This window comes from Trifolium pratense, linkage group LG7, assembly GCF_020283565.1.
Source record: "Trifolium pratense cultivar HEN17-A07 linkage group LG7, ARS_RC_1.1, whole genome shotgun sequence".
NCBI lineage: Eukaryota > Viridiplantae > Streptophyta > Magnoliopsida > Fabales > Fabaceae > Trifolium > Trifolium pratense.
In genome coordinates, this window is record NC_060065.1 from 23,885,064 (window position 1) to 23,957,152 (window position 72,089).

The 72,089-nt window shown below is 34.1% G+C and overlaps 6 protein-coding genes across 6 annotated transcripts; 4 read left to right on the top strand and 2 right to left on the bottom strand.

Annotated features, from left to right (window-relative positions):
- The first annotated feature begins 6,394 nt into the window (after nucleotides 1-6,394).
- LOC123896092 lies at nucleotides 6,395-8,131 on the top strand. Its single transcript, XM_045946532.1, has 3 exons — nucleotides 6,395-7,028; nucleotides 7,134-7,745; nucleotides 7,863-8,131. Exons 1-3 carry the CDS (start codon nucleotides 6,395-6,397, stop codon nucleotides 8,129-8,131), a joined length of 1,515 nt encoding a protein of 504 aa, XP_045802488.1.
- A 120-nt stretch (nucleotides 8,132-8,251) lies between these two features.
- Nucleotides 8,252-11,186, top strand: LOC123896093. The gene is made up of 5 exons (XM_045946533.1): nucleotides 8,252-8,715; nucleotides 8,973-9,251; nucleotides 9,382-9,514; nucleotides 9,611-10,015; nucleotides 10,133-11,186. Exons 1-5 carry the CDS (start codon nucleotides 8,252-8,254, stop codon nucleotides 10,973-10,975), a joined length of 2,124 nt encoding a protein of 707 aa, XP_045802489.1. The 3' UTR covers nucleotides 10,976-11,186.
- Nucleotides 11,187-12,625: 1,439 nt separating this feature from the next.
- Nucleotides 12,626-18,122, top strand: LOC123895439 (gamma-soluble NSF attachment protein-like). The gene is made up of 9 exons (XM_045945798.1): nucleotides 12,626-12,779; nucleotides 13,268-13,335; nucleotides 13,661-13,745; nucleotides 13,854-14,012; nucleotides 14,758-14,895; nucleotides 16,360-16,438; nucleotides 16,881-16,960; nucleotides 17,379-17,508; nucleotides 17,848-18,122. The coding sequence occupies exons 1-9, from the start codon at nucleotides 12,676-12,678 to the stop codon at nucleotides 17,950-17,952; spliced, it is 948 nt and encodes a 315-aa protein (XP_045801754.1). The 5' UTR covers nucleotides 12,626-12,675; the 3' UTR covers nucleotides 17,953-18,122.
- Nucleotides 18,123-29,827: 11,705 nt separating this feature from the next.
- LOC123896094 (FAS1 domain-containing protein SELMODRAFT_448915-like) lies at nucleotides 29,828-30,379 on the top strand. The gene has a single exon (XM_045946534.1). It carries the CDS (start codon nucleotides 29,828-29,830, stop codon nucleotides 30,377-30,379), a length of 552 nt encoding a protein of 183 aa, XP_045802490.1.
- Nucleotides 30,380-32,540: 2,161 nt separating this feature from the next.
- Nucleotides 32,541-38,791, bottom strand: LOC123895438 (probable lysine-specific demethylase JMJ14). Its single transcript, XM_045945797.1, has 12 exons — nucleotides 38,547-38,791; nucleotides 38,264-38,330; nucleotides 37,694-37,765; nucleotides 37,197-37,274; nucleotides 36,574-37,092; nucleotides 36,253-36,477; nucleotides 35,976-36,137; nucleotides 35,396-35,764; nucleotides 34,157-35,174; nucleotides 33,958-34,061; nucleotides 33,535-33,735; nucleotides 32,541-33,266 (listed from the first exon to the last, which is right to left on the bottom strand). Exons 2-12 carry the CDS (start codon nucleotides 38,291-38,293, stop codon nucleotides 32,928-32,930), a joined length of 3,117 nt encoding a protein of 1,038 aa, XP_045801753.1. The 5' UTR covers nucleotides 38,294-38,330; nucleotides 38,547-38,791; the 3' UTR covers nucleotides 32,541-32,927.
- Nucleotides 38,792-60,394: 21,603 nt separating this feature from the next.
- Nucleotides 60,395-61,387, bottom strand: LOC123896095 (zinc finger CCHC domain-containing protein 9-like). Its single transcript, XM_045946535.1, has one exon. The coding sequence runs from the start codon at nucleotides 61,385-61,387 to the stop codon at nucleotides 60,395-60,397; it is 993 nt and encodes a 330-aa protein (XP_045802491.1).
- Between the last annotated feature and the right edge of the window lie 10,702 nt (nucleotides 61,388-72,089).

Here is a 72,089-nt window from a genome sequence, read left to right on the forward strand (position 1 = left end):
GCAGCTCCAGCTCTACCACCACCACCACTGGCATCACCAGAATTACTCGTTCTAGTACTTTCGTCTCCTCCAGACATAATGTTTTCACAAGATCTTTACTGTCTCACTGTTAAGTGAAAGTAACAGATCAGTGCTCTAGATACCAATTGAAGGTGTGAAAACACAAGAATGGGGGGTTTAATTGTGTTTTAGCGAAGTTAAAACATTTTTGAAGTTCTTAACTTAGCTACGTTAGCAGCGGATAAACAACACAAAAATAACGAGATCAGAGAGAGAGAAAGCACACAAGCAATTTATACTGGTTCCTCTCACAAAACGAGAGTAGTCCAGTCCCCTTGCACTTCCAAGGGATTTCACTATAATCACACAAGATTACAAATGCTCAAGCACACAAGCAAGAGACTTCACCACTATGCTTAAGCACACAAGCTTAAGACTTCTCACTTAAGCACACAAGCTTAAGACTTCTAAAACTAATAGAGATAATAAAGTTGTTGAATGAATACCACTGCTCTTAAGAGAATCTTAAGAAACAAATACAGTGAGTACAAAGTATTTGAACTAAGAGTTAAAAACACTAGTTCAGAGGTTCAAAGCTTGTATTCGCAAATATGAATTGTTCGAGCGCGTGTAATAATTGATCTCTTTGCAAGCTGATTCTTCTAGTATATATAGGACTAAGAAAGAGTCGTTGCAAAGATGACCGTTGATGAAGATAATCTTTTGTCTTCAAGCAACTTGTCTTTATGCAGTTTGGTCGTTTCCAAAACAGAGTAAGAGTTTCAGTAACTTTGACCATGTGCAGAGAAGACTTTCCTTATTCAGCTAAGAAGTCTGATAACCCACGTTCTCCATTGTGGACAGACAAAATTTAAGTAGTTGTTCTGATCAAGATTGAAAAGTCCTTTTCTTCATTGGTAGGAGAGTTGACCTTCAAAAGCGAATCTTCACACACTCCAAGATGTACTTCAGAGTTTGATGAATCTTAGACTTTTAGGAAGTGCTGATGTCTTCATCCTCTGATGCATGTAACTTCTGAAGATTCTTAACTTCTGAGATTTTGCGAAACTCTGAGGACTTGTCTTCTGAGCTTTCTTCAGAGCTTATCTGAGACTAAGTTCTGCACACTTAAATTAAATTTTTAGTCCTTCCAATTGTTTATTAATACTTTGTTATCATCAAAACCTTAATAGATTTAGGGGCAAACATTTTTAAATCAATTTTGTTCCAACACATTTATATATATTATATAGGCTCTAATTTGATCATTAAGATCTATATCAGATTCAAATAGACTGGAAAGAATGTCATAGATTTTATTATTATAACATAAAATTGAGCAAAAGGATCATGAATATCACGTGGAATTTGCTTAATATTGATAGATCTGGCTTCCACAAATTCAACCTTTTTGTTGCTTTTCACTGCGAATTTCCCATTCAAAAACTTGGTCCGATAGATTCTTCCAGCGATTTGTTCCATGGATCATGAATTAAAAAAGAAGAATTGACAAGTTTGGGAAGATAAATATCGATAATTTTTAAAGAAGTTTGGTATTTTCATTTAGATCTGAAGTTGAATTGATTTGTTCTTGTGGTAAACACTGTCGAGAAAATGATCTTTTGTTTTCTTTAGCAGACTATTATTGATATTTTTTTTTTTTGGTTAAAACTTATTCAACGTGGCATGGAATTATTGGTTGGGGGTGGTGGCATTAAGATTTTGTTTTTTACCGGTCCAGTGTATTTTTTTTATAAGAAATCAATTTAATAAGAATTAAATATATAATTCAAGCCCTATTATACCCTTGGGTTGATTATTTTAATTAACCCATCTCTAATATATTTTAAGCCTAGCCTATATGCGTTAATTAATGGATGATAATTAGTCATCTTTAAATATTTAGATATTTTGACATTGCATTAGATGATTTAATTCAATTCTATGCTATCTTCGGATATAAATATAATTAAAATTATACTTTAAAATTTTGTTATTATCATAAACATAATTTTACTTTTTTTAAACTAATTAAAACTTATATTTCTAATATTCTTATTTCATTTATATTTATTTTAAGATTTTATATTTATTTCGGTTTTGTACTTTTACATTTTTAAAATAGGTAATATAGTAAATTTAACTCATGCTTTTCGTTGAATCAATAGATTTAACTACATTTAGGTAAATCTGTTAAATACCGAAAAACAATTTTTTTCCCCTTATATTTATGTTCAGAATGGGTAATATACGTATATGTAATTGATTATTTATTACGATATCATTATCCGGTCTTCCTTAAAAAAAAAATCATTATCCGGTCTTAATTTTTATGTTTTTTGTGTGTCCGGTCATAATAAATATTTTTGGTTTGTTGCATTAATTTGACTATGCGTAGTTTTTTTTATGTTTTCAAAAATCCGTGCGACGCACGGGTACTGACTAGTTAGGATACAAGCGGTCTTTGTTTTCATTACAATTTATTCCATTTGGTTAAGCTTCACTTCGTAATCTAAACCGGTTGATTTTGGGTGTGTTTGGTAACACAAATAAGCTAGCTTATAGCTTATTATATGAGTTTATAAGCTTGTTTCAAAAAATTAGAGGTGTTTGGTAACAAGCTTTTTGTACTAGCTTATAGCTTTTTTTCAGATGCTATTTCAAGTAGCATTTGAGCTTATAGCTTATAGCTTTTTACACTTTATTTCATTTTTACCCTTTAATTTAATAACTACTCACTCTAAAAAATAAACTACCCACTATCAATTATGTAATTTTATATTTAATAACCACTTTAAAAGCTAATTTTACCAAACACTTTAATTTCAATAAGCTAGCTTTTCAGCTATCAGCTAGCTTATAGCTTATTTTTACCAAACAGACCCTTTATCACACATTTCTTTAATTTCTTCCCTCGATATATACTTAAAGCCTAACCTAATGAGATAGAACCGTCGACCTGTGCTAATCCAATGGACTTATTTCCAATCTATTAAGGAGATGTTTCCGTAAACATCTTAATTAATCATTTATCATGTGTTTATGGCAAGTAGAACACTTCAAATGGCAGCAAAATGATTAGCATACTTCTACATCTCTAGTCTACTATATAATAATGGAACAACTAATAGTTTTTCAATATATCCTACTATCACTGCATAATTGCAGTGCAAGAGAGAGCATAACAACACAAAAACACAGTCTTCCTAATATTCAAGTGTATCAAATCATCAGTTATACTAATGTTTATGAAATTATAACAAATATAAAATGAATGTCGCAATATAAGATAAGAGGAAACTTTTGAACAATTCAATTCTCCAAATAGTTAAAAGCGCAACATAGTAAGATGCAAGCCAAATGACATAACATTTATCCACATCTTTGACATTAAAAATACCTTGTCGCCAGAAGCAAGTATTACTAGTTGGCCATCTTCTACCGGCTTCTTGCTACCCGAAACAGGAGCTTCAAGGAAGTCACTGCCCTTTGCTTTGATTGCCTGTAGAAAGAAGGCCTTTGAGTTGCAATTTATAAAATGTAGGCATCCACAATCATCATCAAATTTTTGTAGTACTCCACTTTATACATAAGTTATGTACCTAATTCAGCTTTCTTTTCTTTTATAGTCATAACTCATATATAAGAACTTGCAACTTTGCAATACCTAATTCTTCATACTCAATCAAAACATACAACAAACCAATAAATAAATTTTGTAAACCTAGTTCTTCATACTCAATCAAAACATAATATAACAAAGGAATAGATAAATTTCATATACCTAATTACCAATTCATGAAACCAAATGATGAAAAAAATTAACAATAATGAAATGAGAAACTGAACTGTGGAGGGTGATTTTGAAGGTTGAATGAAGGTCAATTGAAGCTGAAGGAAGAGTCTGAGGAGAATTTGAAGCTTACGTTGAATCACTACAAGAAAACATGATATTATTTACCAAATTTATTGAGGGCTAAAAGCCCTCAGTAATGTATTTTTAAGTTACTGAAGGCTACAATCCGTCAGTAATGCATTATCCCTCCTTGAAAAACGAAAAACGTCAGATTGGGCATTAGTGACGGCTAGGGGCCGTCAGTAATGTAAGAAAAGGTCTTGGAAATTACGACGGCTACAGGCCGTCAGTAATTAAAGGAGACCGTTGAACATTAATGACGAGGGTGGGCCGCCAGTATTTAATGATGCGTATTGACGAGGGTGGGCCGTCAATAATGTACTTACCGTTGTGAATTACTGACGGCTTCAGGCCGCCAGTAATGCTTTTCGAAATTTAAATTCACCAACGGTCACTTCTCCTATATATTACTCTTCCACAAATTCATTTTACTTCCCTTCATTTTTACATTTTCATTCTCTCTCTAAATTTTCTCTAACTTCTCTCTTAAATTTCATACTTTTAACTCTCATATTTTCATCCAAAAAGTGGTAAGTGTTTGTGTTTTATTTTGACAAAGTTAAAATTTTTTCTTTGTTATTTAAATGTATACGTTCTAATATTTGTTGTTTACCATTTTTATTAGCAAGTCTTATTCTCGTGGTCGTGGGTTAGGAGCGGAGTTCGTGGGTTAGGAGCGCGCCAAGTAAGAATCTACTCGGCACCCAAGTAAGTAACGTAATTTTAATTTATAATACTTAGTGATAGTTTTTTTTTACCGTATACTTAGTAATAGTTATTAATTAATACTTTGTAATTTGTTACTAATATTTTCTTATCACTAAGTATAAAAATTATTGTTTTTGTAAAAAAAATTAAAAAAATATATTTAATTTTGTTTATTTCGAAAACAGTAATATTTTTTTTAAAATAAGTATTTTTTTTCTCAAAAAAACAGTATATTTATATTCTTATTTTTAAAAACGAAATATTTAAAAAATTATTTTTAATAAAGAAAAATTTTAACAGTTTGTGTATTTTTAAAAAAGTAATGTCATTTTCATATCTCCATCCAAAAAGTGGTAAGTGTTTTTAAAGTTAAAATTTTTGCTTTGTTATTTAAATGTATATGTTCTAATATTTGTTGTTTACCATTTTTATTAGCAAATTCTCGTGGTCATCGGAGGTCGTGAGTTAGGAGCGGAGTTCGTGGGTTAGGAGCGCGCCAAGTAAGAATCTACTCGGCACCCAAGTAAGTAACGTAATTTTAATTTATAATATTTAGTGATAGTTTTTTTTTACCGTATACTTAGTAATAGTTATTAATTAATACTTTGTTATTTGTTACTAATATTTTCTTATCACTATGTATAAAAATTATTGTTTTTGTAAAAAAAATTAAAAAAATATATTTAATTTTGTTTATTTCGAAAACAGTAATTTTTTTTTTAAATAAGTATTTTTTTTTTTCAAAAAAACAGTATATTTATATTCTTTTTTTAAAAAACGAAATTTTTAAAAAATTCTTTTTAAAAAAGAAAATTTTTAACAGTTTGTGTATTTTTAAAAAAGTAATGTAATTTTCATATCTCCATCCAAAAAGTGGTAAGTGTTTGTGTTTTACTTTTAAAGTTAAAATTTTTACTTTGTTATTTAAATGTATATGTTCTAATATTTTGTTGTTTACAATTTTTATTAGCAAATTCTCGTGGTCATCGGAGGTCGTGGGTTATGAGCGGAGTTTGTGGTTAGGAGCGCGCCAAGTAAGACTCTACCCGGCACCCAAGTAAGTAATATATGTAATTTTAATTTATAATATTTAGTGATAGCTTTTTTTTTACCGTACACTTAGAAATAGTTACTAGCATTTTATTATTACTATGTATTTAAAAAAAGAAAAAAATTATATTTTAAAAAATTATAATATATATGTTAAAAAGTCGGTAGTTTTGTCAACTAAAAAACTTAGTATTTTTTAGATTTAATAAACCATAAACTTTAAAAATAAAATGTTAAAAGTTTATATGTTATTGTTGACTAGACATATATATATGTCCAAAATACTTTTGAAAAATAAAGTAATAAATTTAATACATTGATCTAATTATATATTAATTAAACTACGCAGATATGGATTTTACCAATCGTAATTGGATGTACGATAGACATAATCCTGGAAAGAGGGGCCGGGTTAAAGAGGAATTTAAAATAGGGGTCGAAATGTTTATCAATACAGTAAAATATAATGACATTGTGATACGTGAAGGGGGAATTAGATGTCCGTGTGTACTTTGTCGATGTACAAGAATACGCAGCGAAGATGAAATTAGGTCTCATTTATATAAAAAGGGATTCCAACCTAATTATTGGGTTTGGTCAAGTCATGGCGAGGGATGTTCCACGATTGTTCCCGTGAATCAAAATCGTGCTTCAAACAGTGTTTTTCAGCCCGTTGTTGTTCCCGAATATTATCATCAGCATTATGATCCGTTTAATGAGATGGACAATATGATAAATAATGCCCTTGGGTTTAATACGCCGATTTATGTGCCAAATGATGTCGACGACCCTGCTGATGATGAATATGACGCTGATGTTAACGTCGAGCGACCAAATGAGGAAGCCCAGCGATTTTTTGATCTTTTGAAAGAGACAAATACACCGTTGTGTGAAGGCTCTCGAGACTCAAAGTTAACGGTGTGTATTAGACTTTTGGGTATCAAGTCTGAATGTCTTGTTTCAGAATACACCATGGACTTGATAACGAAACTGATGTTGGATATAACAATAGACCGTCCTCTTGATTTGCCAAAAAATTATTACGAAGCAAGACAATTGGTTGCAAAGTTAGGACTCGGAGCGAAGAGAATTGACTGTTGTGTTAACGGGTGTATGTTGTACTATAGCAACGAATTTGGTGTAGCTGACGGTGCATTACTTGAATGTAAATTTTGTCAAGAACCAAGATATCGTGTAACAAGAAATTCATGGTCAGTCAGAAGGAAGCCAATCCCAAGAAAGGCGATGTTCTATTTACCCATAATACCAAGGTTGCAAAGGTTGTATGCATCGATGCAAACTGCCAGTAAAATGACATGGCATCGTGAAAACTATGAAAGGAGAAAAATGTCAGGTGAGTTGCGACATCCTTCTGATGGAATGGCTTGGAAGCATTTTGATCAAGTTTATCCCGAATTTGCTTCGGAGCCACGGAATGTCCGACTTGGGTTATGCTCAGATGGATTTACACCATATACTCAAGTATCAGCCACTCCATATTCATGTTGGCCTGTTCTGGTTACCCCGTACAATCTTCCTCCTGATATGTGCATGTCAAAACCTTACATGTTTTTAGCCGCTGTAATACCAGGCCCATCTAGTCCAACTGTTGGTATTGATATCTATTTACAACCTTTGATTGATGATTTGAAGAGATTGTGGAACAGTGTTGCGACGTATGATATCAACCAAAAACGAAATTTCAATATGAGAGGAGCTTTGATGTGGACCATTAATGATTTTCCTGCATATAGGATGTTGTCTGGATGGGGGACACATGGTAAACTAGGATGTCCTATTTGCATGATGGACACCAAAGCGTTTTGGTTACACAACGGTGGGAAGGCTACTTGGTTTGACTGTCATCGTCGGTTCTTGCCTACTGATCATCCGTTTAGAAGAAATAAAAATGCTTTTGTTCATGGTGACACCGAGACTCGCGATCCACCAGATTATTTGACATCCCGACAAGTCTGGAACAAAGTGAAAGATATTCCAAAGGTTGAGGTTGTAGGTGGTGTTGCCTCTAAACCGCGTGGTTATGGACAAACGCACAACTGGACAAAAAGAAGTATCTTTTGGGATCTGCCGTATTGGAAAGACAACCTTTTACGTCACAACCTTGATGTTATGCATATTGAGAAAAATGTGTTTGAAAATATATTTAACACTGTCATGAATGTCAAAGGAAAAACGAAAGATAATGACAACGCGAGGAGAGACATAGGGTTGTATTGCAAACGTAACGAACTGTTGTTGGTGGAGACATCTAACGACAAACTTCTTAAACCTCGTGCAAACTATACTTTATCTCCTGACGAAGCAAAATCTGTTTGTCGATGGGTAAAAGAAGTGAAGATGCCAGACGGTTATTCGTCGAATTTGGCGAGATGCGCTGATGTTGACCACGGAAGGATGCGTGGGATGAAAAGTCATGATTGTCATGTTTTTTTCTAGACTTTACTTCCGATTGCATTTAGTTCTTTACCCCAACATGTATTGAATCCGCTTATTGAAATCAGTCAATTTTTCAAGAATTTGTGTTCGACAACGCTAAGAGAGGCTGATCTCATCAAGATGGAAAATGACATTCCACTGATCTTGTGTAAGTTGGAGAGAATATTTCCTCCTGCCTTGTTTGATTCTATGGAGCATGTTGTGGTGCATCTTGCATACGAGGCTAGACTTGGTGGGCCGGTTCAATATAGATGGATGTACCCGTTCGAAAGGTTCATGTGTTATGCAAAACGTGCCGTGAAAAACAAAGCTAGGGTCGAAGGCTCAATTTGTGCAACATACTTACACCGCGAAACAATTTACTTTTGTTCGCATTACTTCAAAGACACGTTGTCATCAAGCCATATTCGCAATGAAACTGAAACATCTCGGCCTGTGAGAATTCACCCATTAAACATGTCAATATTCAGCTTGCCTGGTCGTAATGGTGGTGGTGAGAAAGTGTTGTATCCTGGTGACAAAGTTCTCTATTCGGCGCATGTTCACTTGCTGATTAATTGCAATGAAGTCGAGCCCTATTTACAGTGAGTATTTTTAATTAATTATTAAATAATTATTTATTCCAATTAAGTTCGCTTATAACTAACGATATTTAATAACTTAGGATGTTTTTAACACAACATACTTCTGCTCAAATCAATTCGCAATTTCCAGCATGGTTCAAAGAATACAAGTACCAACAAACACCCGCAACTCGTATCATACAACACTTGAGAAACTTATCTGATGGCCCAAAGTCAATCGTTAAACAATGGCACACCTACTTTGTCAATGGTTACAGATTTGATGATATTCCACCACCACCGGGTGTCGGACGCGGAGGACGCGGACGCGGGGGACGTAGACGTGCTTTACCCCGCCGCGTTGTTCGGAATCGATGGTTGGAGGGTATGCCCAAGTCTAGAACTGTATATGGTGTGGAAGAGGAGTACGACTCCTACGATGACGATGATGACCACGAGGACGAGGAAATTGCCGATATTGCACTTCTAGCTCCTCAAAATGAATTGTTGGTTGACCGGTATGGTAGACCCATCATCATGCCATATACCGCCACAGAGTAAGTTAATTATTATTAAGAATTTGTGTTTAATAAATTAATTGGATATATATGATTATTATTCTTAACTAATATATATATATATATATATATATATATATATATATATATATATATATATATTGTGCAGTTTGCAACCCCAAAATGCGGCGACGAAGGCAATCAATTATGCATTGAAATCCAAATTCCAGGCTCCATATCTCAACTGGACGGAGGTCAGGGCAGATGAGCGTGGATATCAACAATTTTGGAATGGCTTCAGGGTACGTTTTTATTTATAATTACTTTTTTATCCAATCAATTTTGTTACTAAACATATATTTACTAATTTATTAACAATTTTTCTTTATTTTTCGTAGTCGCAAGTAACTTGGCTAAATCACCACACAGCGGCTATTGAGGCTATATTCAACAAAAAAGCCACCAAGCGTCTGTCGACCTTACTTTTTGAAGCACGGAAAAAGGTTAAAAAGGATCCTTCAAAACCACCACTTTGGCTCGCTGGTAATTCATACCCTATGTTGTGCCTCAGATGGGAAGAGGAAGAATATAAGGCAAAGTGTCAAAAGAACAAAGCCAACAGAAATACTGATGAAGCCAATCGTGCGTGCGTACACTCTGGAGGGTCGAAATCTGCCGGAACGCTTCGTCTTGAGTTCATTCAACAATTTGGTCGTCCACCCACCTTTATGGAAATGAATGACATGATGCACAAGTATGCAGATTCCGGTGAATGGACGGGGGCAAGGGCGCAAGAAGTTTCGGTAAGTATTTATATATATTATTTATTATTTATTTCTTATAACATTATTTTTTAAACATTATAATTATATTTAAACATTATAATTAATTAATTATAATTATTTTTTAATTTATTGTAGAGGTTGACGCAAATTTGGGCTGAAGAATATAATGCCAGCCAACTACGACTACCACCTCATAGGCGAGATAATGAGGAGGTTCGTCGAAACAAGATGTCGTTGGCTTTTGTTAAGAATGCTGGTGGTGCGAATCGAGGTCGCAAATTCGCTGCTGGGTGTACATCTTCTTTATATGAAAGTGACCCAACTGATTTGAGAGATGTCACTTACACATCTTCATCATCTAGATCTAGTATGAGTACAGGACGCTCTCGTCCAGCTCAAAGAGAGGAAACCGATGATGAGTATGAAGCGCGAATGAGGGCCACGTATCGAGAAGAATTCCACGAAGAGTACGAAGCAACATTTGATCAGCGGGTGGACCAACGGGTCCAACATGTATTGCAGGAATTCTTTGCGCAGCAGAGGGCGCCGGCGCCGGCGGGGGTTGGATCATCATCTCAGGGATCAGCACGACAAAATCAAAATGCCGGTGAACAAGAATATCGATCGGATTTGAATAGCATGGTCAATTTGAATCAGCTGCCGGAGTACCGAGAGGGTGATCCAGTACTGAGTATGAGCATAGAGGATATGAGTCAAATGCTTAATGAACCAATTCATTTACAATTTTTTGATCCTGTTGGGCAAACAAGTGGAAGCAGTAGTGGCGGAAGCGGTAGAAATAATCAACAAACTGCTTTCACCGAATACCATCGACAGAGATCATCAAATCCATATCAACAAAACTTCATAATCCCACATGACAACCCCAATCAACCCCAAGACAACTTCTTCCCGAATCAAGCCAGCTTTGATCCCAATCAAGCCCCAATTAACTTCGTTCATAGGCCTGTGGCATGACCTCCGCGAACGTCACTCCCCCCAGTCATAATAAATGAGGGAGGTAGAGGCCGAGGCCAAGGAAGGCCGCGTCAGCCAACATACAGTGGCAAGGGGAAGCGACCACTATATCAGCCGCCTGACCAACCTTGATGTGTAATTTTAATTATCTGTTGTTGATTTAATTATTTGTATAACATAACGACAATTTATATTATGTTTAATTGTTTTCTTTTTGTAATGACAATATTATTATTATGTTTAATTATGCTTATGTTAAGTATTTTTATTATGCTTTTAATTAAATTTTAATATTTTTTGTAAAAATAAAATTATATTTAATATTTTTTAATTATTTATTATGCAGTATATTTTTTTAAAAAAATTAAATTATTAAAACTAGAATTTTTAAAAAATAATTTAATTATTTAAAAATCAATATTATTAATATTGATTTTTAAATAATTAAATTATTAAAAATCAATAATATTAATTTAATTTAATTATTTTTTTAAAAAAATTAAATTATTAAAACTAGAATTTTTTAAAAATAATTTAATAATTTAATTATTTAAAAATCAATATTATTAATATTGATTTTAAATAATTAAATTATTAAATTATTTTTTTTTAAATTAATTAAGCGTTACTGACGGCTGCAGACCGCCAGGAATTCACCCTCGAATTCCGTTATTAGCGGCTGCAGGCCGTCACAAATGCATGTCCTTTTGAATTGACCGTTGTGCTTTATTGGTGGCTCCAGGCCGTCAGTAACGTTATTGACGGTCCTGGGCCGCCAGTAACCATTACCGGCGAGTATTTTGCTGAGGGTCCATGGCCGTCAGTAATGCATGTATTTTTGACGAAAATTGTGCATTACTGAGGGCTTTTGGCCGCCAGTAAATCATTGTTTTCTTGTAGTGAATAAACAACGAGTTTGAATCTGAAGCATAAGTTAAAGAAAGAAGAACGAACTTGAATATGAATCTTAGGGAGAAGACCAAGATTGAATAAGAAAGAAGGGCGACGACGGTAGTGTGGAAACCGCCACAAAACCATCTATCGCAAATCAAACTTTTTTTTTGGTGATTCATCCAATACCCATAGGGGGATCAAAACTTTAATTAAGCTTGTTAAAAACTAATTCAGTTTTTTTATTTTATTTTTTTATGGTAGATTGGGCCTAAGCCCTGAAAGGAAAGATTATACAGAAATAGTTCTCGGGGTTGTTAACCCTTGTGGTTAACCCTTATTCATCAACTAACAATAACTCCGTAATTGGAGTAGGACAAGAATCATAAAATATTATTTCGCGATCTAATTGACAATCAATACTTGCCAACGCGTCTGCACACTTGTTTGATCCTTTATAAGCATGCTCAATTTTGATCTCCCAATCTGAGTCTAACATTCACCGAATGTGTTTCACCGACGGTAACAACCCGACTGGGCTACTAACTCTGCCGGTCTTGACTGCCTCATCCATTACAATAGAATCAACATTAAGCTAGACAATTGTAAAACTCAAATTATTTATTTTAGGTAGATGGATGAAATGACAATAATTATTGGAAATTAATTTAATTTCTCAAAAAATATTACTAATTTAATTCATTTTGATAAACTTAAAAATAAATAAATAAATAAATGTGTGTGACGTGTTGAGTAATTACTGGACCTAGAAGAAAATGTTTGAAGCGTAAGTTGTGAGCAACAGTTGAATGAATCGGAAGGGAGTCCACAAGACAAGACGCCCCCGCAATCAGTACAACACAACCATGGCGTCCTCTGATCCCAACAAGTTATTATCCAAAGCTGATAAACTGTATGTCTATATCTTCTTCTTCTTCTTCTTCTTCTTCTTCTTCTTCTTCTTCTCTCATTCATTTCTTTATTCATTTTTTATAGTAATTCAAATCGTGTTTCAACCTCAGATTCCATCTACCAATTCTAGCATCCTACGCAAACAACAAAATATGATTTTGTTTATTTTTTCCTTATCATGTGATCCAATCCAACCCAAATGCTTGAGAACTATGTAATTTTGTATCATGTTTTTTATTTTTGTAATAAAAAAAAACTACTAGTAATTTTGTACATTTTATTCTCAATAGGATTACTTAACTGTAGTTAAGAAACCCTTGGTGAACACTCTGGTACCCAACTTACATTGTTGGCACTGGTATCTCATAGGCAACTTACATTGAAATCTTGCCTATGGGGTACTGGGACCAACAATGTAAATTGGATACCGAAAATTTTACCTTGATTGATTTAAGGTTTATTAATTGTGTTGTTTGTTTCTCTTTTCAGAACAAGACTCAGTCTCACTAGGTGGAGTGCCGATTGGAAGACTGCTACTGTTCTTTATGAACAGGCTGGTAAATAATATCATTCAACCAGTTCTATATATTTCATTTCATTCTTTGTGGCAATCAGTGTTGTCAATTGCAAATTGCGTGAAATAGCAGTTTGTTCAAATTTCGCTACATATAGTGCTATAACTTTAGTATAGACTCTATTTGACAACATATTTAACTAACTAGTGTATCACGGAACAATAGTGATTTGTTCATATTCTGTTATGCTCTAGCTGCTATTTGAGAACACCGGTGGGAAGCATGTCTAAATTAACTTCTTTTTTTTAAGAAAAAATGGAATGTTGGTAATAAATCTAATGAACACTTGTTATTCTGGTGTATGTAGCTAATGGGTTTAGAGTTTCCAAGAACATTGAGAAAGCTAAAACGGCGTATGAGAAAGCTTCGCAAGGACAACAAATGCTTTCTTCGTATCCTTATATTGTTTGATTTTCATTATGTTGTAGTTTTTTTTTCATCTTCTTCCGTTATCAGGGGTAAAAAAGTTGTTCTATGTTTGTCCTTGACAAGTTAACCAGACCTTGGGACGCTGCTAAGCACATGGAATCTGCCGCTGCTCTGGCTAAGGAACTAAGCAACTGGAGAGAAGTTGCGGACTTCTATCAAAAGGCATCTGAATTGTTCATGGAGTGTGGGAGACCACAACCTGCATCGGATGCTCTTGCAAAGGGAGCTCGGTAATTGGATTGTTTACCCTATCTTTTTGTAGCTGAGTTCTGTCTTATATTATTATTAATATTATTATCATAACAATAAGTTGAAGTAAAGAAATCAACTAAACCATATATTGAAATACATTAAGTGAATTCCCTGATACTCATAGGATAGCATATCTAACTGACTAACTCCATGATAATCAAGTTACATCTGTTATGTGTGAAAATCAAGCAGACTAGGATCGTTGTGTAGGAGTATGTAGTTTAGGGAGTCCTTTGGGGTATTTGGTTGGGGCAATGCCATTTGCTTTGGGATAATCTGTGTATATGTCCTTTTATCCGTGTGGTGCTCATGCCTGTTTCAAAAGGGTTTCCATTTCAGATATGGTTTATGGATTGAGTTGTGTTGTTACACTCTTGATATTTTCAAGTTCTCGAATCTGTCTCCTTCTCTTCTTTGGATGTTATCTTATCTTAATCATGGTCGTGTGTTTCCCCTCTTCTCTCTAATAAAATATCTTACTCTGAATTGAGTGTATATCATGATCACTATAAATTAAATAATATGTTAAATAATTATAATTTAGAAATTATTTGTATATGTCTCATTATAAATTTAATACATTGCGACGGCCCTTATATTTTACGTTGCAGATGCTGTATATATTGCATCTGGATGTAAAATTGTGTTTTACTGTCTACTAAGAATGTAACTCTATCTTTTATTATCAGTATATGTTTTTCACAGTACCTTTTCCCCATGTAGTGCTTTGGAAGATACTATGCCTGAAGAAGCTATTCAGTTATATACAGATGCTATTACAATTCTTGAAGACGACGAAAAGGAACAGATGTCCTTTGATCTATACCGCGCTGTAACTAGTGTTTATATAAAACTTGAGAAGTAAGTTTTATAGAAGATAATGTACATTTTATGGTATTTAGAGTATGTGCATAACCTATCCTTTTCACTATTTTACGATACATTGAATATAATTTTTTACTTGAGCCATAACAAATTCAAAATATATAATAGATTCTATATATATTCTATTGGATTGATTAATTTTTGTATGTTCACACATGTATGACACAAAATAAGTTAAATATTGTAGTTGAGTCTTGAAAACTTTAGTATAACATGGATATAGTTTAACATTTTCTTAAATGAATTGTTTCCTGGAATCTAATTTACAAGATTCATAATATTGAGTTATTATATAAAATTCATTTGTTTTGTTTCATTTTGTTAATTTCATTCCTACAGTAAGTGAAGGGTGCATGTGATGTAGTATAGAATGCTTAAGCTACGATAACCAACATGAAATAGAACGGAAAACTATTTAAACTATTCAATAATTCAATGCCATGAAGCCACAATAAGTACTTTGCTTGTAAGGATTCCATTGATTTTCAAGCAATGATGATAAAGGACCGTATTTGTGATTGTTTGATTGCTGCAAATAGCACTTCCAAATTTATAATTGGAGGCTTGATGAGTTTTATGGCAGATGCAGGAAACAACAACTTAAGTTTTAACTATGTTGATGTGATGTGATGGCCAATATCTAATCTAAAAAATTCACTAAATACCCATCTAGGAGAAAAACAGGACAACTAACAGGTTAGATCGGAAGAAACATGTGTTCTGTTCTACATTTGGTGTTATTTAAACATTCAATGGAATGGAACATACGGCTAAAGAAGTTGTTTATTGTTTTTACTGAAGAAGTTGTATATTTTAGTTCTAGTAAATGGGTGGAACCAAAGATAATTGAACAAAACAGTTTGTTCCATTCTGTTCTTTTCATATGCCTAATGCTACCTAAGAACATAATAATGGGACCTAGGATTAGTTTATCATTGTTACCATATGTCAAAACTTGACCACTGCGGCTTTATCTTCCTCCCCAAAGCTTATGTTTTTTATATCCTTATAAGTTAAAACACGAGTCCTGGGTTTGCTCTAGGTCCTTGAACCAGATTTTGTTGACTAGTATTACTGGTTCTGGTCACAGTAAAGAAGCAAAATGCAATATGAAATATATGCTACACAACGGCTGACCATAACTCATGCTCCTTTTAAGGAGATTTCTTCTCTTAACTAGTATAGTAGTGTCGCTAGAAAGGCATGGAATTTGGCTTTGATTTGTAAAACTTGTGGTTTAGAGGGGTTTCCCTTTAATTAAGATATGATGAGCAATACAAGATCTCTTTTCTTGTGATTATCGGTTTTTCTTTTAACTCGAGTAATGTTATTTGCATAATGTAAAAATCAAAATTACTTTCGTAAATGTAACTTGGTACGTAAACATTTCATTATTGTATGTTAACTTACATATTTTCTCGGGTATGGTTTGATACACAGATATACAGATGCTGCATCTTCGCTGTTGAGATTGGGCTTGGCAGCTGACAAGTGTAATGCTACCAATAGTCAGACCAAGGTTTGGAATATTATAATTCTGTATTTAACTTTTAAGTCAACTCTTTCGACTAAATACTCTGAAAGAGAAATAGACAGATAAACAAGGCTAGAATCGGACGCTAAATTTTGAAATTGGATTCTCTGTTGTCATGTGATCACGCATTCAGACATCAATGACAGTCCGATCTCGATCCAACGGTTCAAAGAAAAACAGAGTTTACCTTTTAATTTTAATTTAAAATACCGAGTTTGAATCTGATCTGTCTGATTTTGATGGATCGACTACCGATGACCTGAATGCGTGGTAGACCTGACTGCTGGGAACCCTGATCCCTAAATTTTGTAATACACAACTAAATTATTTTAGTGCCATTATTTTATCAGAATTTTGGTCATCTGCTGAAATGTATTATTATTATTTTTTGATAAATTTTCTGTCGCATACCTATTCATGAATGCAGGCTTATCTTGGTGCAATTATTGTCTACCTTTACGCTCACGACTTTAAGCAAGCAGAGCAATGCTATAATGACTGTACTCAGTAAGTTTCTACCTCCTCCTTGTTATGTTGTCCTGTACCGTAAACTCAACAAACATTAACATGAGATATATGGATCATTTTAACATGATAACTCTCTTGTGTGAACTAATATTATTTTCATCATTGTTACTGTTGCCGTTGACCATTTACATTGGCTTTGCTTCTTTGATTTCCCACTCCAGCTTTTTCTTTCCCCTAAAAAAATAACATTCATACATTAAATCCTGTGGGAAAATTTGTTTATGTTTGATTTGCACGATGAAAAATTCCAAACAGTAACCAAAATTTCTATGGAACACAGCATACATTTGGTTGCAATTGTAACTGTTAAGTTAACTCTATTATTTATCATATGCTCCATTGAGATTGGTAGTCAAGTTGATGAATAAATGGGTAAAAATGCATGTGGTGTCTGTAGGATTGATGCTTTTCTCAAAAGTGACCATAGCCGTTGCGCTGGCAAGTTCCTTTCTGCTTACACGGATGGAGACGTCGACGAAATTAAAAAAATTGCTCAGTCTAGCGCTGTTTCCCATCTTGACCATGCAGTAAGTGATCTAGCTTGTATGTAGTTTTTCATTTGGACTGGGAAAATATAGATAACGAATACAATCTAGCTATAGAAACTTCGGGTCTGCTTGTCACCGATATTATTAGGTCTTACTCTTTTTGAGTGCAAGAATCAAATAGATCCGTTATTTAACTGAATGTTTTTACCTTTCATTCCTTACTGTTTCAAGGGTAGGTTCTAAAATGATTTGTTTATCATGTTTCCTTATAATTCAGCAGCAAGCTTTAAAATCTCTTATATGCAATCTAAGTATTATTATTATTACCGAATAATGACTAGCAACTTTGGTTGACACTTTGGAGTAAATCATATGCAGATCATTAGGCTTGCGAGGAAACTTCCAACCGGCGATGTGAGTTCATTAAAGGCTGTCACTGCTGAAGATGATGAAGAGCCACTGGACGAAAATGACCTGACCTAAAATCTTAATAGTGTTTTATTTTTCTATTTATAGCCAGTGGCTTAGAACCTATTTCAAAGTTGACGAACGGATTGAATTGTTCAGTATATATTGGTTTTGGTTTTTGTATAAAAACTAGTTTAAAGACCCGTCGCACGGGTCATTGTTATTCGATATTAAGTTTGTCATTATATTATGGTAGAAAATAATTTACTTAGAATAAAATATTTAAAAAATTGTTGTATAATAATTTTTTTTGGTTTATAATGAACTGGGGATCGAACCCAGAACCTATAATATAATATCCAAACCCCTCACCACTAGACCAAACCTAGTGACTTATTTATTGTATAATATTGTTAAAATATAAGTGAAACTATTGTACTATTTTTGTAAAACTTATTAAATGAATATATTTAATTATAAGGGTCTTGCTAACATGTAGGGATGGCAACGGGCGCCCACGGGTGCGGGTTTGACACATACCAAACCCACACCCGAAATCATCACCCAAACCCAAAGACTATTCGGGTGGCAAAACAACACCCACGCCCACACCCATTGGGTTCGGGTTTTTTCCACCCAAACACAAACCCGCAACACATTTGAAAATAATTTGCAAATTTAAGAAATTAAATTCCAACATAGACTTTGAATTAAATTACAACTAAAATTAAGGTCTTCCAAGGAAATTCAAACATAGACTTTCAAGAAATTACAACATAGACTTTCAAGAAATTAAATTACAACTAAAATTTAAGGTCTTTCAAGGAAATTGAAGGAGACTATGGGGGTAATTAGGTAATTATAAAATATTTCGGATGGGTGTATGGGTTTCAGGTGTGGGTTTGACTGATACCAAACTCACACCCATATTTTCGGGTGTCACCCAAACCCAAACCCAGTCAAATCGGGTTTCGCCCGTTGACTTGGGTTTGGGTTCGGGTGGGTCTCTCGGGTTTGGGTTTTTTTGCCATCCCTACTAACATGTGCTCTAAGGGCACATGTTAAGAATTCAAAAGTAGAAACATTTTCTTAAATTTTGTGTAATTAATTTGTTATCAAGTTTAAAAAGTAAAGTAAATGCATTAATTATGATAAAATATTTCCTTTTTTGAATCACTAACATGTACCCTTAAATTATCCAATTTTTTATGTATCTGTCACAAATAACAGTTCCGTGTATATTTTTTAATAAAAAATTAAAAATTTGATTAGGAATATTAAAGATAATTTAGTAAATTTGTTATTAATTAACTTTATTGTATTATTATTATATTGTTATTATTAATAGTTTTTTTTTTTTTACGAAATTATTAATAGTTAATAGTTTTTTTTTTTATGAAAATATTGTTTTGTTTTGTTCTAATCTATAATTTGTTTTGTTTATATTTTTAAGCATATCATTTTTATTTTTATTTTGTATTTATCTTATATTCTCTCTATATATTTTTTAAATTTTTTTTAGTGAAATTAGAATGAAGATATAAAACTTGCAATGTGGTTAAAAGTAATAAGGATAAATTAGTAATTTTGGTGGTAATCAATTTTAATATATTAGTAATTTTTATATAACTATTTTATTCTCTTTTTCTTTTAGTAGATTATTGAGTTGTTGGTATTAATCATTTTGTTGCTATTTTTATGAGTATAGATTGTTTTGTTTTGTTCCAATCTATAATTTGTTTTGTTTATATTTTTAAGCATATCATTTTTATTTTGTATTTATCTTATATTCTCTCTATATATTTTTTAAATTTTTTTTAGTGAAATTACAATGAAGGATATAAAACTTGCAATGTGGTTAAAAATAATAAGGATAAATTACTGCTTATAAAAAAAAAAGGATAAATTACTAATTTTGGTTGTAATCAATTTTAATATATTAGTAATAGATATAATCTTCCTTTTGCTGGGTATACATGTGGAAATTGAAATGCAGATCATAAGAGGAACTTAGTTATTCATTTCATGCAAATGAGATAACACTTAGTTATTATTGGTCTGGAGATTTAAAAAAAATGATTTTTTTTTAAAAAAATCATTTTCAAGAAAATCATATTTTTTAGAGTTTTTGAAAAAAAATTTAAAACTATTTGCCGTTTGTTTACAATTATTAAAATCTATTTTTTTTAAGATGGTGAGGGATGATGAATGATAAAAAAATGGATTTTGATAAAAGCTATTGAAAATAGATTCTCATTTTGATGAAAAAAAAAAGATTTTTTTACTAAAATAATTTTTGAAAAAATCTGAAACAAACACAAGTAAGATAAAAAAATAGTTTTTTTTTTGAGAAAAATAAATTTTTTTGGTGAAAAATCTGAAACAAACTGGTCCTATGTCTGGTGATCACTTGTTTTTTTTGCCACCTAACCATTTTCTCGTGCGCCTTACAAAATTATCAAAATACCCCCGTCTGCTACTTAAGTAGCAGATTCAAACCATCTCCAATGGTGTAGTACTTATTGAAGTGGAAGAAAAAATCACAAGAAAGGGGGGTTGAATTGTGACCCTTTTAAAAAATAATCCTGCACTCTTTTAAAAACTAACTCAACAGAAAACGTTAGAATGATCTCAGAAGGATCTGGTTAGCAGTAAAACAAATTCAAAGTAAATTGTATGCTTAGTGTTTGCTCAAAATAAAAGATGAGGGAAGAGAGAATCAACACACAACAATTATATTGGTTCACCCCCTAATAGTATGGGTTACGTCCAGTCCCTCACGCTCCGTGAGTATCCACTATAATCTTGAGATACTAGTAATCTCAAATTACAAACCTCCTTGATCTAAACCAAGATCAATAACCTTAATCCCTACAAGCTTAATATCTACCTCAGTCCTACAAACTAAGGTGTCACTCAATCAATAGTTACGTATTGACTTGAGCCAATCTTTCTTTTACAATAAGTTGTTCGGATCACAAGCTTTCAAATGAAGAGAAAATCAAGTTGAGAAGCTAATAGAAGAATACACTCAGTTCACTCAATGATATACTGATCCAAGTATGTGATGTTAGAGAGCTGGAGTGAGAGTGGAAGAGTTTGATGACTTGGTCGAAAAAGACAAGTGTAGATCTTGAAATTTGTAGTTGAAACTCTTGAGATATTTGCTTGTTGAAAAACTCAAAGGTTAATTTGAGAAGCAAATCAAAACACTCAAAATACTCAGAAGTACTGATGAGAATGGAGAGCTTGAGTATGAGTGATGAAAGAAGAGCTTGGTACCTTGTACGAAAAAGACAAGTATAGAATGAATGTTGTAGTGTGAGCTCTCAAGTCTTCAAAGCACCCAAGTGTGCTATTTATAGATGTTGTTTGTCCTTTGTTTCGTGGTCTCCAAGTAAGTTTGAGTGGAGCACAAGACTAGCCGTTAGTCCTTTAAAAGCCACATCAAAATATTATTCAAATAATATTTGATGAGAGAGAAGATGCTTCATGAGAATGTTCTTAAAATGATGATGTCATGAGGAGCGTAAGTTTGAGCATCTTTGAGTTGTATAAACTTGTTCTCCACGAACAGCACTGTTGAAGCCTTGGGAGATCAATTATAACAGCTGGATACAACTGGAGAGAATCTTTCGATCAAGAGCAGGAAATCTGCTTGATTCTGGAACGTTCTTAGATCGTTCTCCAGAGTATTTTCTATTTCTTGGCCTAGATCAGATAGAGAGGAATGCTTTGCTTGTTTTGATTTCGTGGGCCTCAAGATATTCATGATGATCATATGATGATAGCTGGTCTTCTTATCCTTTTAATATTCATGTGTTCTTGTAAAAGTACAAGTAGCTTTCCATTGTAGATCAAGAGCATAGTGAAATATATTTTATGAAGTCCTTTGAGAAGTACCATTTCAAACTTGTTGTCTCCTTTTTATTGGTCCATAAATGTCTTCAAATAATCTCTGAATAGAGCATGTGAGCTTGAGAAATAAATTGTCAAAGACATGTTCATGTTTATTCCTTAAACATGACCAAATAGGAAGCTTTCTTTTGCTATCATTTAATCCTTGCTTTAAAGGACTTATATCCTGTAGAGATTCTCTTCAATGAAGTCCTTTGCAAAAGTGCTTATTTGTCTCTTGTTCATATGATATCAATTAAATGCTTATTGTTGATGTATAGCTTTGCACGTGAGAAAAAGTGCAGACTGGAGAATGTTCTCTGATCATTCTCATAAACTTGCAGTTTTCAACAATTTCAAGTAGAATGATATATAATGAATGAGCTTTAGTTCCTGTCTATATTAATCACTCAAGAGCACTTGTTAGATCACAATAAGTGCTTGTGTTGAAGTTCTAACCTGGAAGAGTTTATTCCTTGAACTGGAGAATGTTCTCGGATCATGCTTGAAACAATATTCAACACTTTTCTTAAGGAGTGGGACATATAATCTTGTTGCTGCAAAACTTCCCATAATTCCTTTTGATGTTTTCACACATTGTTGTATGTTCATTGAGTATCTTTGAGATTCTTCAGTAAAGGCGTGAGTGTACTCATAATGAGAATGATTAAAACTTTTATGCCTTGTGATAAGCTCCTTTGTAAAACTCATGGAAAATCATTCTCAAACATTGTCATCTTGAGAAGCTTTGGTAGGATGATACTTTGACGTTAATTGCAGTAGTAAATCCTCAAAGCATGTAGTACAAAACTCAATGTGAGTTTTGTCACACAACATCGATCCTTTTGTAGCTTGTAATCCTTTTGTAACATCTATTCATAGTATATTCTTTTGTAGCTTGTGATGCAGGTTTTTCCATTATGATTCTTCAACTACGATCATCATAATCTTCCTTGAATATTTAATTCCCATTGTAAACCTTGTGAAGAAGATGAAGACTATTAATCATGAAGTTTACTTTCTTTGCTTGAACCTTAAACCAATCCACGTAAACAACAGTCTTTAAAAAATCTTCTTGATGCTTGTGATACTACTGTTGTAATTATCAAATGATACTCCAAATCTTTCACTGTTTGAGTATATAAATGCACTTGTTGATGTGAGTGACTTCTAGCTCGTCCACTTTTGCTAATATCTATCTTTCAACAAAAACTCAAGTGCAAACATCAGTAGATCACCATTCATAAAACTTAACATTTATTCCATAAGGTTTGTTGTCATTAAAACACTAAAATGGATTTTGCCTCAACACTTACTCATGGTACTTATTAGGTACTACTATTGGAACAATATCCATTTGAGTACCTAATAGGTACTAGTTCTACAATAAGTATTAATACCTGTTTGGTTTTTGTGGGTCCCATTTATAATGATGTATAGTTATTGGGGAGATGTGTTATTGGTAGGGCCTATTTAGAACTTTTTAAGAGATATTGGGTTGGAGATATTGAGAAATTATTAGGTACTATTATTAAAAAATTATAAATGAGTGATGTGTACACGTGGGGTCCAATTAAGTACTCAAAAATGAGTATCTCCATTGTGGATGCTCTCACTGTTTAAGATCTTAATTTCATGGTAGGGTTTTTTTTCTTCTCAATAACTCGTTTTTATAACGCCCGCTACTTAAGTAGCGGATGTTATAAAAATGAGAAATTTTCATGTTAGGGAGGTGTTTTTTCCTTCAAATTTCCTATTTTTATAATGTCCACTATTTAAAGTACAGGTAAAAATCTTGAATTTCATGTAGGTGTTTTTTTCTCTAAATTTCTCACTTTTATAACGTTCGCTACTTAAGTAGCGGAAAGGTAAAAATGGAAACTCGTAGGGCGCGCAATAAACCGATAGGGTGGCAAAAGTAAATATCTTTTTAAGGAAAGCTCAAATTCAAGGCTCAATATTTGGGTTTAGCTTGTTCAAACATTGAAATTTGGAATTTTTTTTTCTACCCCTACATTTAACTCTTTACCCCTACAAAAAACCCAATATTCTCATTATACCCTTTGTATTATTTTAGTTCACCCCTACATTTGAGCAAAGTTACAAATTGGAAAAATCAAACAATGAGTTTCGAATTTTAGCCACGGTTAAACCGTGTCTAACTGGAAAATTTCACAATAGTTTAAACATGTGTTCCGGTAAGAAAATTGTAAACCGGAACGGTTGTTGAAAAGTGTTCCGGTATAGAATCTGGAAACCCCAAAACTAAAAACATCAATCTTAGTACTCAAATTATCAGGAGTTAAATTGTACTAAGCTGTAACACTCTCATTCGCAAAACATACATAACACAATTTCTACCCAAATCTGTGTTATTATGATTTTGTTCCATTCTCTCCACCTCTTCATCTTCAACAATTCCCTTTGATTCATTCATTCATCAACACAATCCAAAAACCCTTCAACTTTTTTACTTAATCATGGGCTACCTCAATTTTTCTTGCAAAGCTCAATCTTACATCTCAACCTCAAATTCTCTATCATCATCATCATCATCAAAACCAAACAAAGACAAAGAAAAAACCATCAAGATCCAACAATTTCAATACAGTGATCTTGAAGTTGCAACAAACAATTTCTCAAACAATAACCATCTAGACCTCACTCTCTTCTCAATCAACAGACCCATCTCATCATCTTCACCTGAAATCACCAATGAAGTTGATAACAAAATCGATATTTTGTAGAAAATTCAAAGTCCCAGGTTGGTTAATCTTGTTGGGTTTACAAATGATTCAAAAGATACACTAAGATTGATGTTTTCAGTTTTGAGAATTCCATATTTTATATTTAGCCACGGTTAAATCGTGGGTAACACTTTACCGGAAAACTTTTTTATAATTGTTCCGGTTTGCAATTTTCTTACCGGAACACATGTTTAAACTATTCCGAAATTTTCCAATAAACTTTGAGACTCATTGTTTGATTTGTCCAGTTTGTAACTTTGCTCAAATGTAGGGTGAACTAAAATAATACAAATGGTATAATGAGTTTTTTGTAGGGGTAGAGGGTTAAATGTTGGGGTAGGAAAAAAAAAAAATCTGAAATTTGTTTTCCCTACTCCAACATTTAACCCTTTGCCCCTACAAATAATTAAGTATTCCCATTTTACCCTTTTACATTTAATTAAAGTTACAAACACGAAATGTTTTAAAAAAAAGAGTTCCAAACAATTAGCCACGGTTAACTGTGGCTAACCTGAAAATTTTCGGAATACCTCAACTAAGTTTTCCGGTTAAACAATAGCAAACCGGAACACTTGTAAAATGATTTCTGGTAACACATTAGCCAACGATATGTTCAACCGTGGCAAAAAAACGTGAATCTGGAATTTTGGGATGTTATAGCTAATTGCAAAATTCCACAAGATATATTAACCCTTTGAATTTTGGGATGTTGCTTCCTGTAGTTCTCAAACATTATATAAGACTTTATGTTATGATAAATCTGACATTGAATATTGGAGCATCACCAATGATGCAACTATTCTTTGGATGATTAAGAATTAAGATACTTCATCTCTCCAATGATGCAACTATTCTTTGGATGCTTAAGATACCTCATCTCTCCATGGTTCTGCAAAACTCACTGTCAAATTTAAATATGTACTTAAGAACGCATATTGGAATTGGTCAAAGGTCTTTGAGGACAAGTTTATTAATTTGAGTTCATCTAGTTATAGTTTTAGTTATCTAATTTGTTTTTCTGACAAAAAATGTAAAAGTTTAAACTCAAACTTCCAATCCCATCATTATTATTATTATTAATTAATGTAGTAGTCATTTAGACCCTCAAGGTTTCTATATTGAGTCAAGATCCATTGACACAAAATCTCAACCATTTATTTGTTTTAATTTAATGGCAGTAATTGTTTGTTAACTTAAATCACGTGAGTGAGCTTTTCTCCCCCAAGTCCCAACTCTCCCAACAACAGACGCACTACCAACATATTTTGAAAGAGAACCAATTGAATCATGCCTCTCCTCACTGAACAGTACATCATGATTTACAAGCAATTGAACCAATTGAACCCTATACAATCACCTTCTTATTCATAACCAGCAATGATAGTAATTCATGATTCTTCTTCTGTGCATAACATCGAGATTGACTACCAATTCAATTTAATTTAAAGGATTGTTTTTTCCTTTCTATTTTACCAAAATCACAATATTGAATTTATTATATATGCAGGTATCTTGCGTTAATGATTTACAAGCTAGCTAACATGTCTGATTGTCCAATTGAAATTAATATTTGAATTATTTAATCATAGCCAAAATCTAAATCGACGGCATCTCTAAAACTAATTAATCAAGATTGGTGTTGAATTATTACTTTGGTTACTTCTATGCATTTCTATTTCCTGCAGTTGGGTTAAGCACATATTAAAACAACTATTAAAAAATTTAATATAACTAAAATTATCCCCTAAAAAAAAATAAAAATATATAGGCTTAAATGCAGTTTTACCCCCCCTGTTTTGATTAAATCGGAATTTTACCCCCCTGTTTTTAAACGCGGACTTTTACCCCCTGTTTTATAATTTGTTGGATTTTGCCCCCCCTAAAATTCTGCTTTCGAGTCACAACTTTAAACCTTCGCACACAACTCAATTTTGATCAATAATTTACCAAAAGGATACCGAAATGACCGTAATCGAGTTATCTTTCCACATAATCAAACCCCACTGAATTTGGAGTTACAAAGAGAGATTAATTACCGTTTTAGTGAAGGTATGTCCCCCAAAATTCTGCAAAAAATCTGCTTTCGAGTCACAACTTCAAAGCTTCGCATACAACTCAATTTGGATCCATAATTCACCAAACAGCTACCGAAATGACCGTAATCGAGTTATCTTTCCACATAATCAAACCCCACTGAATTTGGAGTTACAAAGAGAGATTAATTACCGTTTTAGTGAAGGTATGTCCCCAAAATTCTGCAAAAAATCTGCTTTCGAGTCACAAATTCAAAGCTTCGCATACAACTCAATTTGGATCCATAATTCACCAAATGGCTACCGAAATGACCGTAATCGAGTTAGATTTCCACATAATCAAACCCCACTAAATTTGGAGTTACCGAGAGAGATTAATTACCGTTTTAGTGAAGGTCTGTCCAATTACTAATTCTGCAGAAATCTACTTGTGATCTTCAAATTCAACATCGTCTACCGAACACATCGTAACTCCAAATTCTACGAAATTGAAATGCCAACAAGGGTAATTTCGTTAGATTTCCATACATGTAAATAGTATTAAAAAATGAGCTACAGGGTGAGAGGAATGACGAGAATACCAGTAGTAGTTTCATACGATAATTAATTTGAACAGACCTTCAATAAAACAGTAATTAATCTCTCTCTGTAACTCCAAATTTAGTGGAGTTTGATTCTGTGGAAAACTAACTCGATTGCGGTCGTTTCGGTACCAGTTTGGTGAATTGTTGATCCAAATTGAGTTATGTGCGTAGCTTTGAACTTGAGGCTCAGAAGCAGATTTTGTGCAAAATTTTGGTGGGGGGGCAAAATCCAACAAATTATAAAATAGGGGGGGTAAAACTGCATTTAAGCCAAATATATATATATATATATATATATATATATATATATAACTAAAATAATTTTTTTGTCTAGTTGATATAAAAAATGCAGAGTGAAGATAAAAAAGCCAAAAACATATAAAAGAAAAAGAAACTCTGTTCTTGTTCTGGTATCTGTCATTCAAATTCCGCATTTTTCAAAATAGGGGGGGTAAAACTGCATTTAAGCCATATATATATATATATATATATATATATATATATGGGGTTTTCTAACATAGACCCTAGTTAGGTCTAAGTTAGCAAGGTGCACCTTTTCAATTGGACCAAAATACCCATTCTTTTAATTTTTGAAAGAATAGAGCAACAGGGGCATTTCTGTAATTTTACACCAACAGTACACGCGCCCCACCTTCTGGAACCATTAATAGATGCGGATCCAGTGTCGCGCGCGTACCGAAGGACCATGGTTACAGGCCGTTGATTTTTATCAGACAGCCAAGATCTGATCTCATCAAGACTGTCTGATCAATCACACAGCCCAGATCATCCTGATCCATCAGATTCCATCGCCTGCGCCACACTGGATTACAACCTGGAGAGAGAAAAATTTGCTTTTAAAAAGTAGGACACGTGTCACACAATGGTTGGCTGAGCGTGATTTTTGTTCATTTAATACTTTGAACTCAATTATTTCGTTGTAAATTAATTTTTTATTTTTTTATTTTTATACCAAAATTCATAATTTTTTTTTGTCTACAATTAGAGACTTGGTTCGTTTGATTTGGACACCGAAAAAAAAACGCAATTTTTCACTACCTTAATCTCATTTTTTGTCTACTAAATACGTTACTTGTGTGTTGTAATTTAACACGCACCACTCAACCAACTCACTGAAACCATTATACCAGGAAAATAGTAGATAATATTCTGGAACTTTTGGTATATTTTATGAAATTTTTGGAGACCTTAAACTATTTTTAGTTAATTAAATGAGATAAAACGGTAATTAAAAACTAATGTTTGCTTCTGAAACCATTTTACTGGTAGAATGGTTGCACATAGTTGTATTATGAAACCATTTTACTGGTAGAATGGTTTCAATGAGTAATTTATTAATTGTGTTTGCTTATGAAACCATTTATCTGGTACAATGGTTTCAGAGAGTTGTAATCTGAAACCATTTTGCTGGTAGAATGGTTTCAGTAAGTTGATTATTAGTTATTTGCTTCTGAAACCATTTAGCTTGTAGAATGGTTGCACATAGTTGTATTCTGAAACCATTTTACTGATAGAATGGTTTCAGTGAGTAATTTATTAATTGTGTTTGCTTCTGAAACCATTTATCTGGTACAATGGTTTCAGAGAGTTGTAATCTGAAACCATTTTGCTGGTAGAATGGTTTCAGTAAGTTGATTATTAGTTATTTGCTTCTGAAACCATTTAGCTTGTAGAATGGTTTCAGAGATTTGTACTCTGAAACCATTTTCCTGGTAGAATGGTTTCAGTGAGTTGATGTAAGGTAGTGAAAAATGAGATTAAGGTAGTGAAAAATTGGGTTTTTTTTTCTGTGTCCAAATCAAACGAACCAAGTCTCTATTTGTAGAGAAAAAAAAATTATGAATTTTGGTATAAAAATAAAAAATAAAAAATTAATTTACGACGAAATAATCGAGTTTAAAGTATTAAATGAAAAAAAATAAACGCAGCCAACCATTGTGTGACACGTGGCCTTACCTTTTCAAAAAGTTTTCTCTCTCCGCCCATCCTTCCACCCACGCGCGCCTGTCGGCGCGTGTGATGCACGCGCGTGGATTTTATGCAATCAGGAGCTGCCACGTGTCCTGGGGGGTGGGAAAAGAAGGTGGGGGCGCGTGTACTGTTGGGTAAATTACAGAAATGCCCTTGTTGCTCTATTCTTTCAAAAATTAAAAAAATGGGTATTTTTGTCCAACTGAAAAGGTGCACCTTGCTAACTTAGACCCAACTGGGTCTAAGTTAGCAGCCCCCTATATATATATATATATATATATAACTAAAATAATTTTTTTGTCTAGTTGATATAAAAAAAGCCAAAAACATATAAAAGAAAAAGAAACTCTGTTCTTGTTCTGGTATCTGTCATTCAAATCCTAATCTCACAGTATCTCACAACACAACAAATCTACTAATCATTCTCTCTTTCTTCCAAACCAAGAAAAGAAACAAGAACACAAATCTCTTCAATTCTCTCCTTCACTCTCTCTCCCATTCTCTCCATGCCATGGAGAACATCAACCACTATCCTCATTTCTTCATCATCATCATCATCACACTCATCTTTTTCACTAACTTCACAAAATGCGGTAGCACAACAAACACTACAAACACCACAATCACCACCACCATCACCACCACCACCACCAACAACAACAACAACAACAACATCACAGCCACATCAATTCCACCAATGGCAAAGCAAGAAATAAACAACATTCTCGACGCTCTAATCGGAACAGGAGACACAAGCATAAACAAATGGGTAAGCATATTATCAATGTCAAATCCATTACTAAGTCTAACACTCTTCATCCCTCAACAAACACCATCACATTCATCTACATTAGATCCATTATCTTTCCCATATCATGTCATTCCACAGCGTCTCGTATTTGCAGACCTTCTCCTCCTCCCTCGTTACTCTCGTCTCCCTACTCTCCTCCCCGATAAAACCATCACTGTTACCGATAACTCCCGCAGTAATTTTACGCTCGACGATGTGTTACTCACTCATCCTGATCTTTATAACACCCCTTCTCTTGCTGTTCATGCTGTTAAGACACTTCTTGATTACTCTCTCTTTGGTAATGCCACCATGACGCCTACTTCGTCAAATTTTTTGCCTGTGGGAGAAACGTGGAAGTCTGCTCACTCTGCTGCCTCCTCGTCGTCTGCCGCCTTCATGCTGTTCTTGTTGGTTATCTGGACTTTTCTTGTTCAAGAATTAGTCTTCTTTGTGTAAGACACCAATGCAGATAACTGAATTTTCTTTTTGTGAAATTTTTTATTTGTTGTAATGTTTGTTTAGATTGGTTTGTTAATATGCATAGCATAATGCATGCATAGATTTTTAGAGTTTAGTACAAAGATTGAATAAAGAGGTCTTTCTTTTCTGTTAATTTTGTACTTTTCATGCAATTTTTTTGTTTTGTTTAACTCTTATCTGATTCAACAAATTACAAATGTGATATGTGTGGAATATTAGAGGATGTGATTGGAATGTGGTTTATGAAGGCAATGCTTTTAGTAATTTGATTTGGTTAATAAGATTCAAATTATTCTTTAAAGTAACTAATTACATGTGTTAATTTAGGTCATAGATCACCCAAAAGATTACATAAAATTGTGACTAATTCAAGTGGTAGACTTTTTTAAAGGGGTTAAATTATATTTTAATGATTTAGCCACTTAACCATCTCATCATAGTGCATGTGTTAATTTTGCATACTGTTAGGCATGAATGCATTCTTTAGGAAAAGTTTTCTTCACCCCCAAACATTAGTTTGAATGTGAGCATACAAAAAAAAAAAGAAAGTTAAAGTTATGTTTGGATTTACTTATTTTTGATATGTAAAACAATTATGTAAATAAATAAGCTTTTATGTATTATACATAAGTTTATCAAGATACAATTTATCCAAGTGAAAACTTATGAATTAACGTAAAAACTTATTTATTTGCATAAACTATTTTTCATAAGCTCAAAAATAAGTTAATCCAAACCCTAATTCTATGTCATTTAGAAGTGCACTTCAAAATCGCCCTAAAATACACTTTCAAAAAAATGTAAAGTATTTTAGAAGTGAGCGGTGAAAACTGAAAAGTTTAATATATTGATTTTGGTAGGACTGTTCATTAATAATTGTGAACCGAACTGAACCGAGCTGAAAATAACCAAATCATACTATAAGTTTACAAACCGAACCATTAATCTCAGTACAATTCTCTAACTGTGAACCGAATCATGGTTAACCGAACCTAACTGTGAATAACCGAACCATAAATTCAAAACTTAAAAACAAAAAAAATCTCAATTTTCAATTTTTCACGTGATCTCAAACTTAACCGAACCATTGTTGTTTGTTATTGTTTCCTTTCATATATCAGTGATATTCACGTGAGTATTCTTAGAGCACCAGTGATATTCTTCAACATGTTTTTAGAAATCGATATGGACGAAAGTGACTCAAGTCCAAGTAACTTTTCCAATTTGGAAATTTTACCAATTTCCTTAGGAATAGAAGCTGTTAAATTATTGGAATAAAGCTCCAAAACTGTGAGATTTGTAAGGTTAACAATTCCATCATCAATTGTTCCATTAATTCTATTAAGTGGCAATGATATTTCTGTAAGTGAAACAGCATCATAAATATCAACTGGTTTATTCTCTGCTCTAAATCTCTCAAGCTTAGAACATGCTCCTAAACCAGTATCAATAAAACCAGCAAAATCATTGGATGAATAATCCAAGAATCTTATTTAAGTTGAAGAGGAAAAATGTATTGCAAATGTAGCAGTTCTTCAACTTATTGTATGTGATGTGTAGCAAATTTGAATTTACAAGTCTATAAATCAATATTTCTAGTTTATTCATCTATAACTGTCAAAAAAAAAATTTATTCATCTATAAGCCATAAAAATTGATTATTATTGTATGTTTGAATTTTCTAAAAAATGGTAAAAAACCAAAAAAGATGTGTAACAGTTCAGTTAACCACAAAAACAGTTCAGTTCAATGTGGTTAATAGTTCGGTTCGGTTAAGAATTAAAAACCGGTTAACTGAACCATAATTACAGTTCGGTTCAGTTTGGCTATAAACCATAACGGTTTGGTTCGGTTATTTGACAAAACCGAACCATGAACAGTCCTAGATTTTGGTGTATAATCATACTTATGAGCACAAGTTAAGTTACTAATGAGTAAATAACATTCAGAGGCAAAGTAGGATATTCATTTCCCAAGCAAGTCTCTATCCTAGCAGAAATTCAATTCCATCCAATTCATCTAGAATCACTTCAAATTTATTCGTATTTAATTTAACTCGCACCAGGCGTGTTTGAATGGTACACACCATATTGTTTTGCAAGGGAGTCACATATTATGATATATCTAAGATCATACATGATCAAAATTCTGCGCAGGAGAGTGTGCATTCGCGGTGTATTATTTTCCTGACACTTTATCATTTATTGTAACAGCTGCATTTGTTTATCTGTTTATATACAGAATTTAGACAGAAAATAAATAAAATGTAAAACCTAAATCCAACAAAAGCTAAAGGCTTGACCTTAAAAGGCAAATCCAAAAGGAAAATTTAAAAGGGGCAATGGCAAAATGCATCTGTAATTAGGTCAATGATGATTGAGGGCAAGTACCAAAATTTTATCTAGGCTTCACCCAGAAACTTCTTCAGTTCAATTTATCGCTAAAAGAATGAACCTAACTTGTGACTAAATTGAAATATGACTATCCAAAGTCAGAAAGAATTGATATCTTATTCTTAGTATAGCTACAAAGCTTTCTGAATCTCATCCATCAGTGATGTCAATGCCATTCTCCACTCGGAGCATTGTGTGTCAGAATCGAGTAACTTGCGCAATGAACTTAACTCATCAGGACTTGCCTTTTGTAGTATTGATTTCATCTCTTCAAGAGAACGACAACTTCCGCCTATGTTGTCCTTTGCCTGATCAATCAAATGGATACCAAAAACTTTGGTATTGACATTATTATCTAAAGGGCTACTTGAACAATTGCAGTTATCGATGACACTGCCTGGAGATGTAGGGAAAGCTTTGTGATTCCAATATTCTGAACACTGATGACTTGGATCTTGAGCTTCGATGGCCTGAAAATGTTTGTCGGAACATGTGAGAACATATTCAAGAAGAGTTATTTAAGTTTTTATGAAATTATATCTGAATTAGTTCAACAGTACTACTTAACAAATTTGACTGTAATAAGCAATGTTAATACAGTTCAACGCAATATGGTGGAAATTTGAACAATGTGGTTAGGTGATGGTGATTCAATTCAACATCAGAAAAACTACAAACAATATTGGTGCTAGCTAAAGTTGCACAAAAACATAGATAAGATTCATATGTTTACATTACCTGAATAATGGACGGCAAAAGGAAGCCAAACATTCTAAATCCGTTAACGCTTTTCAGAAGCTCTAAGGATGGAAGAAGTTCAAGTTCACCTCGATTCCTTCGCTCCGTGATTTCATTATGTAGTCTCTTAAGAACTGATTCCCAACACTTATCAGCTGATGTGTCAGTGAATGCGTCACTTGGACATTCTTCCATTGTAACCTGAAACATTTTATGGAATGAGAGGGACATATACTTGAACTGTGAATCATTAATCGTATTGGATTCTAACATTCAAATAAAACTAACAAAAATTGTGGCCATGAACTGTAAATAACAGAGTTCAACAAATAGTAACTTTTCAACATGATTTCATTTTTAATTCAAACAGAAACAGATATAATTGATTGTCAATTCAAACAGAAACAGGGTCATGAATGATACCTTGAAAAGAGGTCCAAGAAGTCCAGCATCAATAACTTCAGAAACATAGCTACAGATTCTTGTTGGATTGAGGATACTAAAGAAATTAACTCGACTCTTGAATCCTTCAAAAGTTTACAAAAACAATTTAAAATTAAACTTCCAACGTATTTAATCAATGGTAAAATCTAAAATTGGAAAAGATCTGATTATAGCATACCTTTTGGATATATTGCATGCTTACTACACCATAGCTTTCCATGAACAACAGATCCCAAACTAATTGGCTTGACAGAAGTACTAAAAATTTGCATTAGAAAGCTTTCCTGTGTCGAAGATATACTCGCACTTGTGGTGTTTATGACTTCTTTTTCGAATACAATTTTGGGTTTCTTTCTTGAATCTGAATCCATTTGCAGATCCACCTCATATTTTCCACAGTCAGATATACTAGAATTGTTAACATCCCTGGAGCATGAAGAAACTTCCGTCTTCACAACAGATGAATGTAATAGGTCACCCACACCATCAAGTTCCATGTTGTCTTGTTCCTTTTTGTTCTCCGAACAACATACTTTCTCGTCCACTGAATCACCCTTGTTATGGTTATCCGCAATACGCAGCAAATACTTTTCATTTTCGGCAGATATAACATCAAGATTCAAATCCAAAGAACCTGCCTGATCCACCTTATCTTTGTCTACGACTATCGTATTGTCATTATCACTATCTGTACTTCCATTTGGTGCACTAAGAGTTACAAGGTGAGATTCAGACTGCATTATCTCTGAAGTAACATTACTAGGTGCATTTATATTTGAACTATCCTTGGTTCCTTCGCAACCAGTTTCGTCAAGACCCTTATTTATTTCTACCTCCGGTTTATCTAAGCAAACCTCATTGGCCACAGCAGAAACCATTCCGAAGTTTTTATTTTCCCATAATTCAAGAGCAAGAGAATCTCCTTCAAGTGCTTCATGCAATTTGTTTAGCTCGTTCATATTATACCGAAGAAGAACAAATCTTTTGTCCATTTCACACGAGCAGAACGAACTAGCATGCTTAAGACAAGAATATCTATCAGGAGAGCACTCACAACCTACGGCAGATAGGTACAAGTCATAGAAGCAAGAGAAACATTCTCTTTCGGTATGCACATCAAAATCATTGCCCATATTCAGACTCTTAAAATGAGTTGGAAGACAGTCCAGCCTCTCTTCTTCCATCTTTATCCTTGCCTGTCAGAAAAATGGGTAACGAGAAAAATAAATAAGGAATCAGATAGTAAATGTTGTATTGAACTTTGAAAATGCTAAGTAAATAGATAAGAATAAAGTTCATCTGAAAAACGACAATTAAAAAGGAATGGATGGAGTATAATATAAGCTTTGAAACACCATGGAGCTTTCAGAATTTGTTGATGTAGGTATGATCAAAGAGGAGAGTGGTGAATCATTACCTTAAATGCCTTAGTAAGAACTCCATCCTTCCCACAGACGCTTTTCCATTTCAAATTTTTAGGAGTTTCCTTTCCATGAAGATCTAATTCTGTAAGGGCTCGTATAGCTTCCAGTGATGATCCAAATAAAAGCTTGTCATGTGACAATGATGTCTTACGGCGTTGTAAACTGTAAAGTTCAACGGCATTCAGGCCGTGCATTAACCAATCAACAGGAGCCACATTTACTGCTTCTGCACAGTTGAACCCACAATTGAACCCAGAGTGGTACCCCCTCGGAAAGGTAATGACAAATTCACCAGAATGCTGAACAGTACGATATACGGGAACTCCCTCAGATTTAAGAATTGACGGAGATAACTGAGTAACCTGCATGGAGATGAAAATCATAACTATATAATAAAATTCCCAATATTTACTGCAAGTTCTGGACATAAAATAACGTGAAAGCCTAATGCTAAAACAATATAACCACATAATACGGCTGTTACATTCAGCCTGCTATGTAAGAGGAAAAGGTTATGAATACAGCAACGATAAACAATAACGATTAAGGAAACTACAAGTCGTAGTGTTATACCAGATCATTGAGTAGATTTGGTACTTCCTCGAACAAATCAGGCAAGTGTTTCTTCATCGCGTCTTCAAAAGCAGAAGCATGGCTTCCAGGTACTCCATACCATATCTTTGGGTCACCAAAGTGTAGATAATTAAGCGAATAGAGGTGATGATCCTCAACATGCTGTTTGAGCAGAAAATAGTGTCAATGTGTTATCCTATCTTTCTTGAAACTATTTGGGTTTGAAACAAAATGCATAAATTTATACTTGAAAATAAAAGTAATTCTCACCACTTACCCAGCAAAATGATGAAAAGCACATGCCAACATACAGCCATGGAACTAGTACTCCGGAGATATCACTTCCTTCAAAACTTAGTACAGAACCTGGTAGTCGCGGGAAGTTATTTAGATTCCAACCAGAAAGGGCATACTGGTCCGGATAACCCTTAGTTAAGGATGATGATGCCTTAGGAAAACCACTTCCAAATACTCCAGTTTCTAAATCAGCTCCGTAATACACCTACAATATAAGAGTTTATTGTTCATTCTGTTTTCACCATTATGTAACAGTAAAAGACCAATATAGTAGTCAATAAACAAAGGTTAGTAATACTACCTCGACTTCATCAGTTGGTTGTTCAACTATTCGCCAGTATTCACCTTCAATTTCATCCTCGGAGGGCATTCGTCTCTTTTCCTGGTTACTATCACCGACTTTTCCATCTTCATTGACATCTTTCAACCCAAAGTAGCATTCCTTAAAGTATTTAGCAAATTGCTGAAAGTCTTTAAACGTGAAGTCCGACCCTGATTGGAATCCATATTTCTCGTCAGCTTCAGAAGCATTTTTAGCTTCAGAAGCTGAATTGGAAACTCTCCTACATGTTCCTGTTTTGGAGTTCTTTCTATTTCTACGTTTCCGTTTCCTTCCCCTACTTTTTTTCTTCATAGGTTCTCTATTTTGAAGCAAATCAATTTGCTGAATACGGGTGGAAAATTCGGCATTTTCCCATATATCTTTCTCCTTAAGAAGGCAAGGTGGAACCCAACAAGCTGGAGGGACAATCCTACATATGCCATAAGGTTCAGCTAGTGGACGTATCTTTGCTATATAACTCAGTGTATCTTCAAACTCCTAATTCAATTAAGACGAGTAAAAATAAGAAACCAAAGTTAGTCAAAATACAATAATACAACCATATAAACAATATGAAGATGGTTATAATAATAAAAAAGTACTTCAATAGTCGGATGAAACACAGGTGCTTCGTCCATTATTGGCCGACATGCTTCAGTTGGATCCCATCTAGCTGATATCTGCAATGTGACAAAAATAATCCAACATATGAAAATAAAATCAACAAAAGTATAAATCTCTCAAATCCGCTCTCACGCTGTGTAGTGTGTACATATAATTCGCCATAGCTTCCAAAACACTCAATTTTCCTATGCTAAAATAAACGTGTTTAAAAAGCAAATATAGTCATTGACTTCTATGTTTCAAATAAAATTGGATTCCGATGATTCAAGAATGAATTGCTAAAAATTTTGAACCCCAATACTATGCAAGTTTATATAATTTGATGATCGGGAGAGGGAAGTAAAAAGTAACTGGAAAAAATCAAAGTGCTAGGTTTTAAATGACAATTCGATTCAAATTACAAACAAATTGTTGCTATTTGAAAACCACAAATGTTGTTCATGCATAATCAAACACAAAAGACCTAACTACATACCTTTTTACTTCTCAGACTGCCAGAAGACTCGACCGCATTGTTATTTTTTGGCTTGTGCCGAAGAGGACTATCCTGAAAAATATGTACGAAATCTAAATTAATTGCTGCTAGATGCTACTCAAATCACTTTGCATAAGAAATCAATTCCATTAAATGAAACTACGATGGATGTCGAAGACAACAAAATAACAACATTGAATCGAAAAATCAAATAGATACCAATATCACATATCTAGGTTATTCCAAAAACCTAATCGAAGGCATTACACGAAAAAATTCTAAACTTTTCAAACCATAATTGCTCGGCGCATATAGCTACAGAACAAGATCAAGGGTTTAGAAAACAGTTCATCAATAAAACCGGAAACATCGATACAATGTAACAAGCATAACAGAAAAAACAAACAAACAATTTTCCAAATTTCATGAACAAGAATAATAACAAGATCATAAGCAATTGTGATCCACAAAAAACAGAGGATAATAGATTCACACAAAAAAGAACAATATTAGATATAGATATAGAACATTCTAGACAAATCATACATTATTAGGGTTTGAAAATCTAACCTCTTTTGCATCCACTTTCAACTGTTCCATTCAATCAAAGATTATTGAATAAATAAATTATCTAATCCTGCAATAAAATACAAATATCCCTTTAAACTAACATAATCATCAAAGTTCACAAATGATAAAAACAGACACAGCCCAGAAACGGTTTTCTACTTCTCTTATAGCAAAATAACTGTCCATAAAAAACCCTTAAAAAAAACAAAAAATAAAAATCAATTTTTTATTTTTTTTTTAATTTTTTTTGGAAAGAAACAAATGCAGAAAATATGATACGCACCAAATGCAGCAAAAGAGAGTTTCTGTTACTTCCACGTTGTGATTGCGTATAAATGGATTAAAAGAAGAAAATTTGTGAAGAAATTAACAGAGTGAAGAAAACCTAAATGCAAATTCAATTTGCATGTGTGTGAAAAATTGTGTGAGACTCTCTCCTCTAACAATTACCTACAAATTTCCAATGAAATAAAAGTGTGAAAAATATATATATCTTAGGAGTTTTGGAATCTAATGCTCATATAGTATACCGAAATTTATGAGAAAATTAAATAAAAACGAAAATTATATAAATAGTCATTGACTGAGTAAATATATTTATTTATTTTTTTTATCCAAGAGAGATAGGAAATAATATAAAATACTAAAATAATTAAATAGAACAATTTAGATGTATATAGTTCTACGTGAAAAAGAAACCTAATTTTTATTTTTTTACCTTCACCACCAGCTGGTTCGGGTTAGTTCCGACATTAGAAAACTAATTTTTTTCTTTTATCAAAAAATTTCTGTTTTTTTTTTTGTCAAGTAGTTCAGTGGCTATAAAATTCACCTTAAACATGAATAAGTGAAGTGTTCCGGATTCGAACACTAGTTATTTAAAATAAACTATTAAACTATACTTAATTCCTGTCGCACATTTTTTTCAAATATTTTTTTAATTAGATCTTAGATATTTAGGTACTGTTTGGACCAGTTTTTTTTAGGGGTAGAAGTTATTTTAACCATAAAGTTAGAAGTAGTAGCCTTAAAACTAAAATTAAAGTTGTATGGTAAATCTTACTTTTTTAAAAAAAAAATAAAAAGTTTTTTTTTATAATAGGATTAAAAGATATGTTTGATAGTATATTATAATTTTTCTTAAAATATAGAAATTATTTTTTTCTTACTAAAACTTTTAAAAATTATTGTTTGGCCTTGCTCGAAAAAGATGATGAAAAAAAAAACTAGTCAAACAGGACCTTATTAGGATGGAAGATAAAAATACTTAGATGTACTTATACATTAGTTATTATTAATACATAGATATTATTATATTAGTACAAAATTTCTATTGAGGTTAACCATAAGCTATGTAGCATGAGTACTTCTAAAATGGTGAAGTACCTGTACCGGGTACGTACGATATTCCATGGTACTCGTATGATACGCACCGATTCCGTATCCATTTTTATTTAGTTGATTTATGTTGTTGAATACGAAAAAACATACTGGATGTTGAAAAATCACTTAAAATATTATAATTTTTTATTATATTTCAATTATCTTTCATTTTTTATGAAAATAGTTGAGACGGTGGATAAAAAAATTAAATCTTCAAAGCATGATGATAATAATTCACTTAAAATAATATTTTATATTAACGTACCCGTACTTTAAAATTTCTAAAAATGTTGTACCGCGTACCGGTACCTAGGCAACATAGACCATAACTAATATTTGTAGAAAAATTTGTGTGATATATAGATTCTTCATTTTAACCAAATTTTTTCGATATACATAAATCAAGAATTGAACTCATAACCACATGTTTAATAGATCAAAGACACTTACCACTTGGACCACATTTGATATTAATACATTTAGTTTTTAGTTTGATAAAAAAAATGCAATAACTCTCCTTTTCTTTCTTTTTTAAGCCACTAGGTTTGGTCTAATGGCGAGGGATTTTGTTAGTATGTTAGAGGTCTTGTATTCGATCTCTAGCTCATTGTAAATAAAAAAAAACTCCTTTTCTTTTAAGAAGTTCTTATAATTTAAAATTCAATTTTTAAGATAAATAAAATATGATAAAAAGACTCACTTAAAAACTTAACATGGTTTTATCTTAAGATAATTTTAGTTGATTTTTATTTTATTTTCTTACCATATGAGTTAAGATCATGGGGTATTCTAGATATCTTAATAAGTTCAAATATTTAATTTTTATTCGTTTTTGAGCCTGGTACGGATTTTTATTTTATTTTTGGTTACGAAGCTGATAGTGATTCTTAAAACATACTTCATCCGTTTCAAATTACTTGACGTTTTAGGGGGAAAAAAAAGAAATTAAGAAAATGTATTTTTGCACTTTATTTTCCTATTATATCCTTATATTAATTCACCAGTATTTTTTTTTGCACACGCGTTCTCTTTCTAATAAATTTAATATGTAACTTTCTCAAAAAAATAAAAATTAATATGTTATGTACCGATTTTTTTATAAAAAAAACAATAAGAATTATTATACGAAGATGTTTAGAAAAAGATACAATAAAAAGATTTAAAATAAGAAGGAGGATATAATAGATAAAATATAACCTTAAATTATCAAAACGACAAGTAATTTGAAAAAAATAAAATTTTCTAAAACGTCAAGTAATTTGAAACGGATGGAGTCCTAGCTAAAATTCCCAAAACATTAGTTAAAAAAATCAATTAGTGTAATCCTTGGAATTTAAGTCAATATTTTAAAAATATAAAAATATTATTTTATATATTACGTTTATCTTTTTTATTTTATTAACTAGATTATTCTGAAGAAAGGAATTAGTTTTTTTGGTTTACAATTAGCTAGATATCGAACCCAAGACTTATAGTGTACTACCCAAACTCCTACCACTAGACCAATGGCTTAAGAAAGGAATTAGTTTGAATGACCTTAAAAACTAAATACTCTCTCCGTTTCAAATTATTTGACTTTTTAGAGAAAAAATAAAAAATTAAGAAAATGTATTTTTGCATCTTATTTTTCATATTATACCATTTTTTAATTCACCAGTATTTTTTTTACACACACTTTCTCTTTCCAATAAATTTAATATGTTATATATCAATTTTTTAAAAAAATTATACAAAGAAGATTAGTAAAAAAAAAAAGACACAATAAAAAGATTTAAAATAAGGAGGGTATAATAGACAAAATATATAACATAAATTATCAAAAAGACAAGTAATTTAAAAAAAAATAAAATTTTCTAAAAAATCAAGTAATTTGAAATGAAGGGAGTAGCTTAATCGATAAAATTATCATAAATAATAAAAGATTTATCGGTATAATATTTATATATAAAAAAAAAAAGTTGGATGAGGAGAGAAAGTAACCCGCTTTAACGCAGCAGCATTAACTGAAAAAAAGCAGTGAAACAACCCAAACAAACCAACCAACCAACCAACCAACCAAACCTTGAAACATGTAGATGTACCTTCACAGCACATGCACGGTAAAAAACAATCACATGATTTTTTGACATATATATCATATGAGTTCTTTCTTCCATTGGACCACTTTCATCTCATAAGTTATCGACCATAGGTTTGTTCTTAAAAATCACTTTAAGTTTTCATGACTTTATTTGTTCAAAAAAGTTTTCATGACTTTATTTTTTTTATAAGGAAAGAATGAATTATAAGAAGTACAAGGGATACCAAACCCTTACAATTCTAAAAGAAGCCATTAGATGCTAAAAATGCAAGATAATGGATCTTTACACCAATCTGAAAATACAAGAGAAGACTTAGAAGCTATTCTACCAAACAAACCAAAACTAGGAGATATAAATAATTTGATCTACTAAGGATTGCAAGTTAATGACATCTCCTCTAAACATTATATTATTACGGGCTCGCCACAAGCTCCATGTGGTTGCCAACCAAATTACATGTAGAGCTTTTGCATAAGACTTAGTACCTGTTTGGTTTCGCGTTACAACACACAAACTTGCATTTCAAATGGTCAAACGTGGTTTGACAATAAATTTTCGTGTTTGGCTTGTATCCAATGTAAATCGATTTTGTTCCAAACGCACGGTGAACCTGAAGCTAGAAATTAGAGCTTCTGCGTCCACTTTGAATCGATTCTAGATTTTATTGTATGTTTCTAAACGCCATTTTACCTTATTACCCTTTATAGCGTCTGCTGCCATGGTAGATTTTCTGTTCAAGAGGATGAAGTCGTAAAAGAGAACAAGTTGTTCAAGAGGAAGAGGTCAAGAAGAGAACAAGGAGTGGAGGATTTCCGTTGAAGAATTGGTCGCTGATGGTAGATTTGTTAGAGGTGTTGCTCAATGTTTTAGGTTGTTGGCGGTGAGTAAGTGACTGGTGTTACTCAATTTTTATTTTTGTTACAGGTGTTGCTCAATTTGGTACCAGACAATCAGCTTACTCTTCTTTTTTTTTTTTTATAATTAGTACCAACTTACTTTCTTATTATTATTGTAAATTATTGTTTATATTTTTTTTTGACACAATTATTGTTTATATTTAGAATAGTTAAAAATAACTCTTATAATAAAAATTCATACTTAGTCAAAAAAAAAGTATAAGTTTAATTATTTTTCAGTCAAAAATAACATAAAGGTTAATAAAAGGACAATTTAGTCATTACACATTCAAAATCAATTTTCATTCAGACTATTCAAACAACTTCAACTCATAAGAATCACTTATACATGAGTATATCCAAACATAAATCAATTCATTTCAACTCACTTTTAACTAAACTCAATTCTCATAAAATCAATTCTATCAAAATCAATTATTTCCACCGCCAAACCAAACACACGCTTATTCTTCACCAAAGCACCAAAGGAGATAAAGTGCTTCCAACAAACTTCATAGGGGATAAAATCCACATTCAGCCAGACGAAAATTCTCTTCCAAATTTGTTGCGAAAAAGAACAATTGAAAAACACATGGTCAATATCTTCCTCTTCCCTGAAACAAAAAACACAACACAACTCACGCGGATTAACAATAACACCTTTTTTCGCCAACGCCATACGAGTTGGTAGTCTAGATAATAATAATCTCCATCCAAATATACTCACTTTAGATGGCATGTCATTTGTCCACAATTGATTCAAGGCTTCCACCACGTTCTCGTCAATTGCCAAAGTAACAACACGAGATAGTAAGAACACATACGTCGAATGGACCGAGAACTGGCCGGTTTGATGTATGTTCCATCTAACGCTATCTTTGTCATTCGGGTAAGGGAAAAATCCTGACAACAAAGTGTATAACTCTTGCGCTAATTCCTGCTCAGCTACAGATAATACCGAACTCCATTCCATCTTCCACACCCAAGTGTGATCTTGCCACATACCACTAGCACCTACCACTATATTTGGATACAAAACTTTATTGAACAAAATAGGGAATAAACTCTTAAAACAAACTGGTCCCAACCAAACATCATATGCCAAAATCTCAAAGAAAGACCATCACCCAACACATTGCTCACGTTTTTTTTTTTTGAACCAATCTCCATTAACAACTCCCCCAATCTTCATGATATCGCACCACCACAATGAGTGTCAAATTACATCGTTGGTTGATTGCGACATAAAATTATCTACCATATTCCCATATCTACACTTCAACAAGGTGGACTACAAAGCATTTTCATCACTAATTCCTCTCTATTTCCATTTACAAAGTAAAGATTGATTGAATAAATCAAGATTTTTAATACCCAACCCACCTCTGTCTTTTGGTAGGCAAATAGTGTCCCAACTAACCCAGCAAATCTTCTTTGTATTGGAACCTCCATCCCATAAAAACTTTCGTTGAATGTTAACCGAATTGATAAGCGTTACTCTTCCACCAATAAATAAATGCCGACCATTCCAAGCATTTAGACGCTTCTTCATTGCTTCCACAATAGGATTCCAGGTTATCTTCCTCCGTGACTTTATCTATGTACAAGTAATACAAGTATATTTTTTATAAGACATATAAGTTATTTTTATTATGAATACGTTTATTTTTATCATTAGATCAATCAATTTAATCATTAAATCAAATGAATATGACATATATTGATTAAAGGTAAAAACAAGTTTCTCCATATCTCACTTGTGTACCATGAATTTAACCATTCTTTAGAAGTACAATTTATGACCATCGCCGGCTTTATGGGTAAGACAATAATTTGATTGATGTTAATTTTTTATTATGAAAATAGTTTATGCAATTAAAAATTATTTATGCTAATTTATAAGTTTTTACTAATAAAAATTATATTTTTATAATTTTTTTTTATAAACTACTTTGACAAATTTATGAATTTACATAAAAATTTATTTATTTGCATAAATTATTTTGCATAAATAAAAAAATAAGTCAATTCAAACGACCATAAATTCATAAGGATAATTCAATTAGTGGCTACTAAAGATTTTATGAGTTCAAACTTTAAATTCTCCACTTCTCTATGCCACTAGTCTACTTAATAATAATAATAATAATAATAGTAATCATGAAAATAATACGTAACATGAAAATAATACGTAATTAGATGCTAAGGTAAAAAAGTTTTATATTATTTTAAAAAAATTAATTCTTCTTTCCATAATTAAGTATACAATTTGTTCATGTGAGTTTATCTCAGTCGGTAGGAACATCATATTTTATATGCAAGAATGAGGTTCAAACTTCAGACGTTTTACTTAATCTTATCCATTATTTTCTAGATACTAGACTATCTGACAAAAAAAATTATACATTTTTATTTATGATTCGAAATTTTTAATCTTAATTTTATTTTTATTATGTATAATAATTTACAAAAATAATTAATTGTGTGTAAGGATTTCTTCATCCTTTGTACTCTTCTTCTTTATTTTTGCTTCTTCTATCTTCATTTTATCTTAACGATTTTTCCTTTCCCTTTTTATTTTTTAGTAGTACTTCTTGAATCTCTTTTTGGCGTTTCCTTACCTGCTAGCCAATAATATATCTGAAACTGAACGTACGACACATATACTTTGCCTTGCATCCTATCCTATGTCACACGTTGGATTTTCAGACTATGTTTGATTTGTGTTGGCTAATGTCAACCTCGTCCTTTACTTTTGACATTAATTACAACTAAGGTAGTATTCCCTTAGTATAAAAAGAAATTGACTTTTTAAATACATTAAAAAATAAATATATTCGGTCTATAGTATAGTTTAAATATATCAATATTTTTTTTTTTTGGTATAGTAAAGGGCTAACGCCCAAAAGAAATGAAACTACATAGTTAAACGAACATTCCTAGACATGCAAGCTCCATATATGTCGTAAAAAAGAATTCTCTGAAGCTCCCTAGGGGGAGACTCGATAAAATGAACATCAAAAGAACTTAGAGAGTAACTGAAATTAGCAAGCCAATCGGCGCTTTTGTTTCCTTCGCGCCAAATGTGTGACAAGTGAACTTGCCAATTTAAATCCAAGAGTTGTCTGATACGACTGACCAAAGTGGGTATGTTTCCTTTAAAGCTGCTTTTCTTTGTCACCATATCAATCAAGACTTTAGAGTCACTTTCAACATGAAGATGCATGATCCCCTCTCTACGAGCAAGGTCTAGTCCCAAGTACATGCCCCACATTTCCGCATGGAGAGCATCATGTAACGACCCAAAAATTTAGTATTCGTTATTTAATTATTTTATTACGCGAGGGCGTGATTTATAATTAAATTATTAAGTGGCGAATAATCATTTAGCGAGAACGTAAGTTAATGAGCGAGAAGTTACGTTGTTTGGGCCTTTGGGCGTGGAATAGGCATTGGGCCTAAGCCAAGTGGGCTTTGATCCATGAGAATAGAGAGAGCTATAAGTAGCAAGTCAAACCAATGAATAGTCTCATAAGTTGCAATTCTTGAGAAAGAGCAAGAGGAGGAGCTCATGAGGGAGAGGGAGAGCTCGTGGGAGAGAAAGAGAAGAGCAAGCTTGTGGATTCGTCGAGCTAAGGTACGAGAGTTAGATTACATATTCGTGAGTGATTCGAAAGAGGGGAGGATGTCGATTCCTCCATTCCCAAACTCTTTCCACTCTATTTTCCTTGTGGGTTTTGTGGGTGATTTTCTTAATGGAAAATGGATTCTTTTGATCCTAATATGTGTAGTGAACTCATGGTAGATGAGGTAAACAACTTTGGGGAGTTGAAAGTGGGTATATGTAGATGTTTGATCAATGATTTGCATGTTTTGTTAAACTTGCTTAAAACCCAAGAAATTGGCATGATTTTGATTATTTGAGGTATTTGGATGTTTGGAAGAGATGATTAATGTTCCTTGATACCATATATGTTTGGAATGACTGTTTATATGAATTTATAACATGTTTGGATGAATTTTTGAGTTGATTCAATGTTAAACCGCCTTAGAAAACTCAAGAACAGATATTTTCTGGTGTGGTTCGCTACCTGTTCGCTACAGCGAACATGTTCGCTACGGATTCGCTATCTGTTCGCCATGTACCTGTAACCCTCTGATGTAGTTCGCTACCTGTTCGCTACAGCGAACATGTTCGCTACGGGTTCGCTACGGGTTCGCTACGGATTCGCTTAGCGAACAGCACTGTGACAGCAACTTTTTGATAATTATTTTAAGTGCAATTAGGCACTTGTAACATGGTTTAAGGGTATCCTTACATGTTTGTTGATACATGTTGATGTCGTTAATGCTTATTGTTAATCGTTATATGATTCGCACGCGTATGCAATGACTTGTAGTTCAAGTGACTATGTTTATGTTTTAGCATTAATTTGCAATGTTAAGGAAATGATGTGTGTTTTATGACATAAGTGTAAATGAAGCTTTATGTGTATAAAAATGGTTATGCAGATAATTATCATGTGAATAATTATGATTTGAGTGATAGGATATTGTGTTATCCTAATGTGTTAGATGTTGGAATTGTGTTTCCGCATCAGTGAATGAATAGCTTCGAGCTAGATAGCGTCATGTATTTGATGTGTTTAAAAGTAATCATGCATTCATGAATAATTGTGTTATGGGAATCATGTGAATTCCAATAATTGATGAAAATGGACTATGTTTATGAAAAGTGGCCGAAGATGGGATTATGTTATCCGAGATCTGGAGCCCATATCCAAACATGATATAAAACTGTGTGACTCCTCTTTATGGGAGAGATGGTTGATGATAACCATATCCTACATGATATAAAACTGTTATTGAGCTTATCCAAGGGAGATAAGGTGGTTCGGTAAGTTCCGACGCATCCAACAAGATGTAAAACTGGGTTCATCTTAAATGGGGTGAATAGCAGCATCCTGCATGATGTAAAACTGATGTAGAGTCCGTGCATGACTATAATCTGAACAGTTCGTGCATGACTATAATCTGAACAGTCCGTACATGACTATAATCTGAACAGTCCGTCATGACTGAAATCTGAACAACGTGTAAATTGGTACCACATGCATTAGTCGTGTCTAGGGATGACATGACATTGGATAATTGGCATTAGATGCATTAGGGTAAATGCACATGTATTTGATAATTGTTATGTGACAATATCTGATTGGATTGTAATGTGTTTTCCGTATGTGTTAAGCTTTGGTATTTACTAATTGTTTAATACTGTGATTGTTGCCATGACTTGGTATGTGAGTAGAGTCCGTCATGACTATAAAATGAACAAGTGTAGAGTCCGTCATGACTATAAAATGAACACTTTGGTAGTGTCCGAGAAGACGTGAAACTATATGATTGGTGTGTTTGTAAATGAATGATTAATTGGTAGTCGCATTTGACGATGTATGTGCGTGAGTTAGAAATGTATGGTAGCGTGTGAAGTGTGTAGTATACTACTCACACTTATATTTATGTTTATGTTTTCTAACTCTCTGCTTTGTGTTAATTGCTGGACCTTTGGGGGTCCAGGTTGACAGGTTATGTGTTAGCCTCGTCCGAGTGAAATGGTGAAGCTCTGCTCTGATTGAGACACGGGAAAAAGGGGTTTTATATCTATATAGAGTCCTTTGAGAACACTCTGTTTAGTTTAGTTTCATTTTGAAAATGTATCCGTTTTGTATGACTAATAACGCATCGTTCGATGCGAGGTTTTGTTTTTAGTTCATTTGAATATTTTACTAGATAAATGTATTAGTATTATCTTTGAAAGAAGTTTGTGATATTCAAACCAGCGCTTTATAAATCAGATTTTCAATTTTTCCGCTGCGTATTTTCGAAAAAGATTTTATAAAGGCAGAGTTAATTAAATAACGGGTTTGGGTGTTACAAAGTGGTATCAGAGCAGGTCGTCTTCGGACTGTGAGGTTACGTGTCAATTAGAGCCGTTCTGTGCAGTCAGATCGAGTGAGCGTGTGTGCCAGTTGTGTCTGTCTTTTCTTGTTGTGTGTACTTGATGCGATTGATACTTATCATTGTTATAAGTTATCAAGTCAAGTAGTGGTTGTGTATTTCTATGCTTAAAGTTTTAGAAATTTGTGTGGTTTGAACTTTTGGTTTGTAGATGCTTATTGCTAATTGTTGATGATCCAGCATGATGTAAAACTGCATGTGATGAAGATTTTGTTGAAAACATAAGATTATTTTCTTTTGAGTAAGTGAAAATGAATTTTTCACTAGAGTGAGAAAGGAGTAGGATGTAAGTAGATCCTAATGTGTGTTGTTATATGTTTGTTTATAACATGTGGTAGATTGATTTCTAGTACTTAGTGTGGTTCTTTAATTGAACTATGTGAATGTATTCTCATGATGAGAACTTGTTTTAGAACATGCTATGTTTTATACATGTTTGAGTAGATGTTGTAAGTATGCGGGCAAATGAAATGTAATGCATGTACTTGACTCGATATCTTGTGTACATGGATGTTTTGTTGTCTTACATATATTTTAGTTATAAATATATGTATTGGCATGTTGTTGTGTTTATGTATGCTAGTTGTTACGTAGGTTGTTACATTAGCATAGATGGGAATAGTGTGTTTATGTATTTTGTAGTGGTGTGTATGTCAAAAGGATTGCACCGGGGTTTTGAGTAGATGCTTAGATATCTTACCTTATGTTTACCCTTTGCATACGACATGCATGTGAATGCTGTCGGTATTAGATTTCTCTTGGGAGGAATAAATTTGGAATCGATAGGACGGTTAGGTGCTTACACCGGATGTTCTAGTGGAAGTGTAAAGGTGGGTTTGAGATAAGTGGGGGAGAAGATTTTGTCTCTCCAAGATGTTTCGAACGCGAGGAGTAAGGACGAATAGAGATGTTCTTGAAGTGGATTGTTTAAGATTGAGTAGCGTTGTTCGATGTGGAGTTCTTATTTGGAGAATACTTTGGAGGAAGTATCAGATGATCATTTCGGAGTGAGTCGGAATGAAGTTGTTTAGCCGTAGGGAGAATGTGGCCATTGGGGAACGATGGAGCAGATTGAATGTTAAGTGAACACCGTTGCTGGGAAACGGAGAAGACGTGTGCATCAAGGGTAAGAAAACCTAGTGATGATCATACGACGAGTATGCGAATGGTGAATACCTTGAGGGTTAAGTTAAGTGGGAGATTGATGTCCAGGATGGAAGGTGTGGTTAGGGAACTGAAAACCCGATTACAATAAGTGGGACTGGTGGTGTTTCTAGCGGAACTCGTAGCAAGAATGTTCCATTGTTTGGTTGTCTTTCACTTGATGGTTCATCCTCAAAGAGGAGGAAGAGTGATAAAGATGGAAGCTTTGTTGATGAAAAGTTTTCAGAGGAATCTGATGAGAGTTGTGTTGGAAATCAACTTTTGATAGTAGCTGAGATTAAATATGGAATTACTAGGTGATCGAGAAGAGCCTAGGAAGGATTTATAGCGGCTGAGTGTGTTAGAACCGAGTAGTCATTTCTTGGAAAGATTTGAGAAGCTTAGAAAATAGATGTGAAGGTTGGAGAACCGTTAGTGTTATTAAACCAAGGAAAAAGAAGTGAATTCTCAGAAGTAGATGAGAATGGAATTAAGAAATACCGTGTTAGAAATTGGTATACTTGTTAAGTTATCGAGTGGTAGTGGATTGTACGAGTAGTAGAGTTATTCCGAGATGGAAATGGGATAACAATTTGATGGATTTTGAAAGAGTTTGTCGAGAAGGAAATATTTTCATTTAGATGGTGATCGGACAATTAGTGTCGAGGGTGGATGAACCTTTGGAGGTTGAAATAAAGCTAAGTGTGAAGTGTCGTATTTGAATAATTGGAAATAAGAAAGTATCAGAGAAAGTGTTTTGTACCATTCGGAAGTAAGAATGAGATTGACAACGACTTATTGGAAAAGTCGGTGGAGACTAAGTGATGTTGGGAACATCGTATATGTTAGAGTAGTATAGTAATACTATGTGGTAAGGAAATGAAATATTTTGGATATTTTCATCATGGACGATGAAATGATAGTGAGTCGACGAGTGACTTAAGGTAATATTTTGGATAAGAATATTTCGACGGGAAATGATATCGGGAAGGTCATGTTAAGGAAGTCAGAAATTGGATAAGAGATTATTTGGAAAATAAAACAGTTATGTTGAATGTTCGACGCAATGATTTGGGGAATTGCAAGGAAAAAGAATTTGACGGTTGGATAGTATATTTTTGGCAAGTGTTAAGAAATTTGAGAAGTTAGACAGCAGATGAGTGTAGAGGTTGTGCTACCGAATGAATAGTTGGAATGAGATTCGGCACAGTGAAACGATTTAAGAAAATGTTGAAAACCTATGGAACTTAAGGAGTTGCGGAGTATGCAACAGAGGTGTCTTTTCGGAGTGCATTAGACGGAGTAGAATTTGTTTTTTTGGGCGGTGCTGTGAGTACCGAAAGATGTTAAGAGAAAGTTTTAAGTAGTTTGACGAGAATGGTTTATGCCATCATCACGATTGTTGACTATCTATCGACAAATCGAGGGATTAGCTGTCCTTGATCTATTGTTGATGAGTAGACGAGATTGTGTCGATTGGGATTGACTGATTTTGTCAAACTTGGTTTGGTTTGGAGTTTGTATGTTTTGTTGGTACGAATCCGGAAGAAGTGTGATTTTGAATCGGAGTTTGTGTAAGAGACCGTATCGGTTAAGGTATTATGACTAGAAAACCCGTTGGTTAGAATGCAAGTTGGGAATTAGAAAGTCGGATGAGGGAGTTTATCCGGAGTTGTGTTTTAGTCGGGTAATTTTCGAGGGCGAAAATCTTTTAAGGGGGGTAGAGTTGTAACGACCCAAAAATTTAGTATTCGTTATTTAATTATTTTATTACGCGAGGGCGTGATTTATAATTAAATTATTAAGTGGCGAATAATCATTTAGCGAGAACGTAAGTTAATGAGCGAGAAGTTACGTTGTTTGGGCCTTTGGGCGTGGAATAGGCATTGGGCCTAAGCCAAGTGGGCTTTGATCCATGAGAATAGAGAGAGCTATAAGTAGCAAGTCAAACCAATGAATAGTCTCATAAGTTGCAATTCTTGAGAAAGAGCAAGAGGAGGAGCTCATGAGGGAGAGGGAGAGCTCGTGGGAGAGAAAGAGAAGAGCAAGCTTGTGGATTCGTCGAGCTAAGGTACGAGAGTTAGATTACATATTCGTGAGTGATTCGAAAGAGGGGAGGATGTCGATTCCTCCATTCCCAAACTCTTTCCACTCTATTTTCCTTGTGGGTTTTGTGGGTGATTTTCTTAATGGAAAATGGATTCTTTTGATCCTAATATGTGTAGTGAACTCATGGTAGATGAGGTAAACAACTTTGGGGAGTTGAAAGTGGGTATATGTAGATGTTTGATCAATGATTTGCATGTTTTGTTAAACTTGCTTAAAACCCAAGAAATTGGCATGATTTTGATTATTTGAGGTATTTGGATGTTTGGAAGAGATGATTAATGTTCCTTGATACCATATATGTTTGGAATGACTGTTTATATGAATTTATAACATGTTTGGATGAATTTTTGAGTTGATTCAATGTTAAACCGCCTTAGAAAACTCAAGAACAGATATTTTCTGGTGTGGTTCGCTACCTGTTCGCTACAGCGAACATGTTCGCTACGGATTCGCTATCTGTTCGCCATGTACCTGTAACCCTCTGATGTAGTTCGCTACCTGTTCGCTACAGCGAACATGTTCGCTACGGGTTCGCTACGGGTTCCAGCATGCTACCATGAAAGTCGAAGTCCAATTTAGGTCATGAGTTCCATGGAAATTGTTGGTTATATTTTTGAATATCCAGTCCCTGCAAGATAAAGAAAAAAAATTAAAACTCTGGTTAGAAGGCACTAATCTAAGCCATACCTGTGTTGCACTAATGCAATCTCGTAGCACATGGATGACTGTCTCGTCTGCTGCTCCACAAATATTGCATAAAGGAGAAATACCAATACCCCATCTGCTCCTACGGTAATTTGTAAGGATACATTCATGCGATGCCATCCACATAAAAGTCTGTATTCTATGAGGTCCTCTCCAAGCCCAGATGGCCTGCCACTCCCCCTCTATAGAATGAATATGACCACGCTGTATGTTGTAAGCACTTTGAATAGTGAAGTGCTTCGTGTTCGTTCCTCCCCACCCTATCATATCTCGACCATCCAACTCATTAGGGGGTGGAATGGCTAAAATCTGGTAGGTCATGCTAGTTGTCAAATTCTCAGTCAAGTAGCTTTGGTTCCAGTCCCCTTTCGAATTCAGAATATCACGCACGTTTAGAGTAGTATCAATGATAGTTTGGCTGCTAGAATTATGCGAGGTACCATCTGGAATCCACTTGTCCAACCAAAAGTTGATTGTATTGCCATCGCCTAATTGCCAAACCATATTTTCTTGGAATTTATCCCAAATATCTGTTATGGCTTTCCAAAGAGGGGAATCATAAGGTTGAGAATTTATGCTGAATCAGAGGTCTTTATTCCTACCATACTTGCTATAGAGGACTCTACACCACAAATCCTTAGGATTAGTGATCAAGTTCCAAAGCATTTTCATAAGGAATGCCTCGTTCATTTGATGGGGGGCTCTTGATGCCTAGACCACCATTCTTTTTTGGAAGGCAACAAACTTCCCAATTAATCAGATGTGGCTTGCGACGTTGATCAGTATCCCCCCATAAAATGCTTCTTTGTATTTTCTCCATCTCATCACACAGAGTCTTAGGAAGTCTAGCATATTGCATATGATAATAAGGGATGGAGCTGAGAACAGATTTAGATAGAGTGAGTCTACCAGCAAAACTTAGACATTGTTGTTTCCATCCACTTAGTCTGTTTTGAATCTTATCAATAATATGACGAAGTTTTCCCCGTGTAGTCCTCCCAGGTGCAATACTAGCTCCCAAATAGGTATCCACTGTAGTAGCCTGAGCAAATCCTGTATGATGCAAAATATCCTCCCTAAGTTGTTGATCCACATTCTTGGAGAAGAAAACTTGAGTTTTTTTTTTATTAATCTTTTGGCCAGATGCTTTAAAAAAAAGCTCTAGACAATGCATCACACAATGTGCCTGTTCAATAGAAGTCTCTGCAAAAAGAAGAAGATCATCAACAAAAAGGAGGTGTGAAATTTGAGGGCCAGATCTACCTGCTCGCATCGGTTTCCAATACTTAGCCTCTACCTGATCAGCAATAATGTGAGACAAACGGTCCATACATATAACAAAAAGGTAAGGAGATAGAGGGTCCCCTTGTCTAATGCCTCAAGAAGGGATAAAAGTATCAGTTTTTTCACCATTCCAAAGAAGTTTATATGAGGGAGAATTAATACAATGCCTAATGATGTTAATAACCTTAGGAGGAAACTTAAGGGGGATGTATTGAATTGAGATTTCAAAGGATTTTAAAAGATTTTTTTATTATAAAAAAATCTTGTGGTATTCAATCAAGACTTTTACAAAAGTTCAGTAAATCTTGTGGTATTCAATTAAGACAATCATGATTTTTTTTTCAGGGCAATGAAATCTGTTGGTATTCAATTGAGATTTCTTATCATTTATAAAATGTCCATTGGTATTCAAAAGTCTACCGATTTTGATGGATTTTGTTATGGAATGGATTTCGTGAGACTTTTTAGTTGAAAGTATAAATACTACACTCCTCAAATAATCCCACTCCAAACCCTGGGATTGTTCCTGCTCTCCCATAGACTTTTTTTCCCTATTGCCGTCGGAACTCATCGGTTCAAAATATGTTCTTCTCTTATAACTTGTTATATAGTCCATACATATAATTATAAACCTCTAACATAATTTTACAGAGTTTCTTCTCTTACAAGTGGAATGGATTATATATACTTTTCAATCAATTATAACTTGCGTCAGATCAAAAATTTCTTCAATGTATATCACTCACAAAAAATGATTTGCTATATTGTTCAATAATCATCATACATATATCACTCTCAAAATTCTTTAACATAACTTTTTTTTTGTTTTTGTACTAATTTAACGTGTAATTTTTTTCCCATCTGTTATGTTGTTTATTTTTTATTTGTTTTGTTTTGTTTTCTTGATTGATTGATTTTTATTTTGTTATATTGATTAATTGTTATTATTAATATTGGATGTTATTTTAGGAAATCAATAACTTTGTTTCTTTTTTAAAAAAAAATTACTGAATCATTTAAAATCATAAAAATCCATAAAGTACTCTAAAATCTAGAAAATATGTGTAATCAATTCTTTAAAGTCTTGATTTGAAAATCATGATTGTTAAAAATGTCATTTAAAATCCCACAAAGTCAATACAATCCCACAAAATCTTCAAGACTTTTTTTGTTAAAATAGTCCTTTAAAATCTCAATTCAATACACCCCCCTTACATTCAGAAAGACAATTTTCAATAAAATTCCAATTGAGACGGTTGTAAGCCTTCTCCAAATCAATTTTAATAGATATAAACATTTTTTTACCATTCATCCTAGACATTGCATGCATCATTTCTTGGGCTACAATAATATTATGGTGAATAGTTCGCCCTGGAATGAAGCTTGATTGGTAAGGAGATATGATATCGTTAAGCAAAGGTTTGATCCTATTAACAATCACCTTTGTGATGATCTTGTATATCACATTACATAAAGCAATCGGACGAAATTGAGAAACTAACTCAGGCCTGTCAACTTTAGGTATCATCACAATAAGAGTATTATTAATTAAAGAGATTAGAGAAGGATTTAACCAAACCTGATTAACATACTGATAAAGAGAATCTGAAATAGTTTCCCAACAATTTTGGAAAAAAAGAGCAGGGAAACCATCTTCACCGGGAGCCTTAAGGGGACCCATGTCAAAGAGGGCTTTCTTGCACTCAGCCATCAGAATCGGAGAGTTCAAAGAATCATGATGACCTTCAATATTCATCGGATAGGTGGCCCACGAAATGACATCTTCACGAACATGCTCCTCTTCATGATATAAATTAATATAAAAATTTCTTACCATGTCTTTGAGTCTGTCAGAATCATCAACCCACTTGAAGCGGCTGGAAAAATGCGCGGGCGGTAATACGCTCGCTTAGACAGTAAAGTCGCCACCGAACTTTATTTATTCCCGTAGGAAAGGGAAAATATCGATAAAACCTTGGAAGAAATGGGAAGATGGTCGTCGCAACCATTTCCAAGTTCGGGAGTCGATTATGCGAGAGGAAGGTATTAGCACCCCTCACATCCGTTGTATTCAACGGGAACCTTCTCGTTAATTTTAGAGCTAAAAAGAGTGTTTTAATTTATTTGCTTGCTTTTTATTAATCATCGGAGTTATTTACAAGAGGGGGAAAAAGTTAGTTTTTTATTAGTGGGCTCGACAAGATGTTGAATCCTGCTCCTACGTATTCCCTGGTGCGATGGGAAACTCAAAGCCCCGTAGTTCTGGGTAGAAAATGTTTGTGTGTTGGTTGATTTTATTTGTGAAAATTTACTTGTCGCGCTTTAGCGAAAAAAGTTTGTTTGATTGAAAAAAAGACGAACTCGCGCTTGAATGATGGTACCCATTTTTGAGAAAAATAATAACAATTAAAAGTGCGCGTATGAGCGCGAAAAGTGAGCAAAGTTTGATGAGTTGAGATTGATTTTAAGTTAAGGAAGACAAACAACCGGTAGGCAAGGCGCATGGCCAGCGTTCGGTCATTTGAGGTATGAGCGGATGTACATCCGCCGGTCCCTTTTTAATCCAAATTATTTAATTATAAAAATCTGATTGGAACTCTATGAAACAAACTGAACTAAATTATTTTGCATCGTGAATTCGATATCAATTTTCTTTTAATATACCCCTCTTAAAATACTAAAACATCACCGATTCATATGTATACCACTATCACTATGTACAACATATATAGATCATGTCAAAGAGAACAATTCATAAACTATGGTTACAACATATATATCGTACACATATGATTAAGTTTCAAAGCATCCACTCACATGCATCATATCATATAACTAATTAATAACGAAATTGATCAAAACACATTATCAAAATATATATAAACACATTATCAAAACACACAGAATCATAGATAACATAGAACACGCAAAAGAAAAGGAAGGCTATACTCAATATCACTAAAAGCAGTTCTTAATATGAGATTGTTAAGCGCTCTTACTTGGTTTTGCAGTGAACTTCCTAAATTTGATAGTTTGCTCCTCTTCTCCTAAGCCTATCAGTTTCCCTTCTTTCAATTTGCAGGTTCCTATTTTTTGTATTGTGGCTACTGATTTTGAATCAAAGTGGAAACAGCGTGCAGTGAAAAACGCAGCACTGCTGCCGTTCTTGTACTGTGGTTTTTTGGTTTGGTCTCCTCTAATTTTCTGCCTCAAATCTTTTGTGTTTTTTTTTGTTCTCTTTTTTTTGTGATGGTTTGATTTATAGTGATGATTATGATTGATGAATGTTGGTATGGAAGAATGTGGCGCAGCAACAAACTGCTACTGCGTTTTCTTTCTCTGTTGATTTTTTGTTCTCAGTTTTTGGTTCTCCCCCTCTTGTTTTTGCGTGTCCCCTCATTTATATAACATCAAGATTGAGTTTAGAAATCTGATTGTTTTTTTAATTCTGGAATGAAATTATGACTTGAATGTGAATCATGAAGGAATGAAAATTTTCCTTTTTGGTTTGATTTGTTCTCATCTTCAACTAATGTGATTCAATGTTTTCCTTTTTGGTTTGATTTGTTCTCATCTTCAACTAATGTGATTCAATGTTGTTTATGAGTGAAATTTGAATTTTCCTTTCTTGATGGATTAATACGCGTACTCAGCTGTTGTCATCCTTATGTTTTGATTTTTTTTTTAATAATGATAGTAACAAAAGAAAATAAATATTAAACTTTTTTTTTGGATTTTTTCAAGAAAATTATCAAAAAAACTTTAAACAAAAATGAAATATTTATAAAAAAGACATTAGTGGAACTCGAACACGCAACCTCATGCTTGAAACTCTTTGAACACTCTTTTCACTACCAAATCAGCTAATTCACATATTTTAAAAAAAATTGCGACACAAAACCTTATATGACAAAAAGAGTGGGCAAAATTTAGGGTACTACAGCTGCCCCTATTTAATTATTTTTCACTCGAAGTCATGGCTGACGACAGTCTTCATGTACTCATGGTGAAAGATAATTAAATACAAAAGGACCCAAATTTTGTCCATGGAGGTAAGTTGTGTACGAGGATGGTACTCTAGATTACCAGTACATATGGAACTTGTAACACCCTTAATTTTTACCCTTTAATTTTATTTGTAAAATGTATCTTTAATAAAAATGCAGCGGAAACAAACTCATAAACAAAACTAATTTGTCCGAAAGATTCAAATTACTAAGGTAAACACCACGGTTCAATTTAAAAATTCGTAAAGCAATAAATCAACTAAAATAAAATTTAGAGTTCCCCCATAGGACTCCCTAGCAGAGCGACTCAATTATTGAAAACGCAAAAGGAAGACAACTCCTAATGCCATCTCCGGACTCTCAGCTAAGCATCATTGTTTACCTGAAAAACCTACGATTGCACATCGTAGGGGCGAACCAGAAAAGGGGTGAGTAACAACGTCACACAATTAACTGAATTCTATAGTAATATAAGACGTAGCCAAACACATAGTAACAACAAGCAACATATTATCCTTTTGGACGACTGAATACTCACACAACACAACTCTTAGATACCACAACTCAACAAGCTAATACACACGCGCTACCAACGATTCATCAACTTCATTGCTACATCATTACTACACCATTATAAATATATAATTCGATATCATTATGACATCTTTGCTACCTCATGACTACCTCATAATAATAATAATAATATATACGACATCATTTTGATATCTTTACTACCTCATGACTACCTCATAATAATAATAGTAATAATAATAATAATAATAATAATAATAATAATAATAATGATACTTCAACAACATTATAATCATTATAATATTATAATTCAACATCGTTATTAATAATATAGCTCAACACTTATTAATAACCAACTACAACAACATGACTAAAACGACACTGCTACTAATAACGAACAACGATTTAAGACAACACCAACGATAGTCCAATATTAGTCAAACTAATTAGTTTACTCTTTTTAACAGCGACCGACCAATACCCGAAACAGCCCCGACTCAAGTAATTTAATTAAAAACTGATTTGCAATTTTAGTTAGAAAATTAACTCAATTTAATAGACAACAATTATGAAATAATTTCAAATCTAGGTACCAGAGAGAGTGAATCACACTAAAGGTTTCTAAATATTCAAAATACTGTACATAATTTTTTTGGGAAATTTTCACGAAATTATAATATTTTTAATCACATTTTTACTCTAAATAATTAATTAAAAATAGCTACGAGTGTCCAACAATTATCAAAGTGGTACCAAAATTTGCGTAAAATTATTTACTATTTTACTGTAAAAAGAAATAAAACAATTGGAGTCCCCTAAAGGGCTCACGCGCCACCACTCTCCGGGGCTGCGACTGGGCGAAGGGAAGTGACACTGTTCACCTGCTTCTTCACCCGATTTGCTGTAAAACGGGTCGTTCGACCCGGAATCCGACCCGGTTATTTCTCTCTCGTTTCTCAACGATATTCAACGTTCTATATATCGTTTTGATCATCGTTCGATTTTAAAGAGATACCTATAATTATTTTTAAAATTCGGCAATTGAATCGCATGTAAAAAGAGGGTCCAAGCTATCTTTAAAATTGAACAACAACCTCTTATATGGACGTTCAAAGTCCAACCCAAGATTATCCTAGTTACTTCTATAAACTAGTTTAGACACCCAAATCATCATGGGAACAGTGGCTTGTATGTTAGTAACACAAAATCTTAGTTTACTAAAATTGTGGTGTTTAAAGTTTTCTTCCTTTTCTTTTCCTTTCTATAAAAATGACAACACCCTTATTGGCAACTCATTCAAACTTAACAGCACATAGGACGCGATTTTTCAAACACAACACACAAGAGCAACAATATCATATGGTGATTGGAAAGCAACCAATACGCATAGTAGCAACAACAACACAACAACAATAACACTAGCAATTAATAATAAGACGACCGCATTCATAAAACTATAAATCTACAATTCCCTAAGTGAGTTGAACAAACCCCTTACCTGTCTAGTAGTGATCTCCGTGGTTTTTCTCCTCTTTCTTTCTCTCGTGAATCCTCTCTTTTCTTCTCTATTTTATTTTTCTGTTTCGGTAAAATAGTGGGCAATCCTAATTTGTCACTACTTTAGCCTATTTATAAAAAAAAACTAGGTTATTTTATGTCTCCAAGTTATAAGGATTTTGTTTTATTATTTAATATTTATTATTATTTTATTACCTCCCAATGCATGCTACAAGGCCCAATTTCTCTAACTACTTCTAAATCATTTATTTTCCTACTTATGTACTTCAAATTTCCGTCAACTAATTATTTAACATGCTAAAATAATTAGATAATCACGCAAACACATCTAAACCATTAATTCCTAACAAAATAGACAAGGATTAACTAAATTCTAAATAAACGAATAATTCTAAAAGTCGGGGCGTTACAACTCTCCCCCACTTATAGAATTTTCGTCCTCGAAAATTAGTTACCTCATGCATCTGGCTCTGAGCCCCACAAGGCGAACACCTTCCCTTTCACCGGAGTAGCATCTCGTGTCCTCCATGGTTTGTCACACTCAGTACTAATATGGCCTGGCTCTGAACAATTAAAACAAATCACGGGATTTTTACACTCATTTGCAAAATGTCCCGGCTTTCCACATTTATAACATTTCAGATTCTCCGCCTTGCACTCGGCGATCTTGTGTCCTGTCTCGCCACACCTATAGCAACGGCCTCCCCCACTTGTGTCATGCCCATCAGTAGTCTTCTGCTTACCTTCCTGATCTACTTTCGGCTTGTCATATGGTTTGCTGCGATTCTGGCCCGCATTCTTCTTGTCGCTCAAGGCCTTGTAGTGGTTGCTCTTAGCTTTGTTATCTTCTTCATAGATCCGACTCTTATTGACCAAGGTAGCAAACTGACGGAGCTCTTGATATCCAATACCTGCCTTGATCTCTGGTTGCAAGCCATTCTCGAATTTGACGCACTTCGACCTCTCGTTCTCAACATTGTTGTAGTGGGGACAATATCTTATCAGGTCTTCAAATTTGGCAGCATATTCGGCCACCGACATAGTACCTTGGCTCAGCCCCAAGAATTCCATCTCTTTCTTGCTCTGAACATCAGCAGGGAAGTACTTTTCCAAGAAGGCCCCTTTGAACCCGGCCCAAGTGATTAGGATGCCTGCCGCTTGCATTCTCTGTCGCGCGTTGCCCCACCAGCGGTCAGCCTCCCCCTTCAACATATGGGTTGCCAATGTCACCCTCTGTGCGTCTGTCGACGCCATAGCCCTGAATATTCTTTCAATCTCCTGAAGCCAATCCTGTGCACCCTCAGGATCATACATCCCTTTGAACGTGGGAGGGTTATTCTTCAAAAATCTATCCAGCCTCTCTTCCTCCGCATTACCCTGAATATTCCCAAAGGCCTGGGCAATATTGTTCAACGCGTTTGCAATAGCAAGGTCATTACGTCCGGCCATTTCTCCACACAAAACCCTGAAAATCAAAAGTTAGAAATGATACGACTTGGTCCGATTGGACCGACCTGCTCTGATACCAAGTTGTAACACCCTTAATTTTTACCCTTTAATTTTATTTGTAAAATGTATCTTTAATAAAAATGCAGCGGAAACAAACTCATAAACAAAACTAATTTGTCCGAAAGATTCAAATTACTAAGGTAAACACCACGGTTCAATTTAAAAATTCGTAAAGCAATAAATCAACTAAAATAAAATTTAGAGTTCCCCCATAGGACTCCCTAGCAGAGCGACTCAATTATTGAAAACGCAAAAGGAAGACAACTCCTAATGCCATCTCCGGACTCTCAGCTAAGCATCATTGTTTACCTGAAAAACCTACGATTGCACATCGTAGGGGCGAACCAGAAAAGGGGTGAGTAACAACGTCACACAATTAACTGAATTCTATAGTAATATAAGACGTAGCCAAACACATAGTAACAACAAGCAACATATTATCCTTTTGGACGACTGAATACTCACACAACACAACTCTTAGATACCACAACTCAACAAGCTAATACACACGCGCTACCAACGATTCATCAACTTCATTGCTACATCATTACTACACCATTATAAATATATAATTCGATATCATTATGACATCTTTGCTACCTCATGACTACCTCATAATAATAATAATAATATATACGACATCATTTTGATATCTTTACTACCTCATGACTACCTCATAATAATAATAGTAATAATAATAATAATAATAATAATAATAATGATACTTCAACAACATTATAATCATTATAATATTATAATTCAACATCGTTATTAATAATATAGCTCAACACTTATTAATAACCAACTACAACAACATGACTAAAACGACACTACTACTAATAACGAACAACGATTTAAGACAACACCAACGATAGTCCAATATTAGTCAAACTAATTAGTTTACTCTTTTTAACAGCGACCGACCAATACCCGAAACAGCCCCGACTCAAGTAATTTAATTAAAAACTGATTTGCAATTTTAGTTAGAAAATTAACTCAATTTAATAGACAACAATTATGAAATAATTTCAAATCTAGGTACCAGAGAGAGTGAATCACACTAAAGGTTTCTAAATATTCAAAATACTGTACATAATTTTTTTGGGAAATTTTCACGAAATTATAATATTTTTAATCACATTTTTACTCTAAATAATTAATTAAAAATAGCTACGAGTGTCCAACAATTATCAAAGTGGTACCAAAATTTGCGTAAAATTATTTACTATTTTACTGTAAAAAGAAATAAAACAATTGGAGTCCCCTAAAGGGCTCACGCGCCACCACTCTCCGGGGCTGCGACTGGGCGAAGGGAAGTGACACTGTTCACCTGCTTCTTCACCCGATTTGCTGTAAAACGGGTCGTTCGACCCGGAATCCGACCCGGTTATTTCTCTCTCGTTTCTCAACGATATTCAACGTTCTATATATCGTTTTGATCATCGTTCGATTTTAAAGAGATACCTATAATTATTTTTAAAATTCGGCAATTGAATCGCATGTAAAAAGAGGGTCCAAGCTATCTTTAAAATTGAACAACAACCTCTTATATGGACGTTCAAAGTCCAACCCAAGATTATCCTAGTTACTTCTATAAACTAGTTTAGACACCCAAATCATCATGGGAACAGTGGCTTGTATGTTAGTAACACAAAATCTTAGTTTACTAAAATTGTGGTGTTTAAAGTTTTCTTCCTTTTCTTTTCCTTTCTATAAAAATGACAACACCCTTATTGGCAACTCATTCAAACTTAACAGCACATAGGACGCGATTTTTCAAACACAACACACAAGAGCAACAATATCATATGGTGATTGGAAAGCAACCAATACGCATAGTAGCAACAACAACACAACAACAATAACACTAGCAATTAATAATAAGACGACCGCATTCATAAAACTATAAATCTACAATTCCCTAAGTGAGTTGAACAAACCCCTTACCTGTCTAGTAGTGATCTCCGTGGTTTTTCTCCTCTTTCTTTCTCTCGTGAATCCTCTCTTTTCTTCTCTATTTTATTTTTCTGTTTCGGTAAAATAGTGGGCAATCCTAATTTGTCACTACTTTAGCCTATTTATAAAAAAAAACTAGGTTATTTTATGTCTCCAAGTTATAAGGATTTTGTTTTATTATTTAATATTTATTATTATTTTATTACCTCCCAATGCATGCTACAAGGCCCAATTTCTCTAACTACTTCTAAATCATTTATTTTCCTACTTATGTACTTCAAATTTCCGTCAACTAATTATTTAACATGCTAAAATAATTAGATAATCACGCAAACACATCTAAACCATTAATTCCTAACAAAATAGACAAGGATTAACTAAATTCTAAATAAACGAATAATTCTAAAAGTCGGGGCGTTACAGAACTTTTAAAATACCGCCGAAAATGGGACTCTAAATTATTCTTCAATGGAGATGGACCTCTAAATTTCCAGACAAACGGGGATAGGACTCTTATTACCAGAAAGGATGTGACTATAAATTACCTGCAAAGATAGAACTCCAAATTATCTGTCAATTAGATGGGCCTCTGAACTGCCAGCGAGGATGGGACTCCGAAACAAAACCTAATAGTGTGAGACTCTGAAAATATCAAATAGGATGGAACTCCGAAAATATCGAATAAGGATAGGACTCTGAAAATACTAAATAGGGTAAGACTCCGAAAATTTCAAATAAGGATGAGACTCCGAAAAAACCAAATAGTATGGGCCTCCGAAAAAAACCAAATAGGATGAGACTCCGAAAATTTCAAATAAGGATGGGACTCTGAAAAAAGAAAAAAAACAAATAGTGTGGGACTTCGAAAAAACCAAATAGTGTGGGACTCCGATAATATCAAATAGGATGGGACTCCGAAAATTTCAAATATGGATGAGACTCCGAAAAAAACCAAATAGCTAGTGTGGGACTCTGAAAAAAAACCAAATAGTGCAGGCCTCCGAAAATATCAAATAGGATGGGACTCCGAAAATTTCAAATATGGATGGGACTCTGAAAAAAACCAAATAGTGTGGGACTCCGAAAAAACCAAATTGTGTGGGCCTCCGAAAATTTCAAATATGGATGGGACTCCGATAAAAACCAAATTGTGTGGGCCTCCGAAAATTTCAAATATGGATGGGACTCCGAAAAAACCAAATAGTGTGGGCCTCCGAAAAAACTAAATAGTGTGGGCCTCCAAAAAAACCAAATAGTGTGGGACTCCGAAAATTTCAAATATGGATGGGACTCTGGAAAAACTGAATAAGGATGGAACTCTGAAAATGCTAAATAGGGTAGAACTCTAAAATTTGACATAGGGTAGGATTCCGCAACTCTCGAATTGGGTAGGACTCTGGAAACGCCAAATTAGGATGGAACTCTTAAACATCAAATTGGGTAGGACTCTGGTTTGCCATATATGATCGAACTTTTGATTTGCTGTATAAGATCAAACTTGATTTGTTTGCCGCATAAGATCGGACTTTTGGTTTTGGAAAATGCCAATGAAGACTGGACTTTTGATCACCAACGAAGATTGGTTCTTGACGAAGATTAGTTCTGGAAAATGCCAGCGAAGATTGGACTTTGATTACCAATGAAGATTGGTTTTAAGAATTGCCAACAAAGACTGGGCTTTGGATTACCAACTAAGATTGGTTTTAGGATTTGCCAGCGAAGACTGGACTTTGGATTACCAATGAAGATTGGTTTTGGAAAATGCCAGCGAAGACTGGATTTTGATTACCAACGAAGATTGGTTTTAAGAATTGCCAGCGAAGACTGGGCTTTGGATTACCAACGAAGATTGGTAGCCAATGAAGATTGAGCTTTAGTTTGCCAACAAAGATTGAAACTTGATAAGACTTGGAAGATGGGCCCCTGGAATTTCCATACGCGTATGAGCCGGGCAAAGGTTGACTATCGTCAGTGTATGAACCGAACAAGGATATATTGTCGTAGGGGTATGAACCAGACAATGGTAAATTTTCATGCTCACCGGTGTATGAACCAAACAAGGGTATGATGTCATCGGTGTATGAACCGGATAAGGATTGATTGTTGTCAGTGTATGAACCAGACAGGGGTAGCTTTCATTGGTGTAAGAACCGAACAAGGGTATAATGTCATTGGTGTATGAACGAGACTAGGATTGATTGATTGTTTGTTTACTAGGGAAACTAATTGTAACACCCCGTTTTTCAAAGCATAAAAAGGGGTATTATTTTTTATTTTTTAAAACAACACGCTTAAATAAAATGGCGCGCGTGAACGCCCGCAGCTATCTCGGCAATTCGTCATTCAATAGAAAATAAATATAACATCAACACATTATATTACAGGGCTTCCTCGAAGCAAAGTGTGTACCTGAATAATTTACATACGGCGGATACATTAAGTTCATCAACCAAAAGATACGAGTTATGAACCGAATATATCACAAGGCCAAAAGGCACTAAACATGTCTGAGTATAAATGTATAAGACATACAGTCATCCAAAATACAAACTAGGCCCTAAGCCTAACCAAAATGTAGCCTAACAAGTGCTAACATCTACTCTCCGGCATAATCCACAAAGTCCTCGCCGTCCACACGACCCACAGTCTCAGAAGGAAAATCATCGCCTAGGGGGTAACCCGTTCACCACAATCGACAGACAAAGCAAGGGTCACCAACTGGAAACACATATACAAATACCAAACAAACAAATACTAACGGAGAAAGCTCTTTAAACACATAGACATTCCCACCAACGGGCTCATATAAACCAAAGCATAAAAGCCTAATGCAAACCTCTAATGCAATGAATGCGACAACCCCCACTGGTCTCGCTAACCTCTAACACAACAAATGCGACGACCGCCACTGGTCTCACACACCCAAACACTCGTACAAAAATTAATACAATCCATAAGGATTAAGGTGGATCCACTCCCGCAATCACACCCCATGGTCCACTCCCGCAACCATGTTCCTACTAAAAAGTTAATCAATAAAATCTCGAAGGATTTAAGGTGGATCCACTCCCGCAATCACACCCCATGGTCCACTCCCGCAACCACGTACTGAGGATCAATAAAACCACGAAGGGTTAAGGTGGATTCACTCCCGCAATCGCACCTCATGGTCCACTCCCGCAACCAAGTATTGAACTCAATAAAACCCCGCAAAAATTAAGGTGGATCCACTCCCGCAATCACACCTCGTGGCCCACCCCCGCAACCACGTATTGAACTCAACAAGAATCCCGTAGGATTAAGGTGGATCCACTCCCGCAATCACACCTCGTAAAATCCCTCAAACATTTGGGTGGATCCGCTCCCGCAATCACAACCCGGGGTCCACTCCCGCAACCACCTCTTACCATGGACGCATGAGCATACGATACCCTTATCTATACCAATGCAACAACAATACATATATTATCACAATCATATGTAATCTCCCAACAAGCATGTCAACACATATATTTCATCAAATACTATGTCAGACAAGTAACCTCATGTATTCATCACGAACTCATATCGAGAATACATAATACAAACATGCCAAGCACTCACAAATAGTGCACAAACAAACACACAAAGCATTCACAACAACAAGCATACAACTACGCTATCGACGGAATTTAATACGGAAGTAAGAAGGTGCCCTTACCTTGGCAAGCTCCAATTTCAAACAACTTCGAACAATTCTACACTTTCGCGCGCCCTAAAATAAGCAGCGTACAATCCATAAGTTTCTCCCAAAATATCTCAACGAAACTAAACCTATCAACAAAGGTCTAGAGGTGTCTAAGGCACTTCCTAACACTCTCGGATTGTGTTTTCGAGTCCTCCCCATAGTGATTAAAAATTCCCGAAGTTAAATACACTATTTTTCACAAAACAAACACATTTTCGACAAAATAGTTTTCAAACTAAAATGACCATAACTAATTCAACTCTTGTCCGATCGAGACGAACCATACGCCAAATTCATCGTCTCGAAAAGACGGATCGAATGGTTAAGTTTTGAGGGAACTGAAACAATTTTAAATGGACGAAAATGCCCCTGCACAGTTCGTCCAGAATTGAGAAATCAAGGCATTCTCCCACAAATTTTCATTTTCAAAGCATACCATTGCTCTCTATGGTTTTAAACTTCAAAGGACACTTTCATACACTACCAAAACACTTGAAAACAACCTAAAAATTTTACGAAAATATCTCGACAAAATAATCGAGTTTTTCTTGCGTCGCAAGTTTCAAGTTTTTCTTTCCAAATACAATCCTATAATCAAACTTTGACCCACCTATGATCATTTCATCAAAGCATGCTCATTTTTCACAAAATTGTGGACTTAGAAAAATTTCACAATTTTCCCCCCCCACACAAGCTCTAGGTTCTGCCCTTGAAAAACAAAGTGGCCCTTCCGCTCAAAATTTTTCGCTTCCGAGGGCATGGTAATATCCCATAATACCCCCGAGTTACTAATCCAAGCCCCAAAAAATTTTCCGGGCAAAGCCTCAAATTTCGAAAATTCAATTTTAGGTTCTTTAACACACATACAACACTAAAACCATTTTTTTCCCAAAAATTTTTGCATGGTAATTCGCCCTAGGCCACTATTGTGCCTCCCTCAAAGCCCTGACAAATTTTGAAACCTCTCCCACACTTTTCCGAAATTTCTCATGACCAAAAGTTTTGAAAATAAGGACCACACTCAAAATTTTCCAATGCAAAGTCCTAGCTAGCATCTATTAGTTCACATGGCCATGGAATTGATCAACCAAACCACTTTGAGCATCAAAACAAAAGTTTCTAAAAATATGTTCATAAAATCCTCAAGAACACACTCAAAATTATTTTTCCTTGTTTCACAAAATTAAAGCCATAATCTAACATCCATTTCTCTACTAAGCTCATAAACAACACCAAAAATAAAAGCACAACACAAATTTTTAAAGTTATGAGCAATTCAAATCAATTTTTCAAACCCTAACAAAAGATTTCATGAAAGTTTTAATCACCATGGAAATCAACATGTGCCAAGCTTAAACAAGCTTATAAACTACTCCTAAACACTTCCCTAGAACCACAAACAACCAAAACTAATTTCTAGAAAACTAATTCTCAAGAACATAACCCAAAAATTCCTAGAATCATGAGTTTTAACCAAGCAAAAGAAAGGAGAAGACTAGTTACCTTAAGTGAAGTGATTCCCTTAGCAAGTCTAGGTTCCAAAGAGCTTGAAAAGGAAGGATTTGATGATGAAATGAAAATTTGGTGAAGATATGAAAATGGGGGATGGCTTCACGGTTTGGAGAGGAAGAGAAATGGAAAAATTCAGATTTTTCTAAGTCCCCAAAGAAGCTAAACCTCCTTACTATACATTGGTCTTGGTCATTCCTAGCCATTGGATCAAAAGTGCAACTAAAGCCATGAAAAACCCTCACCATTGGATCAAGCAAATCCCATCCACTTTAGATATTCTCATATGGTTCTAAAAGTCTTCGCCTCACAGACGAGTCACGCTTCGGTTACGGACCAAACTTGCACAGACAGAAAATCTAAAACCTAAAAGTCCTCCGTAAACGATTTCCAAAACTTATCGCCGAATCTTTTTCCGCGACTGTAATTTTCTTCCCTAACTCTTAAAAATATTCCCAGGTCATATCCTAACTCGCGCAGATATATAAATCCTCCATCTAAAATTTTACTGAATTCTGAAACCGTAAAATTTTACGTCAGCGGGTAAAATTTCTACTCGTTTTTCCAAAAGCGAGAATAATCCAAAACTCGTCATTCTGAATTTGCATAAACCTTCTCATACATAAAAGAGGATTACAACCCAAAAGTCTGTGCCTTTCCAGCGCACGAGCACAAAACAGACTCCATCTCAGCAAAAATCCTATTATTGCGACGATACTCACAAAAACACTTAACCAAAAACCCTAAATTCCTTAGCCATTACTTATTTTCTTCACGCAAAAGGTACTGTGGAATTACGGGTCTTACACTAATGAGTCACCTTAGGACAAGAACCCCTCTTGATGGTAGCAATGGACTTTTGACAAAGAACTAACTGGACTCCCTTGAGTGGTCACAAAATGCTTGTTTATGCCATATGTGCATGATTTTTGGATGCAAGGTATTTTGTTGATGCACTTTTGATGCATGATATGAATGTATGTTATGTGAAATGCGTGATCGATGCATGAAATGCCGACAAAGACCAGGCTTTAGGGATGCCAATTGTTGTTGGGCTTAGTTGATGTTTATGGATATTTGGCTTTGATTTGTCAACGAAGATTGAACTTTTGATTTGCCAATGAAGATTGGGCTTCTGGTTTGCCAATGAAGATTGGGCTTCTAGGTGAAAGTGGTTTCACTTTATTGGAAAATTTGGAAGTCTTGAAATGCAAGTATGATGCTAGATGTGTGAATGACATGTTAAGATATGCCCTAATGGATGCAGTTTGATGCATTGTTTTATGCTAGAGAAATTTAAGCATGATTGATGCAAGACTCATAAAAAATAATGGATGCAGTATGATGCATGATTTGATTCTAGAGTAATGCAAGTATGAATGATGTAAGATGCATGGTTATGGTTTGAATGTTTTAAAAAGTTTCCCCATGGTGGGGAATGAATGGGTTGAGAAGGTTTTTTCTTTTTTCTTTGCTAGCATGATTCTCCGACACTCATGTTGAACTCAATAATTATTGATGCACGACCAAGTTTAGTTGAGCAGCTTGAAAGTATGGAGAGGAATTTCCCCTGTTGTAGCTCATTTTGCCCTTTTTGTTTTTCTCTTTATATATTTTTTTGAAAACATCCCTAACTTTTGCCTGGACCGCTCTTTCGAGTTTTCAGTCCACCGGGAGAATATTTCCTTTTTTGGTGCCCCTAATTTTTGCCTGGACCGCCTTTTCAGGTTTTCGATCCACCGGGACGCTCTCTATTGCCTAAGTCGCCCTTTTGAGTTTTCGACTTAGCGAGCATTTTTTTTTACATCTCTTTTCTTTGGGCCTTGTATTTTGGCTGCATCAAACTGTGAGCGAAGACTCTTCTTCATCCCTGGGGTGATAAACACATGTTGCCCTGGTATTTGAATCCTTGAACGGCATGCCCCAGATTAAATCATTGACCCAGACTGCCCCCAATACTTGATGTTGAAAAATGTGCCCTTGATTGATTAGACCTTTGAAGGTTTGATCCATCCTTAGAAACATTTTGGCCTCAATCAACAAGATTTTCGGATAATCTGCCCCTTGATTATAAGGATGTACTCTTGATTAGCAAGACCCCTAGGTGATTTGCCCCTTGTTAGGTGATTTTCCCCTTTTAATCAGACCCTTGTTGAAATTTCCTCAATGCTAAGTATTGATTTGTGAGTGAAATTGTTTCTTTTGAGAAGTAATTTTAATGCAACTCACATGCAAGTTTTTTGAAATCGGATAATGTTACAAGGAACATGATAGAAAGAAAATGATTAGCAATGATTCACAAAAATGAGGAGTCTGTTTAACAACAATTTTGCTGAGTATATGCTTTCATAGTTAACCTAGCTTCAATTAGCTCTTTTGAGGGTTATAACGTGGCCTGGTTCACGGTTTTTGAAAAAAGGATTATAAGGCTCAAAATTTTATTTTATCCCGCCCGTTCTCCTTTGATGTCCTCCATTCCTAAATTCAATTAACTCAATGGATGCAATCAGTTGGCAAGAGAATTTTGGTAGCTATGATGACCGAGGTAGATACAATGATCGAAGCACGGATGAAGTTTTTGAGGTGACAATCACTTTTTTTTCACAAGCTTGTTCCATTGTTTTTTTTTAATCCCTTACTTTTGCATGGACCATTTCTTTTGAATATGTGGTCCATCAGGATGCCCTAACTTTTGCCTAAGTCTCTTTTCAATTTTTCTTCATTCATTCATATTTACTTAGCGGGCTTTTTTTTTTGGAACAGCTCTTGTGAGATTTTACTTTTGATTTGAGAAGGTTGTGACTACCACTTCAACTGTTTGTTTATACTCTCATTGTTTCCTCTATGTGCACGAGGAAAATGACCTGCTTAAACCTCTTATTGGAGTGATTAGATGTACTAAGTCTCTTGCATTATGATGCATCATCAAATTAATTGAAAGACTACCCTGCCCCTGGTTTAGATTAGTGGGTTTTTAGAAAAATAGAAAGAACACCGACTTCGGGCTCAAAGGGGTTGTCTACGGATTATCTCCTTATATCTCCAGTGTTTGGGGAGGCGAAACAATGCCTTACATCATCAGTTCGGTCTTACTAATAAAAGCATATATCAACAAATTCAGTTATTTTATTTCGTCATCCTCATCCCAAGTTTGTTAACATGCGAGAAGTGAAATGGAAAAGCGAGTGATAACATAAGAAGAGAATGAATATGAAAAGATGGATTCCAAAAACATGCATGCAAATTTTATTAAGAACACAATTCAAGAGTACATCATTAAGAAACAAATAAATACTTAGCAAGAAAGGAAGTACAACTAGAAATGAAAAGTCTATTGACTCTTTGGGTGGGCGAGCCTCCTTGTTGATCCACTGGCTTTAACGATGCCTTTTGACGTTCATGGACTTGTCAGGGTGAGGGGTGTAACGACCCAAATTTATTATTCACTAT

Excerpts from the sequence above, each read along its gene's own strand:
- LOC123896092 (XM_045946532.1), top strand. The coding sequence starts at position 6,395 with ATGGACAATATGATAAATAATGCCCTTGGGTTTAATACGCCGATTTAT. Across the intron at positions 7,029-7,133 it reads TGAAAGGAGAAAAATGTCAG|ATGGATTTACACCATATACT; the intron begins GTGAGTTGCGAC and ends GGTTATGCTCAG. Across the intron at positions 7,746-7,862 it reads GCACAACTGGACAAAAAGAA|GAAAAACGAAAGATAATGAC; the intron begins GTATCTTTTGGG and ends TGAATGTCAAAG.
- LOC123896093 (XM_045946533.1), top strand. The coding sequence starts at position 8,252 with ATGGAAAATGACATTCCACTGATCTTGTGTAAGTTGGAGAGAATATTT. Across the intron at positions 9,252-9,381 it reads ATGCCATATACCGCCACAGA|TTTGCAACCCCAAAATGCGG; the intron begins GTAAGTTAATTA and ends TATATTGTGCAG. Across the intron at positions 10,016-10,132 it reads CAAGGGCGCAAGAAGTTTCG|AGGTTGACGCAAATTTGGGC; the intron begins GTAAGTATTTAT and ends AATTTATTGTAG.
- LOC123895439 (XM_045945798.1), top strand. The coding sequence starts at position 12,676 with ATGAATCGGAAGGGAGTCCACAAGACAAGACGCCCCCGCAATCAGTAC. Across the intron at positions 13,746-13,853 it reads GGACAACAAATGCTTTCTTC|ACCTTGGGACGCTGCTAAGC; the intron begins GTATCCTTATAT and ends CAAGTTAACCAG. Across the intron at positions 17,509-17,847 it reads TTTCCCATCTTGACCATGCA|ATCATTAGGCTTGCGAGGAA; the intron begins GTAAGTGATCTA and ends AATCATATGCAG.
- LOC123896094 (XM_045946534.1), top strand. The coding sequence starts at position 29,828 with ATGGCAAAGCAAGAAATAAACAACATTCTCGACGCTCTAATCGGAACA.
- LOC123895438 (XM_045945797.1), bottom strand. The coding sequence starts at position 38,293 with ATGGAACAGTTGAAAGTGGATGCAAAAGAG. Across the intron at positions 35,175-35,395 it reads TTCTTACTAAGGCATTTAAG|GCAAGGATAAAGATGGAAGA; the intron begins GTAATGATTCAC and ends TTTTTCTGACAG. Across the intron at positions 33,736-33,957 it reads TTCTTGGACCTCTTTTCAAG|GTTACAATGGAAGAATGTCC; the intron begins GTATCATTCATG and ends AAAATGTTTCAG.
- LOC123896095 (XM_045946535.1), bottom strand. The coding sequence starts at position 61,387 with ATGGCCGGACGTAATGACCTTGCTATTGCAAACGCGTTGAACAATATT.